At 40.2% G+C, this 71,180-nt stretch overlaps 4 protein-coding genes across 15 annotated transcripts; 2 read left to right on the top strand and 2 right to left on the bottom strand.

Annotated features, from left to right (window-relative positions):
- Positions 1-32,002: 32,002 nt before the first annotated feature.
- LOC131803158 (transcription factor grauzone-like) lies at positions 32,003-45,072 on the bottom strand. Of its 5 annotated transcripts, none has more exons than XM_059124244.1 (4): positions 44,816-45,057; positions 41,243-41,330; positions 33,683-33,907; positions 32,003-33,589 (listed from the first exon to the last, which is right to left on the bottom strand). In XM_059124244.1, exons 3-4 carry the CDS (start codon positions 33,803-33,805, stop codon positions 32,117-32,119), a joined length of 1,596 nt encoding a protein of 531 aa, XP_058980227.1. In that variant the 5' UTR covers positions 33,806-33,907; positions 41,243-41,330; positions 44,816-45,057; the 3' UTR covers positions 32,003-32,116. The 5 variants fall into 5 exon arrangements, with proteins under 5 accessions (XP_058980227.1, XP_058980226.1, XP_058980228.1 ...); XM_059124243.1 differs by lacking the exon at positions 44,816-45,057 and adding an exon at positions 42,661-42,935; XM_059124247.1 differs by lacking the exons at positions 32,003-33,589; positions 33,683-33,907 and adding exons at positions 38,240-39,821; positions 40,079-40,282 and having other exon boundaries at positions 44,816-45,072.
- Positions 43,177-47,040, top strand: LOC131803159 (oocyte zinc finger protein XlCOF8.4-like). 6 transcript variants are annotated; one of them, XM_059124251.1, is made up of 4 exons: positions 43,177-43,778; positions 43,943-44,068; positions 45,100-45,781; positions 45,842-47,040. In XM_059124251.1, exons 3-4 carry the CDS (start codon positions 45,668-45,670, stop codon positions 46,925-46,927), a joined length of 1,200 nt encoding a protein of 399 aa, XP_058980234.1. In that variant the 5' UTR covers positions 43,177-43,778; positions 43,943-44,068; positions 45,100-45,667; the 3' UTR covers positions 46,928-47,040. The 6 variants fall into 6 exon arrangements, with proteins under 6 accessions (XP_058980234.1, XP_058980236.1, XP_058980232.1 ...); XM_059124253.1 differs by having other exon boundaries at positions 43,177-43,811; XM_059124249.1 differs by having other exon boundaries at positions 43,177-43,829.
- Positions 47,041-47,068: 28 nt separating this feature from the next.
- LOC131803156 (zinc finger protein 260-like) lies at positions 47,069-50,191 on the bottom strand. 3 transcript variants are annotated; one of them, XM_059124239.1, is made up of 2 exons: positions 49,958-50,191; positions 47,069-49,099 (listed from the first exon to the last, which is right to left on the bottom strand). In XM_059124239.1, exons 1-2 carry the CDS (start codon positions 50,174-50,176, stop codon positions 47,366-47,368), a joined length of 1,953 nt encoding a protein of 650 aa, XP_058980222.1. In that variant the 5' UTR covers positions 50,177-50,191; the 3' UTR covers positions 47,069-47,365. The 3 variants fall into 3 exon arrangements, with proteins under 3 accessions (XP_058980222.1, XP_058980223.1, XP_058980224.1); XM_059124240.1 differs by lacking the exon at positions 49,958-50,191 and adding an exon at positions 49,825-49,948 and having other exon boundaries at positions 47,071-49,099; XM_059124241.1 differs by lacking the exon at positions 49,958-50,191 and adding an exon at positions 49,397-49,516 and having other exon boundaries at positions 47,071-49,099.
- Positions 49,719-54,352, top strand: LOC131803157 (uncharacterized). The gene is made up of 3 exons (XM_059124242.1): positions 49,719-49,799; positions 50,842-50,995; positions 51,188-54,352. The coding sequence occupies exons 2-3, from the start codon at positions 50,882-50,884 to the stop codon at positions 52,625-52,627; spliced, it is 1,554 nt and encodes a 517-aa protein (XP_058980225.1). The 5' UTR covers positions 49,719-49,799; positions 50,842-50,881; the 3' UTR covers positions 52,628-54,352.
- The last annotated feature ends 16,828 nt before the right edge of the window (positions 54,353-71,180 follow it).

Genomic DNA, 71,180 nt, shown 5'->3' with positions numbered 1-71,180 from the left:
GGCCTGACGGGCTACCGAGTCGCGCTTGATGAGTTGAAGGCCTGAAGGTCCATCGATTATCTCTAGAGAGGTTATCTTTCTCCTGATTTCCTTTAGAGAGGCTATCTTTCTCCTGATTTCCTTTAGAGAGGCTATCTCTCTCCCCAGATAAGCTGAAGGTCTAAGGAATATCTCATGGAATATCTGCAGCCCAAGACTTCCCATTTGTAACATTTTTCAGAGCAACTTTCATATTTTTCCTCGAGTGAATAATCCAAGGAGTTGCACCTCTTTGTCCAAACAAAATGCCCTGCATGCAGATATAATGTTTTTCAACATTTAAGTGCTGTAGAACATTGGAGATTTATTCCTTCTTCTTCACCTTCTTCTCAGTCCTCTTCTGTTTTTTAGTCCATGTTAATCACCTGCCGTGTATTTTATGATGGGTGTCTTCCAAAAATAACAACAGCAACAGTGTTCAATGGATAAATTGGATGAGACGCAGTCTATAATTCCGCTGCATGTTATTGGGAGTTGTTTTTTTTCGGAGTTTTTATTGCCTCATTTTCGTCTTCTTGTTTACCTCCAAATTAAATGAAGAAAAAAAAAACAGAAACAGAAAACATTTTGAAATTGTTGTATAAATGCATTTAATTGCCTGGGTGTTTAAGTTTTATTTTATAGTTGTTGTAAATGTTTGTTGTATTTTGTTGTTGTAATTGTAGTTTGATGTTTACATATAACCCTGCTGTTTTTAAAAAAAAGGGGTCCTTAAACTTTAGGATGTCTGGTGTTGGTGCTGTTGTTTATGGGCTATTAATCGGGTGGCGATAGCTGTTTTTTAGGGGGAAAGTAATTAACAACCCTCTTAGAAAGTGAAACACTTTTAGACAATAAAAGATTTTCGAAAATCTAAACAAAAGTTTTGAAAAAAAGATTCTGGAAATAATTGAACACTCCTGGACTATGAGCTTCCTTCCAGAAGAAGCAGAGAGTTTCCATAGAGAAGCTGGACGGTCAAATAGTCAGGAGAACCAGAGAGTCTCTCTAGAGAAGCTTGAGGATCGGAGTCTTTCTAGACGAGCTAGAGAGTCCAAAATATAAACAAAAAAAAATTCTGAAAATAATTGAACACTCCTTCCAGAAAAAGCAGAGATTCTCCATAGAGAAGCTGGACGGTCAAATAGACAGAAGGACCAGAGAGTCGCCCTAGAGGAGCTTGAGGGTCAGAGTCTCTCTAGACGAGCTAGAGAGTCAGAGATCTAAACAAATAATTTCAAAAAAAAATTCTTAAAATAATTGAACACTTCTGGACTATGAAATTCCTTCCAGAAGAAGCAGAGATTCCCCATAGGGAAGCTGGACGGTCAAATAGTCATGAGGACCAGAGAGTCGCTATAGACGGGGTGGTGGACCAGACAGTCTCTCTAGAGGAGCTTGAGGACGAGCTAGAGAGTCCGAGATTTAAACAAAAAATTATGAAAAAAAAAAAAAAAAAAATCTTAAAATAATTGAACACTCCTGGACTATGAGCTTCCTTCGATTTCAAAATCTACACAAATATCTTTCATCTGTTTTCCAACTTCTTCTTCCTCTTTTGCGATTCATATGGAAATTGCTGAGTTCTGCAATTTTTTCCCTATTGTAATTTTGTCCCAAATTTTTCAGAACTCAAAACCCTTTCTCCCTCCCTACCTCAGTCCTTAAATGTTGCCATAAATCAAATTCCATTTCAAATTTAACCTAACCCAAGAATAATTAAACAATGAATAGATTTTCCATTCCGAACATTATTTTTCCGCCACAGTTTTCCACTCCACATAATTACCATAATTTCCTACATTTAAGGTGCGGTTCGCTTCGTTTCAGTCCAGCCAAGCCAAGCCAACCTTTGAACTGTTTGCTCGCCTTTGCGGTTTCATAGTTGGCTGGGCGGTATTGCCGCAAAACAGACAGATTGCCATACTTGACGACTGACAATTGGCGTGTCTTAAATTTACTATCATAAAATGTCATAAAATCATAAAAAACCTATTTCTCACTCTACTGCTGTTCCCCCTCTCCGTCTCCCCTCTCTCTCTCTCACTCTTTGCAACACTAAGTCATTGGCCAGTTCGTGTTTACATTCATTTGGCCATAACTTCTTCTTACAAAGAGGAGTGTTTGTTTTTCTTCTTCTTCTTTATATGGTTGCATGTCTTTAAGTTGCTGGCGGACTGCCTTTAATACCAACATTTGAGGTCTATGTCGACCACAAATGAAAATTAACACCCAAATACCACGAACTTTAACAAATTTTGTAATTTGGCCATTTTGTCTAGCTGGCTGAGGTTTCTCTTTGACCTTTTGGCCAAGCGTATTAGCTTTCTTCCCATCTAAAACCGCCAAGAAAACAGAAACATAAAAACAGACTTATTTCACTTGGCCAAGAAAAAGTAACTTACATCACTAATTGCTTACGGATGGGACATTAAAGGCAGAGCAGGCAAAGGCAGACAAAAAGTTTTACTTCAGTGACAAGGGGTGGTTAAAGGGGGTGATTTGCAGACCGCAGACCTATTAAGCTTCTTCTAAAGATGGGATAGATTTGAAAGAAATTCTAGAGACCAAAGACATTTCCAGATCTTCTTGACTTGGCCAGCAGCTCGTCCATAGAGACTCCCTGGCCAGCAGCTCGTCTATAGAGACTCCCTGGCCAGCAGCTCGTCTATAGAGACTCCCTGGCCAGCAGCTCGTCTATAGAGACTCCCTGGCCAGCAGCTCGTTTATAGAGACTCCCTGGCCAGCAGCTCGTCTATAGAGACTCCCTGGCCAGCAGCTCGTCTATAGAGACTCCCTGGCCAGCAGCTCGTCTATAGAGACTCCCTGGCCAGCAGCTCGTCTATAGAGACTCCCTGGCCAGCAGCTCATCTATAGAGACTCCCTGGCCAGCAGCTCATCTATAGAGACTCCCTGGCCAGCAGCTCGTCTATAGAGACTCCCTGGCCAGCAGCTCGTCTATAGAGACTCCCTGGCCAGCAGCTCGTCTATAGAGACTCCCTGGCCCTTCAGCTCGTCTATAGAGACTCCCTGGCCCTTCAGCTCGTCTATAGAGACTCCCTGGCCCTTCAGCTCGTCTATAGAGACTCCCTGGCCCTTCAGCTCGTCTATAGAGACTCCCTGGCCCTTCAGCTCGTCTATGGAGACTCCCTGGCCCTTCAGCTCGTCTATAGAGACTCCCTGGCCCTTCAGCTCGTCTATAGAGACTCCCTGGCCCTTCAGCTCGTCTATGGAGACACCCTGGCCCTTCAGCTCGTCTATAGAGACTCCCTGGCCCTTCAGCTCGTCTATAGAGACTCCCTGGCCCTTCAGCTCGTCTATAGAGACTCCCTGGCCCTTCAGCTCGTCTATAGAGACTCCCTGGCTCTTAAGCTCGTCTACATCGACTCCCTGGCTCTTAAGCTTTCCTATGGAGACTCTCTGGCCCTCCGGCTCGTCTAGGGAGACTCTCTGGCCTTCCAGCTCGCCTATGGAAACTCTCTGGCCCTCCAGCTCGCCTATGGAGTCTCTCTGGCCCTCCAGCTCGCCTATGGAGACTCTCTGGCCTTCCAGCTCGCCTATGAAGACTCTCTGGCCCTCCAGCTCGTCATAGAGATTTTCTGGCCCTTCAGCTCGTCTATAGGGACTCTTTGATGCTTCAATTTGTCTATAAGATTCTCTGGCCCTTTAGCTCATTTATAGGCTCTATAGATACTCCCTGACCACCAGCTCGTCTATAGATACTCCCTGACCACAAGCTCGTCTATAGAGACTCCCTGGCCACCAGCTCGTCATTGGAGACTCTCTGGCCCTCCAGCTCGTATATGAAGACTCTGTAGCCCTTCAGCTTGTCTATGAAGACTCTCTGGACCTCCAGCCCGTCTACAGAGATTCATTGGCCCTTCAACTCGTCTATGGAGATTCCCTGGCCCTTCTGCTCGGTGATGGACATCCATGAGCTCGTTCATATAGACTCTCTTGCTCTTCAGATAAACTATAGAGCCCCCTTTAACTCCAGTTCACCTATGGAGTTTCCCTGATCTCTAAAGACTCTCTGGCTCATCACTGTATTTAAGAAGACCTCTCAGTCCTCAACTTCGCCTATGGAAACTTTATGGCCCTCCACCTAATATATATTGGCTTCCTCGCCTTTTAGTTCACCCATGAAGCCTCCAATGCCTTTGAGTTCATCTATGAAGATTTGCTACATCTTTAGCTTGTCTTTATAATTTCCCCTGCCTTCATCTCTCCTATAAAAGGCCATGAACCAATGCTTTTGGAGTAGGGTACTGTCTTATGACGTTTCCTCCGAGAAATCCTCTTTTATGATATTAAGTCAAGACAAAAGTGCTTCCACAAAACATAAAATTTCCTACAAATGCCTCCCACAAAAATCACTTCACCTCCTCTCCACCACAACATATGTTTATGAGTCATTTGGAGAAGAATGTCCATCAAAACATTTACCCCCAACCAAAGCAATAGAGAAATATTTCAGGTTTTGCTGCTTCCCTTTTAAGGATCCCATGGTCATCAAGACAAGAGAAATTCCTGACAAAAAGGACTTCCTTAAAGTCTTAAGGAATTTGAATATTTTTTATATATTTGCTTTGTCATTGCAAGGGATTTTTTGCTGTTTTTGTTAATGTCAAATTTGCATGTTTTTGCCGGCCATAAACCAACAAATTGTTGTTACCACTTTTATTTATTAACATTTCCCTTGGGGTTCCATGTAAAGTTACATTTTAACAAAAATTTTATTTATTTTTATGGATATTTTAGTTGCTGTTCGTTTTTTTTTTTTTTTTTGCCTTTCTCGCCGGCGTTGATGAGCGGGAACTTCATGGCGTTGTTTACAACAAATTATTGCAGATATTATTAAACACTGCATGAGGTCCTTGTATTTTTTAGCTTCGCCATATGGGTTTCCTTTGTTTCGGGCGGTTTTTTTCTGTTAAGTAATGTTTGTTTTTATTTATGAACGAAAAGTGCGAAAAAAGCTTAACTTTTTGCGGGATTTGTAATCCGAACTGTTGAGTGAATGCGCTAACATTTATAATGGCAGAACAAAGGATGGAAAGAAATTACGGAAGGGAGGGAAAAAGTAGGAATTAATATGTGTCATGGTGATTGACAAAATTAAATCCCGCTTTAGGGTTGATTTCAGATATTGAGCCTCTGTAAGCGATCTAAAGAGCCAGAGAGTCTCTTTAACAGAATTTAAATAACATCGAGTATTCATAGACGGGATACAGAGCCAGAGAGTCTTAATAAACGATCTGAAGCTTCAAATAATCTTTATTGGCGAGTTGAAAGGTCATCGAGCCATAGAGTCTCTATAACCGAATTTATATAACATCAAGTCTCCATAGGAGGGCCAAAGGACCAACAAGTCTTAATAAACGAGCTGAAGGTTCTAGGAGTCTTAAGGACCAGAAAGGCCATCGAACCTTTATAGATGAGTTGAAAAGCCATAGAGTCTCTATAAGGGAGATGAAAAGTCACCATGAAACTTTGGACCAGGTGAGAGGCCATAGAATCGTTATAGACGAGCTGAAGTTGCATCGAGCCATGGAGACTCTATAGGCGAAATAAAGGGCCACCAAGCATGTATGGACAAGCCTAGTTATTACAGACGAGCCGACGAGGCCATCGAAGCTTTATAGAGGGGTTCAGAGGCCATAGAATGAGCCATCGCACCTTTATAGACGAGGAGCCATAGAGTCTCTACAAGGGAGATGAAAAATAACCATGAATCTTTGGGCCAGATGAGAAGCCATATAATCTTTATAGACGAGCTGAAAGGCCATCGAGGCAATGGAGATTCTATAGGTGAAATGAAGGACCGCCAAGCATCAATGGACTAGCCGAAGATCCATAGTCTTTGCAGACGAGCCGATGGGTCATCGAGATCAACGAGGTCTGTAAAAGCGTGCTGATGAGCAAGTGAATCTTCAAATTCGACCTGAAGTCTAAAGGAGTCTTCGGAGGCAAGCTGAGAGGCCATGAAGTCTTCAGAGGTAAACTAAAGGGAAAGGCCGTTTTAGAGGCAAACTAAGGCCCAGGGAGTCTGTTTCGATAGGCGAGAAAAGACCCAGCGAGTCCATTTCCATAGATGAACTTAAAGGCCACCAGAAGTCTATAGACCAGCCTAAGGGCCACAATCTTTATAGACGAGATGAGAAGGGCCATCGAGGCCATAGAGTCTGTATAGGCGAAATGAAGGGCCGCCAAACATCTATGGACAAGCCGAAGATCCATACTCTTTACAGACGAGCCGAAGGGCCATCGAGGACTGCAAAAGCGTCCGTATTTGCAATCACGAGCTTAAGTCCAAAGGAGTCTTCGGAGGCAAGCTGGAGGGCCATGCAGTCTTTAGAGGTAGGCTGAAGGGAAAGAAAGTTTTTAGAGGCAAACTAAGGCCCAGGAAGTCTGTTTCGATAGACGAAAAAAGACCTAGTGAGTCCATTTCCATAGATGAACTGAAAGGCCATCAGAGGTCTTTAGACCAGCCTAAGGGCCACAATCTTTATAGACGAGTCTCTCTAAGTGAGCTGCAGGGCCATCGAAGACGTGGAGACTCTATAGGCGAAATGAAGGGCCGCTAAACATCTATGAACATGCCGAAGATCCCTACTCTTTACGGACGAGCCGCAGGGACATCGAGGACTGTTAAAGTGTGCTGATGAGCAAGCGAATCTTCAAACACGACCTGAAGTGCAAAGGAGTCTTCGGAGGCAAACTGAAGGGCCATGGTGTCTTTAGAGGTAAGCTGAAGGGAAAGGAAGTTTTAAAGGGCAAACTAAGGCGGTAGACGAGAAAAGACCCAGCGAGTCCATTTCCATAGATGAACTAAAAGGCCACCGGGGGTCTATGGACCACTCTAAAGGCCACAGAATCTTTGCAGACAAGCTAAAAGACCCACGAGTTATTATAGCCGAGCTGGAAAGGAAAGGACCAGCAAGTCCTTTTCCGTAGATGAACTGAAGGGTCAGGAAGTGTAGTATAGGCAAAATGAAGGGCCGCCAAGAGTCTATGAACAGGCTGAATTTTCATATGGTCTTTACAGAAGAGCTAAAGAGCCATTGAGACCCTCGAGCCATGGAGTCTGCAAAAGCGTGAAGTGAAAGACCAGAAAATCTCAAACATGAGCTGAATTCCAAAAAAGTCTTTGGAAACAAAATGCGGGGCTAGGGAGCCTTTAGAGGCAAGTTGGGATCAAGGGAGTTTTTGGAGGAAAACTAAGGCTAATGGAGTCAATTTCGATAGACGAGAAAGGTCCAGCCAATTTATTTCCATAGATAAGCTTAAGGGCTTAAGAAGTCTATTTTCATATACTCTCCTAGACTCCGATTATTTAGAAAAATGTTATAGGGGTTTCAGCTCCCCCTATTGGACTCTCAGTATTTCAACTCACATCATCACATCAGCCAGGTCGTGTACTTTTATAGAAGCTTCAAAACCCCGATTTTCTAGAAAAATTTTATAGGGGTTTCAACTGGCCCATGGGACTCTCAGTCCTTCAATTAAGCCATGGCAACTCCTCCCCCTCCCCTTCACACTAATCAACTTGCACATTTCTAATAATTTTTACATTTACAATTTCCCATTCGCCCCCACTCTATACCACACATCAGCCGGGACGCGCACTTTTATAGATGTTCCGAAAATCCGATCTTCTAGAAAAATTGTATTTGGGTTTTAACTCGCCCATTGGACTCTCATTAATTCAACTCGGTCATGACAACTCCTCCCCCCTTCCCTTCACATTCATCAACATTCACATTTCTAATTATTTTTACCTTTCCCCCCTCACATCCGCCCCACTCTCCACCACACATCATCTACTGCCACTTTATCTGATATTATTTCACTCACGTTTTTAATTCAATATCCTTTTTTTTCTCCAGATTCGAAACTGAAATAATCAATGCAATTTCATTTGCAGTAAGTGCTGGTGCCACCTCTCTTTTCTAATTATTTTCCATGGCTGGGGTAGCGGGTTAAGGGGACTTTAGCCTTAATTATGGGCCACGTGTTTGCATTTGGCATGCTGCTGCATTGTGTTGGGCGCCATTTGACACCCAACACGTGTCCGTGCTCCGCAAACGAGATGATAGGGTTTTGATTACCACATTTTGTGTTTAGTAAATTTTCAAAAATTATTTTTGTGCCCAAATTTCGGGCATTGTTTTGCGATTTAGAATTCTGGTGTTTGGGTGTGTGTGTGTGTGTGGTGAACAGGTTATGACTCCATGGCTTTTGTTGGGCGCCACAAGCGCAAGTATCTCTAATTAACTAAAAATAAACAACAAATTTTGAAATTCGAATTTGAATGATGTCATGTCCTGCTGGATTACAGAAACACACACATTCATACACCATGTTTGAACATGATTTGATTTTGGAAATTTTGTGCGGGAGCTTGTCATACGAATTTATGGAAATTTCCGAATAATTATCTCGACAATTCACATGAATTGCCTTTTAACTTTAATTAGCCGAGTTGAGCATTTAATGGCAGTTGTTGCCGCCATGGTCGTTGTTGTTGTTGTTGTTGTTGCTGTTGATTTTTGTTATTTTTGGCTGATGTTTGCTGTAAAATTAACCAGTGGCATAATTGCATTTCCCCAACCGACATATGCCGCCATAACTCCTGCCTCCTCCTCTTCTCTTCCTCCTCACAACGCCCACACATTTGCCGCGGTGCATGATGTTTTAAAATGTGATTATGCCGTTTAACGTGGCTTACGTTCGCACCGTCTGAATGCCACGGTAATGGCAACGGAAGCGGAAACACGAATGAGCAAAATGGCACAACAGTCAGTCAGCCGTCTGGCAGCCAGCCAAACGATTATGGAGAGTCGGATCTGAATCAAAACTTTGCTCATAAATGAACTACAAATAGCAAGCGATTGTCCCGCACTCCCCCCATACACCATCATATTATCCATCGATTTCAACACAATCAGGCATAAACATGCATAATGCATGTAGCAGCAGCATTACGTTAATATTTCCCGCATAGTTTTGTTGGAGCAACAACAAGGACAACAACCACATGGAAAGGATTTATGTTTGCTTGGAACACGTATGAATCCTGGCGTAATATTTGCTTATTGGCCGTCGCGCCGCTCCATTGACATGAACTTGATGTGTCTGCAACATCAGGATGTGTGTAGCCTGGCCTAAAGCTAGAGGGGGTGGGTGTGGTCCAAGTGGTCGCCTAATACTGGAGTGGAGTGTGTCACAAATGGCGAATGCTTGCGGACTGTAAAAGAGCAACAAACGGGGTGTGCGATCAAGATTTTAAGTGAAAGCTTAATGGGCTTATCATAAACATACATTTTTAATTGAGGAGATTCCTAGATAGGAGTACGTGGCAGGAGGATGTTTCCAACATAAGCAAGGTGTTTAAGAGGATACTATATAAATGAACTTGAGGTATCCCACAAAGGACCTCAGAGTCCTTATAGAACGGATGATGGGATTTGGGGTCTCTATAAAAGAACTGAATAGCCAAAGTGTATTTAAAGGAGTGCTGGTGTATCAGGGAGTCTGCTCAGGCAAAATAAGGGCCCAGGGAATTTTTATAGATCAGCTAAAGAAACAGAAAATCTCCCTAAACACACACTGAAGGGCCAGGGAGTCTTTGTAGGTGAGTTAAGGGGCCACTAAGTTTCTATCGCACACTGAGGAGCTATGAACTCTTAACGGTTGTAATGAAGGACCAGGGTGTCTCTCTCGGTAATATGAAGGTCCGGGGAGTATCTCCAGAGAAACAAGGGCCAAGGGGTTTCTCGAACTGAGCTGAAATTCCAGGGAGTTAAAAGTTTAGGGAATCTTTATAGGTGAGCTGATGGGGCAGAAAGTCTTTATGGGCAATTTGAAGGACCAGCGAGTCAATATAGAGGAGATTAATGCCACGAAATACTTATAGATCAGAGGAGCTGTCCTTGTAGACAGGAAGTCTTTGCGGAAAAATGTGCCAAAGTTCAGAGTCCTTAAGCGATAGATAAATGATCTTGAATTCTCTAAAAAGAAGTGAATGGCCAGAGTGGCTCTATAGAAGTGCTGGCGGATCAGACAAAATGAAGGGCCAGAGAATTTTTATAGAACAGCTAAAGAAAAAGAAAATCTCCCCAGACAAACGCTGGGTCGCTATAGAAAAGCTGATGGGCCAGAGAGCCTTTGTAGGTGAGCTATGGGGGCACTGAGTTTCTATGGCAAGCTGAGGGGCTATGAACTCTTAACAGGTGTGATGAAGAGCCTGGGTGTCTCTCTTGGTGATATGAAGGACCGGGGAGTATCTCCAGACGGAGAGAAGGGCCAAGTGGTTTCTCGAATTGAGCTGGCATTCCATGGAGTTAAAAGGTTAGAGAATCTCTATAGATGAGCTGACGGGACAGAAAGTCTTTATGGGCCATTTGAAGGACCATATAGTCAATATAGACGATATTAATGCCGGGAAATACCTATACACCAGAGAAGCAGTCCTTATAGGAAGTCTTTGCGGAAAAACCTAAATGGTTAAGTATTATTTGTAGAGGAATCGAGGGGTCATCAGATTCTCATTGACTAGCTGAAGGACTATCAAAACTTAATTAAGGAGCTGAGGGGCTATGAGCCCTCTTAGATAAGCTGGGAGTCTCCATAGACTAACTGAAGAGCAATGGAGTCCTTTTTGACTAGCTGAGGGGCCATCAATTCTTCACAGAGGAGCTGAAGTCCCTCAAGTATTCATGGACGAGCTAAGGGACCGTCAAGTCATCATAGGCGAGCTGAGGAGCCAACAAGTATTCATAGGTGAGCTGACGGGTCATCGAGTCCTTATAGAATATCTAGAGAGCCATCGAGTCCTTATAATCTAGCTCGATCTTCATTGATGGGCTGAGGCCCCATCAAGTCTTCATAGGTTAGCTGAGGGACATTAGAGTCCTTATAGAAAAGCTGGAGGGTCCATGAATCCTTGTAGACTACCTGAGGGGTCATCGATTCCTTATAGACGAGCGGGGAGGTCATCGAGTCCCCACAGACGAGCTAATATAGCTTTAAGTCCTCATAGACTAGCTGACGGGCCATCAAGTCTTCATATATGTGCTGAGGGGTCATCAAGTGCTTATAGACCTGCATGGAGGGTATCGAGTCTTCATATACCAGATGAGCGGTCATCGACTCCTTATAGACAAGCTGAGAGGTCATCGAGTGCTCATAGACAAGCTGAAGAGCCATTGAGCCCCAGTAGACTTGCTGGAGAGCCATCGAGTTTTTATGGAGGACCTAAGGAGCCATCATAGAGGGCCATCGAGTCCTCATTGACTGGCTCGAGAGCCATCGAGTCCTCATTGACTACCTCGAGAGCCATCGAGCCCCCATAGATAAGCTGGAGAGCCATTGAGTCTTCATAGATGAGTTGAGGGGCTATCGAGTCCCAAAGACGAGCTAAGGAGCTATCGGACCCTCAAGTGTTCATAGACGAGCTGATGGCCATCGAGTCCTTATATACAAGCTGAGAGGCCATCAAATCTTCATAGACATGATGAGAAGTCATCGAGTCTTCAAAGGGGAGCTAAGAGGCCATCGAGCCCACATAGACTAGCTGGAGAGCCATCGAGTTTTTATAGAGGGGCTAAGAAGCTATTGAGTTTTCGTAGACCAGCTGAGGGGCCATCAAGTCTTCAAAGACCAGCTGAAGGGACATCGAGACCTTATGAACCAGCTGGAGGTCCACTGAGTCTTTATAGACGAGTTGGTGAGCCATCAAGTCTTCATAGACAAGCATAGGGGCTATCGAGTCATAATAGCCGAATTAATAGGCATTAAGCCTGATAGAAGAGAGTCAACGAGTCCTTATAGACTAGCTGAGGGGCCATCTTTATAGACATGATGAGAAGTTGTCGAGTCTTCAAAGGTGATCTAAGGGGCCATCGCGTCCTCATACACTAGCTAAGTCCTAATAGATAATCTGATGGGCCATCGAGTCCTTATATACGAGTCGATGGGGCATGGGGTACTCATAGACGAGATTACGACCATCGAGCCCTCATAGACTAACTGAAGGGCCAACATGTCTTCTTGATGAGCTAAGGAGACATCGAGCATTCATAGATGACCTATAGGGTCAAAAAGTCATTATAGACGAGGTGATGGGTCATCGAGTCTTTATATAAGAGTTGAGCGGCCATCAAGTGGTCATAGTGGAGTTTTAATACAAGGCAGACTCCACATACGAGCTAAAGTTTCAGAGAAGACACTACAGCCGAGCTGAAACTCCTTTTTTAATTTTAACCACAACTGAGTTCTTTGAATAGCGCCAAAAAAATATTTTCCACACGTGTCCAAACGGCACACTTCAAAGATCGACAATTTCAAAAATCTCCATTGAATATCTGATTTCAAATTCAATTTTAATATTCGAATAATATTCATTTGTCTCGAGCCGACTGCAATTATGAAATATAATTATGAGTGCCAGTATGGCGCATGCGTTTCCGGTTCGATTTTTCAAACGCTGGCCACCAAAAAAGGATATTGATAAGAATCTCAGACTTGCGCTGCTTAAAAATACAGATTATGTTATGAAAATTATGAATTCCAAAACCAGAATCAAGCAAACGACACACTTTCAAGTGAAGATAATGGAAATAATTACAAGGTTTAAATGTTTGTTATCGAGCGACAACAACAACAACAGCAATGAAAAACAAATACATTTGGATATTAATGTCATTGTTGTTGTTGCTGTTTTTGTGTGTGTGCTCATGTGGCTTGGTTGTTGTAATTAGTTTGATGATGGTTTTTTTTTTTTTGTTTCTCTCCGAAAATTACAAAATGTTTTCACAGAAATTACAACCACAAAAAACTAACGACAACAACCACAAAAATGGGCAACGCCACAAATAGCCACTCTGACAAAGACAATTGCATGTCCAAAGGACATTAATAAAAGGCAACCAAAGCGAAGCTGTCACTCTGACCACAACAGCCAATTTTCAGGCCGTAGAAAATGACGAACGAACGAACGAAAAAAACATTTGAGAAGTTTTTTAGTTCATTTTTCCATGGAACAACATAACGACCGGTTTTAGGTTAGAAGATAAAAATCAACCTTTGGTGACCCGCTTTGGAATGTCAGACATACACACACAAACATTATCACATACTCTGCAGAGGAAAAAATTGATATCCTATATTTTTTTCCAAATAGTGAGGGAGGTGTGAGGGTATATAAATGTTGGTCAGTTAATAGATAAGGAAAAAAAAGGAAAGCCCGGTTAACTGTCTGAAGTGCCTAGGATGTAGGGAAGGTTATTATGTTGTAGGTGGACAAACATTTAGCCAAACAAATATTGTTCCCAGAGCCATTTCCTCTTGGCTCACGTCTGACTTCAGGCTTGAAATGCCACTGAGAAGAAGTAATCAGCTTCCTGCTAGTTTTTTTTCTTCAATATCTTCTTCTTTATTTCCTTATTGCCAAGGACGTGTTAACTTATTTCCAAGGTAGTTGACTTCATCCTCATCACGAAGAGACTTCATTAAAGAGATTTAAGAGACTATAACTTGGTTTGGAATTCAATTTTTTCTCGGTGAAAGAAATACAAAACGAAATGTAATGAAAACGTTTTTCTTCTTCAATCTCCAAAGTTTCACGTATCGTACATTAAAAGTGCGTGATTAGTAGGATGAAACTTATGGACACAGTGGGACAAAGCTCAAAGGTGATCAGGTTATTATAGGTGAGCTGAAAGCCCAAAGTGTCTATATACACGACATGAAGGTTAAGAGAGTCTTAAGAGTTTATACAGACCCGAGAGTTTCACTAGAGGAAATAGAAGCCAGAGAGTCTCTATAGACGAGTTGGTGGCCAGAGAGGATCAATAGGCAAGCTGGAGCCCAGGGAGACTCTCTAGGCCAGCCGTAGCCCAGGGTCTCTAGAGATGAAGGGTCAGACTGTCTCTATCGACGAACTAAAGGTAAGAGAATCTCTCTAAACGAACTGAATGGTCAGGGAGTAACTAGAGAACTGGAAGGCCAGAGAGCTCAGGGAGTTGAAGCCCAGGAAGACTCTCTAAGCGAGCCGTAACCCAGGGAGGGTCTCAAGACAAGCTGAAGGGTCACAGTGTCTCTATTGACGAGCTAAAGGTAAGAGAGTCTCTAAACGAACTGAATGGCCAGGGAGTAACTAGAGACAATCTGAAGGTCCGAAAAGTCCTTCTGCACCAGCTGGAGCCAAGGGAATCTCTCTAGGCGGTCTGCAGGGCAGGAAGTCTCTATAAACAAACTGGTGGCTAGGAATACTCTCTCGACCCGGGAGCATTTATAGACGCACTGGAGGATAGGGAGTCTCTATAGACGAGCTGGTGGCCAGGGAGTCTCTATAGACGAGCTGGTGGCGAGGGAGTCTCTATAGACGAGCTGGTGGCCAGGGAGTCTCTATAGACGAGCTGGTGGCCAGGGAGTCTCTATAGACGAGCTGAAGGCGCAGCAAGTCTCTATAGACGAACTGGTGGCTCAGGGAGTCTCTATAGACGAACTGAAGGCCTGAAAGTTTCTATAGGTGAGCTGGAGGCCAGAGAGTCTCTATAGACAATCTGACTGCTAGGGAGTCTTCCTAGACAAGCAGATTGCCAGGAAATTTCCTTAAACGAGCTGGTGGCCAAGGGTCTCTATGGACGAGTCTAGCAAAATTAACTAGGCGAGTTGGAGTCCCCTTAGGCAAGCTGGTGGCCAGGGAGTCTCTATAGACGAGCTAAAGGGTCAGGGAGTCTCTATAGACCAGCTGAAGGGTCAGGGAGTCTCTATAGACGAGCTGAAGGGTCAGGGAGTCTCTATAGACGAGCTGAAGGGTCAGGGAGTCTCTATAGACGAGCTGAAGGGTCAGGGAGTCTCTATAGACGAGCTGAAGGGTCAGGGAGTCTCTATAGACGAGCTGAAGGGTCAGGGAGTCTCTATAGACGAGCTGAAGGGCCAGGGAGTCGCTAAAGACGAGCTGAAATGCCAGGGAGTCGCTATAGACGAGCTGAAGGGCCAGGGAGTCGCTATAGATGAGCTGAAGGGCCAGGGAGTTGCTAAAGACGAGCTGAAGGCCCAGGGAGACGCTATAGACGAGCTGAAGGCCAGGGCCAGGGAGACGCTATAGACGAGCTGAAAGGCCAGGGAGTCTATATATGTGCGAGGTGAAAGGCCAGGGAGTCTCTATGGACGAGCTGAAAGGCCAGGGAGTCTCTATGGACGAGCTGAAGCCAGGGAGTCGCTATAGACGAGTTGAAAGCCAAGGAGACTCAATAAACGATTTGGTGGCCAGAGAGGCATTCTGGAGCTCAAGAAGGCTCTCTATTTGAGCAGTAGCCCAGGGAGGGTCTCTAGACGAAGGGGGTTTCTCTGAGGTCTCCTAAACCAACTGAAGGGTCACAGAGTCAGTAGCGACAATCTGAAGGGCCAAAAAGACCAGGGAATCTCTGTAGGCGATTTGAAGGCCAGGAAGTATCTATAGATAAGCTGAAGACTAGGAATGTCTGTACAGACCGGCAGTTGGCAACAAAGTCTCTATAGAGGATCTGGTGGCCAGAGAGTCTCTACAAAGGTTCTAATGGTCAGAGAATATTTATAGAGGATCTGGTGGCCAGCAATTCTCTGTAGAGGATCTTGTAGTCAGAGAATCTGATGGCCAATGAGTCTCTTTTGACAATTTTATGGATCAGAGATTTCCCTTAGACTAACTGAGTGCCAGAGAGTCTCTATAGACGAGCTGGTGGCTAGAGAGTCTCTATAGATCTGCTAAGGGGTCAGAGTGTCTCTATTGACCAGTTGAAGGGTCAGAGAGTCTCCAAAGACAAGAAGTTCTTCTAAGCGAGCTGGAGACCAGAGAGTCTCTCCAGACGAGCTAAAGGGCCAAACAGTCTGTTTAGACTAGCTGAGGGTCCAGGGAGTCTCTCTGAAACGATCTATAGATGAGCCCAAGGGCCAGAGAGCCTCTCTGGACGAGGTAAAGAACAGAGAGGCTTTATATAGGAGGAGGCCAGAGAGTCTCTCTATATGATTTGAGAGACTAGGAAGTATATTTAGACTATATTAGGTGCCATGGAGTTAGGGAGTCAGTGTTGGAGGGCCAATTGAATATATATATATACTCCATAGCACTCAGATCATCCATATAGAGTCCCATGGAGTCTAGAGGCTCCATGTCGCTATAAGCGAGTTTTGGGGTCAAAGGGTTGGATTCTATATAGACGAACAGAAAACTAAACGAGTTTATATTGACGAACTGAGGACAATGGAGTCTATAGAAGTCCAGGTCGTCTATACAGAGCCCCAACTCGTCTATGGTGTCAAGGAGTCTCTTGACGATTTGAGGTACTAGGGAGGCGTTATAGCGATCTGACTAATTTAGGATTCTGAGTCCAATTTTTTTCAAAACACTGTGCCACAAATTTTTCTTTTATTGAATATTCATAGGAACAGCCTTCCCTGTCATTTCGAATATTTTCTTGATTTCGCAAGCATTTCCACAACAACAACCACAAAGAAACAACTCAAAATGAACTAACGAATCCAACTCTGATTAAAAGTGACTTTCAAGTCATTGAGTGTTGGCCTATTCACATATATGTATGTGTGTGTGTGTTTGCAAGCTCCATAAATGTAAAGATGTGCGTGTCAGCCAACCCCAACCCCCATACGTGCGAGCACTTTTAGCGTTAAAGCGTTCTGAAACACGCATTTCCGGCTTAAGGCGAACCAATGCCTCACGCATACCTTCATCACAAAAATAAAGCTTCTCTACGTTTGTGTTGGTGTGCTTGGAGAACACGTACGTATATGTACACAATCTCATTTGGCCCTAATCAACCTCTTAGTTCGTTAGTCAGTTAACCTATGTGGAGCTGGCGGTTTGTCTATCTGTATGTCGGAGTGTTGTGTTAACAGTTCATGTGCGTTTTGAGTCATTTAGGCTTTTGAAGTTGTTTGCCTTTTTTGCGTTGGATTCCTTTTCTGAAGTGGGATTTTTTTTGGATGAGGGAAGGGAGATAACAGCAAGAAGATAGATAACTATTTAAACGCTTAAGTGTCTTAATTTGTTAGTAAAACTATTTTCTGGATAAAGAACCTAAACGTTAACAAGATGAAAAAGTTAGATTGCATTCAGTCCTTCAACTCCATCATCACTTCTATTAAGTCCCTTATGTCTTAGCCCCTCTATGAAGAACTCCTTGTGCTTCAAGTCTGCTTAAAATAATGACAACTCGTCTATTGCGACGGTTGGCCGCTTAGTCTTCAGCTGACCTGACCCTCGGGCCCTTTGGCTCGTCAGTAAATGTTCCCTTCAGCACCTACCCTTACCTCGCACATAAAGACAGCCCTCTCAGCCACTCAGTCTTCTCTAACCCTAAGCTCGCTCAACAACAAAAATCTGATCCTTTAACTCGTCTATAGACTTCCTTCTCCATCAGATCCTCTATTGCGTCCCCCTTACTCCCGACCCATTCACCTCATCTATAGAGATTCTTCGCCTTTCCAGCTCATCTATAGAGACTCCTGGGCCTTCAGCTCGTCTATAGAGACTCCCGGGCCTCCAACTCGTCTACAGACACTTCCGAGCCTCCAACTCGTCTATAGAGACTCCCCGGCCTCCAACTCGCCTATATAGACTCCCTGGCCACCAACTCGTCTATAGAGACACCCTGGGCACCAGATCGTTTATAGAGACTCCCTGGTCACCAGATCGGTTATAGAGACTCCCTGGCCACCAGCTGGTCTAAAGAGACTTCGTGGCCACCAGCTTGTCTATAGAGACTGACTAACCCTTCAGCTCGTTTATAGAGACCCACTGGCCTCCAACTCGTCTGTAGAGACTCACTGGCCTCCAACCCGTCTATAGAGACTCCCTAGCCCTTCAGCTCGTCTATAGAGACTCCCTAGCCCTTCAGCTCGTCTATAGAGACACTCTGGCCCTTCAGCTCGTCTATAGAGGATCTCTGGCCTCACAGCTCGACTATAGAGGCTCTCTGGTCCTTCACATCTCAGCTCGTCTATGTATCCTTTCTCTTCCATGAAGACTCTCTGATCCTTCAGCTCGTCTATAGCTACTCTCTGGCTCTTCCGCTCTTCTACAGAGACTGACTGGCCCATTAGCACGTCTATAGAGACTCTCTGGCCCTTCAGCTCGTCTTTAGAGACTTTCTGGGCCTTTCAGCTCGTCTATAGAGACTCTCTGGCCCTACAGGTCACCTATAGAAACTCTCTGGCCCTTCAGCTCCTCTATAGAGAATCTCTGGGCCCACAGCTCGACTATAGAGATTCTCTGCCCTTCAGATCTCAGCTCGTCTATGTATCCTTCCTCTTATATGGAGACTCTCTGGCCCTTCAGCTCTTCTATAGAGACTCTCTTGTCCTTCAGCTCGTCTAGAGAGACTCTCTGGCCCTTCAGCTCGTCTATAGAAAATCTCTGGCCCTTCTGTTCGTCTATGAAGACTCCTTGGACACCAGCTCGTCTATAGAGACTTTTTGGCTCTGCAGATCATCTATAGAGACTCTTTGGTCCTTCAGCTCGCCTATAACGACATTTTGGATCGTCTTCTTGTCTATAAAGCCTCCATGGCCCATCGTCTCGTCTATAGAAACTCTCGGGCCCTTCAGCTCACCTAAAGAGACTCCAACTAGTCTAGGGAATTCCCTAGCCTCCAGTTCATCGGAAGAAACTCTTTGGTCTCCAGCTCTTCTTTGAAGAATCCATGTCCCTTTGGCTCCTCCATGGCGACTTTTTGACTCTTCATCGTGTTAATGAATATTCCCTTGCCCCTTCAGGCCTCTTCTATGCCATGTCCTGAGAGTAGGGCATAATTTGTTACTTTGTTTCTTGTTGTTAAAAAAATATGCCTCCTCACGAAAATGCATACCTTTGATCAAAGGCGCTTACCTGTTGTTCTCTTGCTCAGTAACAGCAGAAGTGTGGCTAATTAGTTGATCCTTCTTTCATTGGTGCCTTGTGGTTGTTGTTGCTGCTGTTGTGTGTGCAAGTTCTTTGTTTAGCCACCTGTGTTTGGTTGAACATCAAACGGCTGTTGATTGCGGTTTGTTTGGCTAAGGAGGCAAAGGAGCCTACCAACATCGGCATGCAGAAAGGCAGGTCGCCCTGACTCTCATTGACCATCAAACAAATGTTACTTTTTTGATAATTTGTTATGAAAAAATAGACTGCCATAGATTATTATTGTTATTATTGACTTTGGAAACGGAGACTAACTAGTTGTGAGACAAATAGATTTGTTAGGGTTTTCAAAGGCCTGTTACAAATGATGCTGCTGCTTTTCAAAAATGATCACGCAATAAACGTTTCGGAACCACCAAACAAAAGTGTCGGAAGAAGTGAAAAAAATTCTTTAAATCTTTTGATTTCACTTCGTTTTTTTTTTCTTTCTATTTTTATTAAACGGAAATGGAAGTTTTCTGCGCATACAAAAAAATCTGCCTTGTAACTAATTTTTATTTCCGTTTTGTCGAAAAAAAATCAAGTAAAGAAATTTCATTTTTTATTAAAAACTCATAAAACAAAGATTAGTATCTACCTAAATGTCGAAGAACGAACACAGCTACTGGTTAGTAGCTTTTTCCCCCGTCAGTTTTCCCAAGTCAAAAATGTTCTTGTCATCATCACCGGGGCTCATTTGCTGCGGAGATTTCCATCAACTAATTGTGGGTAATTGTTCGAGAAAAAAAAGAAAATTTGTGCCACTACTTTTCATTTTTTTTCTCATTTAACCGCCAATGACTTTGGGAAACAGGGTCAAAGCCAAGCATGATGACTCCATAAGTCATAATGGAATTTGTAAAAAAGGTAATTATGACTCTGGTTCATCAAAATCCCAAGGCATGGCGGGCAATTGTTCAACCAAAGAAAAAATAAAGAAGAACAAAAAAATAAGCCAAAAAGGTAACTCAAAAGCCATATTTCGTTTTATAATCCTCCCAACATTTTTTTCGATTTTTTCTTGGATAATTCTATTTTTTTTTTTTTGAACATCAGTTGGAAAAACAAATCAATTTATTTCATATTTTTTGTTGAGGCTGACGTTTAATCATAAACAACGAGGGTAAGTTCTGTTTTTTTTTTTTTTCAAATAATTCTTGGCTTTATTTGGACATTGAATGATTTCCAGAGAGTTGTGTGTTTGTATGTTTGATGGCAGGCTTGTTTGTTGTTGGAATCGAAAACAAGAATTTTTCCTGGGGTAATTATAAAATTATAGGGTTAACCTTGTTTTTGACTTATTAGCCTCATTATTCAGTTGCCGGTCTTGGTGAGCATTTGGCTACCACCGCTGGCCTTCAAAGAGCAAATTATGGCAAGATGTTATCAGGCAAACAAACAAATATATATTTTTTTCTCTCGACAACAACAACAACAAGTTCAACAAACATTTTTTTTTTTCAAACATTCCTTGTCATGGAATGATGTATTTGATAATTTCTCCCCCAAAAATACAGCTACAAGAGAAATCACCTGGTTGAACAGAGCCTCTATCTTTTACCGACTCTTTCCTCTCTCTGCAACATTTTTTTCTCCCCCAACTTCAATAATTTCCTTTTTAAATTCCATTAAATCCATTTTGATTGCCAATGCTGTAATTCGTCTTAATTCTCCACTTGAATATTCCTCCTGATTTGATTTGCTCTGTAACTGTCACCTAATCGCCTTAACTGTGACTTTCGAACTTAACAGGGATTTGTCACTTGAGAATTAAAAAAGGATTAAAGAAGCTTAAATATTTTCACTTTCAAAACATCAAATTGATTGCAAAGACGGTAGAGATTTTCGAATCAAAATGTTAATTTAAGAAAAAAGTTTTTGGAAATGGAGAAATTATAAACGAAATCAGGGCAAGGGAAGCTCATAGACGAGAGTCTCTATAGGCGAGTTGAAGTGCCAGAGAGTCTTTATCGATGATCTGAAGGGCCAAAGATTCTTTATAAGCGAGCTGAAGGGCCAAAGAGTCTTTATAGGCGAGCTGAAGAGCGAGACAATCTCTATAGGTGAGACGAAGTGCCAGAGAGTCTCTAGAGATGAGCTGAAGGGCCAAAGAGTCTTTATAGGCGAGCTGAAGGGCCAGACAATCTCTATAGGTGAGCCGAAGTGCCAGAGAGTCTCTAGAGATGAGCTGAAGGGACAGAGAGTCTATATAGGCGAGATGAAGTGCCAGAGAATCTCTAGAGACGAGCTAAAGTTCCAACAAGTCTCTATAGACGAGTTGAAGGGGCAGCAAGTTTCTATAGACGAGCTGAAGGACCAGAAAGTCTCTATGGACGATCTGAAGGGCCATAGAGTCTCTATGGAATATCTGAAAGGCCAGCAAGTCTCTATAGACCACCTGAAGGGCCATGGAGTCTCTATAGACGAGCTGAAGGCCCAGGGAGTCTCTACAGACGAGCTTTAGGCTATACACAACCTGAAGGCCAAGGTAGTCTGTATAGACGACCTGAAGGGCCGGAGAGTCCCTATAGACGAGCTGAAGGCGAAGGGAGTCTCTATAGACGAGCTGAAGGCGCTGGGAGTCTCTATAGACGAGCTGAAGGCGCTGGGAGTCTCTATAGATGAGCTGAAGGCGCTGGGAGTCTCTATAGACGAGCTGAAGGCGCTGGGAGACTCTATAGACGAGCTGAAGGCGCTGGGAGTCTCTATAGACGAGCTGAAGGCGCTGGGAGTCTCTATAGACGAGCTGAAGGCGCTGGGAGTCTCTATAGACGAGCTGAAGGCGCTGGGAGTCTCTATAGACGAGCTGAAGGCGCAGGGAGTCTCTATAGACGAGCTGAAGGCGCAGGGAGTCTCTATAGACGAGCTGAAGGCGCAGGGAGTCTCTATAGACGAGCTGAAGGTGCATGGAGTCTCTGTAGACGAGCTGAAGGCGCAGGGAGTCTCTATAGACGAGCTGAAGGCGCAGGGAGTCTCTATAGACGAGCTGAAGGCGCAGGGAGTCTCTATAGACGAGCTGAAGGCGCAGGGAGTCTCTATAGACGAGCTGAAGGTGCAGGGAGTCTCTATGGACTAGCTGAAGGCGCAGGGAGTCTCTATAAACAACCTGAACGCGCGGGGAGTCTCTATAGATGAGCTGCAGGCTCAGAGAGTCTCTATAGATGAGCTGCAGGCTCAGAGAGTCTCTATAGACGAGCTGCAGACCCAGGGAGACTCTATATTTGAACTGCAGACCCAGGGAGTCTCTATATTTGAGCTGCAGACCCAGGTAGTCTCTATAGATGAGCTGCAGGCCAGTGAATCTCTATAGACGAGCTGCAGGCCAGAGAGACTCTATAGACGAGGTGGTGGCCAGAAAATCTCTATAGACGAGCTGGTGGTAAATCTCTGCCTGCAAGTCTCTTTAGACGAGCTGGAGTTGAGCTGAATGACTAGATAAGCTTAATAGAGAAACTAAAGTTCTAGAGAATCTTCACAAAAAATTGGAGGGGAAAGGAATCTATAGATCTCCTCATGTCCTATTCTCAACTCTGTAGTTATCCTCATATTCTGTTAGGACTTCTATAGATCTCGTCATATTCCACTTGGACCTCTAGAAATCTCTTCTTATACTGCTGGCACCTATATAAATATACACATCTATACGTCTCCACATATTCTATTCTGACTTTTTTAGATCTCCTCATATTCTATTCGAGTGGCGTAGAAGTTGCGCAATAACTATTCCGAGTTTTTCTTTCAAAATTCCTGTAGAATTTCATTATTTTACCATTATTATTATTTTCAAATATTTTTTTAAATATTCAAAACATCATCTGTTTTATTCGAGGAAAAATTATTTACGACCCCGATGATGGTTGGCGCATTATCATTCACGATACATACAGAGGAAAAACCTTGTCTCCTCCGCCATAAATACCCCTCATTACAAGAAAATTTCGAAACGTAATTCAGTCAAACCAGCAACGCAGCCAGCGAACGAGGCACGTGAGTAATGTTCTTAATGAATTCAAATAATTTTGGTGTCGTTATGATTTTGAAATTATAATAATTTAATAACCATAAATCCTGGAATTTAAAATTTTTCAAATTTATTCGTGTGTGCATTTGTGTGTGCACGTTCGTGTGGGTGAATAGCTAGAAGTGAGGGCAATTTATTTGAAAAAAAAAAAACAACGAAATCTGTTACCGAAATTACAATTAATAAACAATACAAACAATAAACATCCGTTTAAAATATTTTCAACTTTAAAATGGTTATTGTCCGCAGCGAGGCAGGCTGGCAGGCGACAACAGTTAGCGCAACAATTAACAACAAATCAAAATCATTTATTTAATAAAAATTATTTTGTTTTTAAATTGCCTTTTTTGAAGAAACTGAAAACCTCGAGACATGGCAATAAAATCCAAAACTGCTGCTGCATTGCAATACGTCGTGGTGTTGAATTCAATTGAAAATTTCAATTGAATTGAAGCCATAGAATGAATTTTGTAAATTATTGAAAATATACGGGCGGTATGGGTCAGACTGGCAGCCAGTCTGAACTTCGGCCAATGCTGGGAGGCGAAGTTTAAAATTTAAAAATGTTCCAATTAGAGACAATAACAAATATCAACCTCTGGTTTTTTCGGCGGACTGAGTAGAATACGAAGAGATCTATGGAGGTACGAATAGTCCGAAAAAACCAGATAAGATGAAGAAAGTCTTCAGAGGTGAGGTAAAGTTAGTCTTTATAAATGATCCGATAGAAATATCCATACACAAGACAGTCGGAGTGTCTGTAGACTTCCCGATGCTATTCTCTAGAGAAGAGCTAAAAACCACGGCAGGCCTTAGAAATGAGATAAAGGCGGTCTCTAAAGAAGGGGATTTCTATAGACTAGCTGAAGGCGCAGGGAGTCTCTATGGGCGTGGTGTAGTCTCTAGGAGTCTCTATAGACGAGCTGAAGGGCCAGCAAGTCTCTATAGACGAGCCGAAGAGCCAGCAAGTCGATATAGACGAGTTGAAGGCGCACGGAGTCTCTTTAGACGAGCTGAAGGCGCAGGGAGTCTTTATAGACGAGCTGAAGGCGCAGGGAGTCTCTATAGACGAGCTGAAGGCGCACGGAGTCTCTTTAGACGAGCTGAAGGCGCACGGAGTCTCTATAGACGAGCTGAAGGCGCAGGGAGTCTCTATAGACGAGCTGAAGGCGCAGGGAGTCTCTATAGACGAGCTGAAGTCGCAGGGAGTCTCTATAGACAAGCTGAAGGCGCAGGGAGTCCCTATAGACGAGCTGAAGGCGCTGGGAGTCCCTATAGACGAGTTGAAGGCGCTGGGAGTCTCTATAGACGAGTTGAAGGCGCAGGGAGTCTCTATAGACGAAGTGAAGGTGCAGGGAGTCTCTATAGACGAACTGAAGGTGCAGGGAGTCTCTATAGACAAACTGAAGGTGCAGGGAGTCTCTATAGACAAACTGAAGGTGCAGGGAGTCTCTATAGACGAACTGAAGGCGCAGGGAGTCTCTATAGACGAGCTGAAGGCGCAGGGAGTCTCTAATGACGAGCTGTGGGACCAGGGATTCGCCACGGACGATATGAACAGTCAGATAGAGCTGAGAGCCAGAAAGTATCTATAGACGTACCCAAAGGAGAGAATTCAAGGGCCAGTTTTCCCCCATAAACTGGAGGGCGAGATATCTTCATATTATATTCTATATATCCTCATATTATATTGGATCTCAAAGGAACTCCTCATATTCTATTCGGACCTCTATAAAATCTTCTCATCACTACTTCTCACCACTATAGAACACCTATAACTATGTTCGAGCTTCTATAGGTCCTCTATTCCATTCGGACTCTCTTTATCACCTCATATTCTAATCGGACCTCTATATATTTCCTCTAAATCTATTCGAACCTCTTGAGATTTGCTCTAATTCTATTCGAACTTCCCTAGGTCTCCTCAGATTCTATTTGGACCACTATAAACCTCCTCATGTTCTATTCGTACCTCCATAGATCTCTTCGTATTCTACTCAGTCCGCCATCTCTCTTCTCATTTTGTATTTGAATCTCTGTGGATCTCCTCACATTCTTTTGGGATCCTTAAAGATCTCCTGGTATTCCGTTCAGACCTCTAGAGATTTCCTCATATTCTATTCATACCTCTTACGGTGTACTCATATTCAATTCGGACCGCTGCAGATCTCCACTGTTTTATTCCGCGGCTGAACACTTTCTCTGAATTTCCCTATACAACCCCATGCATAGAGCTCATCTCTAAGTTCCCTGCACTCCAACACGAATATTCCTTTGGCGATTCGGCTAAGGTCTCTGTCTCTTTTGCTTACCTTTAGCCCCTCTTTCACTTCAGTTTAAGTTTGCTGCTGCGATTCTCTTAAAAGTCTTCCTTTGAACTTCTTTTGTTTTCCACCAGTCTTTACCGTTTGTTTTCCGAAGACCTCCTAGAAATCTCGACTCATCCAAAATGTTATCGGGCCCGCCATGATGACACCACATGATCATTATTGCCCATAATGATGGGTGTTCTCATCAAACCCCCCCTCGGGGAGAGAAAAAAATCAAACAAAGACTCCTTCTTTGTTTAATTTTTGACGGTCCTTTGTTCTCCTTTTCCTAACAAAAACAAGTGCCACGGCAAATATTCTAAGGATTCAGGCATTGTTTTTCTTTGTAGCGGGCCTTCCTTTTGTTTACAGCTGTGACCTTTTGTCTTCCATATTTCCATGGCAAATAGAATTCGAACAAGTGTGGCGGAGGAATGTTTCGAAATAATAAGATCAACTGCTAAGGCTTCCCTGGGAAGACCAACTGACAGGGCATGTCATATCACATCAAATGTTTGTCGGGGTTGGGTGGTGGACTATTGTTTTGATTTCGAATGGTGTTGGCCTTTTGTTTCCAAACCATGAAAGTCATCATCGGTGCTGGAATGTTCTCCTACTTTTTTGATAGATTTCTAATTAAAGCCATTATCGAAATGGTCTGTCAATAATTGTAACAACCGATTAAACCACAATATAACTAATTAGTTCTCCTTTGATCGGTTCGGGATTTATGATTCCCAAAAGAAGAGAGCACAACAACAACACTTCCATGTAAAAGTCACTTAATTAGAGCATTTCTCCCGCTGGAGGTCATGCGTCGCAAATAAAGCAATAAATTTTGTTCTGTTTTTTTATGAAAAGCAACAAAAAACGAACGAAACAACTCATTAATAACACTTTGGTCAGTTCCCATCGCCATCAACACCCAAAAGCCAGAAGCAAGCTTGCTGCTGCTGCCTTTGGCCATCATTATCAGGGGATCATCTGCATGGCCAATGGAATGAACATTGCCGGCAATATATCACAAATACGTCATTTCCAGGCACTGACAATAAAACTGACCACAAATTTTGAAGCAACTCCCAAACAGATGTTTGGTGTTGTTGCCGAGCAAATCAAATGGCAGAAGTGACACCCACTCGACGCAAAATATGGAAAATAATAAATTAATACATTCATATGAACATATGCAGGAGCTGTAAAGGCAGGTAGATTTCACACAAGAGCTAGAGATACCAGAGAGTGTCTATAGATGAGATGGAGGCCCAGGCTGGCCAGAGAGTCTCCAGAGAACAGCTGAAGAGCCAGATAAAGGGCCAGGTAGACTAGTTCTTTAGACGAGTTGTGGAGAGCCAAGCAGTCTAGTCCGAGTCTGTGTTGAGCTCCTTATGCGCTATGTGGACTTTTGTAAATATCCAATTCGGATTTTTTATAGATCTCCTGATATTCAATGCGGACCTCTATAAACCTCCTCATATTCCATTCGGACCTCTATGGATATTCTCACATTCTATTAACATCGCTATAGAGAACCTATGGAGATATAAGATCATCCTGCATGAAAGGGGTCGTCTACAGAGACTCAGAGAAAATGCGAAGGAATGAACAATTGAGATTTGTAGCGGTCCTAATAAAAATGTGGAGATCTTTAGAGATCAGAATAAAATACCAGGAGATCTTTAAAGGTTCTAATAGAAAGTGTGGAAATAGGAATATAATATGAAAAGATCTATAGCGGACCGAGTAGAATGTGAAAATATCTAAAGAGGTCCGATTAGAGTATGAAGAGACCAATAGAGGCCGTATGTAATACAGGGTGATCTGTAGAGGTTCGAATAGAATAGGAGATCTATAGGAACCCGAATATAATTATAGGCGATCTATAGAGTTTTGAATAGAATATGAGGGGATCTATAGAGGATCTATAAGGAGGTCTTCCCCCTCCAGTTCATCAAGGAAAACTTCCTGGCACTTGAATTCGTTTGTGAGATTTCCCTACACTTCCAGCTTTTCTACAAAGACTCCCTAGTCCAAAGAGACTCTCCTCTTTGGATACGTTTATACTCTCTGGCTCTCAGCTCTACCATATCGTCTCTACCATATCCCTGGAGACTCCCTGCGCCTTCAACTCGCCTCTAGCGACTCCCTGCGCCTTCAACTCGCCTCTAGCGACTCCCTGCGCCTTCAGCTCGCCTCTAGAGACTCCCTGCGCCTTCAGCTCGCCTCTAGAGACTCCCTACGCCTTCAGCTCGCCTCTAGAGACTCCCTGCGCTTTCAGCTCGCCTCTAGAGACTCCCTGCGGCTTCAGCTCGTCTATGTAGAGACTCCCTGCGGCTTCAGCTCGTCTATGTAGAGACTCCCTGCGGCTTCAGCTTGTCTATGTAGAGACTCCCTGCGGCTTCAGCTCGTCTATGTAGAGACTTGCTGCGCCTTCAGCTCGTCTATAGAGACTTGCTGCGCCTTCAGCTCGTCTATAGAGACTTGCTGCGCCTTCAGCTCGTCTATAGAGACTTGCTGCGCCTTCAGCTCGTCTATAGAGACTTGCTGCGCCTTCAGCTCGTCTATAGAGACTTGCTGCGCCTTCAGCTCGTCTATAGAGACTTGCTGCGCCTTCAGCTCGTCTATAGAGACTTGCTGCGCCTTCAGCTCATCTTTAAAGACTCTCCTCTTTGGGCACGTCTATAGATACTCTCCTCTTTGGGCACGTCTATAGATACTCTCAGCTCTACCTGGCGCTTCAGCTAATCTATAAGGACGCCCTGGCGCTTCAACTCGCCTCTAGAGACTCCCTGCGCCTTCAGCTCGCCTCTAGAGACTCCCTGCGCCTTCAGCTCGCCTCTAGAGACTCCCTGCGCCTTCAGCTCGTCTATAGAGACTTGCTGCGCCTTCAGCTCGTCTATAGAGACTTGCTGCGCCTTCAGCTCGTCTATAGAGACTTGCTGCGCCTTTAGCTCCTCTATAGAGACTTGCTGCGCCTTCAGCTCGTCTATAGAGACTTGCTGCGCCTTCAGCTCGTCTATAGAGACTTGCTGCGCCTTCAGCTCGTCTATAGAGACTTGCTGCGCCTTCAGCTCGTCTATATAGACTTGCTGCGCCTTCAGTTCGTCTATAGAGACTTGCTGTGCCTTCAGTTCGTCTATAGAGACTTGCTGCGCCTTCAGCTCGTCTATAGAGACTTGCTGTGCCTTCAGCTGGTGTATAGAAACTCTCTGGGCCTTCAGTTCGTTTAGAGAAACTCTCTGGACCTTCAGTTCGTCTATAGAGACTCGCTGGCTTATAGAGACTCGCTGGCTTATAGGGACTTGCTGGCCCTTCAGCTCTTCTATAGACTCCATGGCGCTTCAATCAGTCTATAGAGACTCCCGGCGCCTTCAGCTTGTATATACGAACTATCTGGCCCTTTAGCTTGTCTGTAGAGACTCCCTGCACCTTCAACCCGTCTTTAGAGAATCCTTGCGCCTTCAACTCGACTATAAAGACTCTTTGTGCCTTGAGTTCGTCTATAGAGACTCCCTGCGACTTCAGGAGAAGTTTTACAGAGGACTATGCACTCCTGATGCTTCATCTCGTCTATAGAAATTCCCTGGCCCTTCAGCTTGGCTGGGTCCTACTTCATTTTTCCCCCTTTACCTCAATTGAGTCAATATAAACAAACACTTCCTGAGTTGAAAACTGTACTTTCGGAAGCCATTTTCCTTAGTTTTCAATTGACATCATCCTCCCATGATAATTTCATATAATTACCCAATTTAATTGGCTGGGAACTTTGTGATGTTACGTTTTTTCAATTTTTTCGTTATCACTTAAGTCACTTCAGATGTACCCTCATTTCGTGGCACAAAGTACACGAAAAAGGTGGTTAAAAAACGCAACATGAAAAAAAAACAAAAACATTTTCCACTTGAAAAGGGTGGTGGAAAAAGTGCGTATGTACATCTCTACAGGGATAACTCAATTAGATTGAATTGCCAAACAAAAGAAAAGCGTTTACATCACATCGAACGTATGTCAGTCATTAGGAATTATTTTTTATGGGATGGTGATGTTTTCCCGTTACTTATTTTGATAAGTTGGAAATTGTTTTCAATTTTTTTTCAATTGTTATCTAAAAGAGGGTGGGCTAGATTTTCCAAATCAATGGCAAAGCTTCAAAATAGAATAAACATACAAATTCATTTAGTCTCTGTTGGATATGTCAAAGTGAAAAAAACTGCGGGCTTCCACTCACGTGGTGTGGGAAACTCGAATTTGTCTATTCAGGGATTCCTGGCCCATTCAAAATAATTTCCTTTTTTTTGTTTCAGTTTCCATTTGTGGTCTCACATTTTTCATGTGGAAAAATCACTTTCCAGCCTTTGCCTAACTTAATGGACCCTAACAAATTGCCCTGTCTATCTGGCGAACAGGTAAGCATATTATGCTTGCTTGTGTTTCTTTCCTTTTTTGAGAAGCGTAAAACACATTTTGAGGTAATTTAACTTTTTAAGCCTTCGACATAAATTTGACTTAAAACGGTTGCCACAAAATTGAGGTGTAACTGTTGTTTTTTCAAAGTTACCCCAAGAAAAGTTAATAACAATATTTTAAGAAACAAACTTAGGCCGCTCAACATTTTCAAATAAGCGGGTCGGGACAGGCAATCAATTAAAGATTTAATTCCATGTTGTCTAGGAAAATTGGGCATTTGGTACAGGCTTTGCGATGCACAGTAATTTAAATTAATAAATTTATGTTTGAATACAGTTCATTTGTAGCCAAAATGTAACAAATTGTGGGGGCAGCGTCATTAATTTTCCTAGAACTGGGAGAATATTCAGAGCAACTATTTAATAAATGTTTCTCAAATTATTCATTTCAAAATCTAAATAAATCTATTCAAATCTCTGCAGAGTTCCTGTTAATCTTCAATGAATGGTTTTTGATGAGTTCGACGCATAAGTAGCCAATTCTTGTTTCATTCAGAGAGCTCCACTTGCTATTCTATACTGACTTCCATGGAGAGCGGACCTCTAGCGAACTCCGGCTATTCTATTCGGACCTCTAGCGAGCTCCGGCTATTCTATTCGGACCTCTAGCGAGCTCCGGCTATTCTATTCGGACCTCTAGTGAGCTCCGGCTATTCTATTCGGACCTCTAGCGAACTCCGGCTATTCTATTCGGACCTCTAGCGAGCTCCGGCTATTCTATTCGGACCTCTAGCGAGCTCCAGCTATTATATTCGGACCTCAAACGAGCTCCTGCTATTCTATTCGGACCTCTAGTGAGCTCCTGCTATTCTATTCGGACCTCTAGCGAGCTCCTGCTATTCTATTCGGACCTTTAGCGAGCTCCTGCTATTCTATTCGGACCTCTAGCGATCTCCTGCTATTCGATTTGGACCTCTAGCGAGCTCCTGCTATTCGATTTGGACCTCTAGCGAGCTCCTGCTATTCGATTTGGACCTCTAGCGAGCTCCTGCTATTCGATTTGGACCTCTAGCGAGCTCCTGCTATTCGATTTGGACCTCTAGCGAGCTCCTGCTATTCGATTTGGACCTCTAGCGAGCTCCTGCTATTCGATTTGGACCTCTAGCGAGCTCCTGCTATTCGATTTGGACCTCTAGCGAGCTCCTGCTATTCGATTTGGAGCTCCTGCTATTCGATTTGGACCTCTAGCGAGCTCCTGCTATTCGATTTGGACCTCTAGCGAGCTCCTGCTATTCTATTTGGACCTCCTGCTATTCTATTCGGATCTCTAACGAGCTCCTGCTATTCTATTCGGACCTCTAGAAAGCTCCTGCTACTATTCGGACCTCTAGCAAGCTCCTGCTACTATTCGCTATTCTATTCGGACCTCTACCGAGTTCCTGCTATTCTATTCGGACCTCTAGCGAGCTCCTGCTGTTCTATTCGGACCACTAGCGAGCTCCTGTTATTCTATTGGGAGCTCTAGCATTTTTACTTAAAGCCTCGGTTGAGCTTCTGCTATTCTATTCGAGCCTCGGGTGAGCTACTGCTTTATATTCGAATTTCGGAAGAACTCCTGCTATTCTGTTCGAACATCGGGCGAGTTTCTGCCACTCTAATCGAACCTCAGGGCAGCTCCTGCTATTCTATTCTATTCTAACCTACTATTCTATCCGAACCTTGGTAAGCTCCTGCTATACTATTCGATCATCGGGTGAGCTCCTACTATTCTATACCAACCACGGGATAGCTTCTGATATTTTATCCGACCTTCGGACGAGCTTCTGTTGTTCTATTTGAAGCCGTGGTGAGCCCCTGCTCTATTCGAACCTTAGATTCGCTCCTACTATTCTATTCGAACCTGGGTGAAGCTCCCGCATTTCGATTCGAACATCGGACGAGCTCCTACTATTCTATTCGAACTTGGGACGAGCTTGTGCTATTCTATTCGAATCTCTGGTAAGCTACAGCTATTCCTTGAGCGAACTCTTCCTGTTCTGTTCGAACCTCGGGCGAGATCCTGATATTATATTCGAACTTCGGACGAGCTACCCTATTTCTCTTTCCATTTAAGACGAGCCTTTATCAGAGAGCTTTTCCTTCTATACCCTACCAAAGAGCTTTTTCTGGTATTCTATATCGACTTCCACGGATCCTGCTATATACAAACCTCCAGAGACCCATCGTTTGGTCTTTTCAAAATTAACTTTAAATGCAAATATATTAAATTTCTCAAATCAAATTTCTGAAATAGAAAATAAACTATTTTTTACAAAATTGATTTCAATCAAAATATATTTTTTTCCAAAATAAAAGTGATTTTCAAAATTAAAATCTAGGAAATTTTATTCACACTTCCCCCCTTGGCTTTTGTAGTCTATAAAAATTGCTCATGTTCACCGTAGATTTCCACGTAGCAATTTTCCTCCGGCTCCTGGGGATGTTTACTCTTCCGGTGGCAACGCAGCGCATTCATGAAGGTGAACCTCTGGGGACAATAGGCGCAGATGTACAGCTCTTTTTTGGTGTGGGAGGCAACGTGTTCGCGATAGGGTCGCGATTTTTTGAAAATACAGCCACAGGTGGGGCATTTTAGGCGATCCACCTGACTGTGGTTGTAGTAAATGTGTTTGCGGGCCATATCCAAGCTCTTAAAGGAACGACTGCATTGTTTGCACACATGCAGCGTGCTACCATCCGGTTGTACCTGACTCTCGGGTTTGCCATAGTTTTCGTGGACCGTGGTACAGTGATATCGCAGACCACTCTTGGTGGTGAAACCTTTATCACAGCTGGGACAGAAATGCCGTAACTTCTGATAGCTCGGATGCTGGGCATCGATGTGGCGCTTAAGCGAGCAGCGTGTGGTATTTACGCGACCGCAAAGTTTACATTTGAAGGTGTTCGGATCGTTGTGATAACGCATGTGCTCCTTGAGCGTCCAATGCTCTTTCAGTTTGCGGCCGCAACAGGGAATGTAGCATTGCTCGGTCGGATGTTTCTTCAGGAAGTGGGCCTGCAATGCCGGCCAGGATTTACATTTGTGTGAACACAGATCACAGTTTATAATTGGCATAAAGTTGGCCAGTAGGACACTCAGATGTTGTTGCCGCTCCTCACGTGATTTGTTGTCCCTGCGACCATCAATGCCGGCAATGGCATCCACCAAGCCGTGTTGCTCATAGCCGTCTTCCTCATTCTCATAGTCGGCATTGAACTGGGACATGGACATGTTGAAATAGTCTTCTTCCGCCTCCACTTCCTCGTCCTCGTCGGAATCATCGAGCAGAATAATGGAAGAGTCATCATGGAAATTATAATCATCCTCAGGGGCCGTGGCATTCCACGATGTGCTGGGCATGTCAGCTTCCTCATCATAATCATCGTGGACATCAATTAGCTCAAATTCTCGTTCCATTTTTATCACCGGCATTTGGGGAAGGCTCCGGCCTCCTTTCTTTTCTCCACCCGACTTAGATTTCTTTGGTTCAACATGACTTTGGGCTATCTTCTGGGCAAATTTACGTTTCGTCAAAGCAGCTGAATGGGCCGCAAGCGAATTGAGCGGTGTATCGCCATCAGCTTCAATGGCGGCCATTTCCGACAAAGAAACAAAACTACCTTCGATATTTCCCGCTGCGCTATTATCAAAATCACCTGCCGCATCAGGAAATCCAACTAGGAAATTTTCAACATCCGTGCTGGTCTTGACATCTTTTGTATCCCCCTCCTCCTGCAGCCGCTCCTGGGCATCGGTAACGAACTTTTGAAAATTATGAAAATCCAATACCTGACCCCAGCATTTATTGCAGATTATGTTTAGGTGGCGATATTTGTCCATGTCTATAATCTGGGAAATATTTTCACAAAAAAAAATCAGGGAAGATATTCAGGATGGGCAGTTTTTGAGAGAGGGGGGAGAGAGAGTTTTTGGGAAACTTACCTTCGGATGAAACAAACTGAAAATCACTTCGTACAGCTCATTCCCAAAACCATTCTCATCGTAAAGCGTTTCGTATTCCTGACACTTGTCCACACATAACCGGCAGGTCGTGGACTGAGTCATGTTTTCATGGAATGTGGACTTGAGATTCTTTGGAATTAGAACTTTTGGAAGTTTTTCAGTGGTAATGTATAGCTGTCATGGAGCGAAAATTTTATAAAAATACTGAAATGGAAAGAAAAGAGAGAATAAAAGAGATGTTATTTTGAGGAGTGGAAAATAGATCCAAAACTTTTTTAAATCAAATCTAAATATTGACATACGACCCTGAGAACCATCTACTCTGTGATAGAAGGCCGTAAAGGTATCTAATCCCCCGTAGACGACGCTGAGTGTTATATACTCTCCCGTAGTGGGTTCTGAGTGCCATCTACCCTACAGTAGACGCCCCTGAGGGTCATTTGCCCTTCCGTAGACGACCTGATGACTATCTACTCTCCCGTAGACAACACGACGACCATCTACTCTCCCGCAGACGACCCCTAGGGGCATCTACTCTACCATAGACGACCCTGAGGGCCATTTATTCTACAGTAGACGACCTGAGGGCCATCTACTCTCCCGCAGACGAACCTGAGGGCCATCTACACTCCCGTAGACGACCCTGAGGGCCATCTACTCTCCCGTAGGCGACCCTGAGGACTATATACTCTGCCGTAGACGACCCTGAGGGCCATTTACTCTCCCGTAGACAACCCTGAGGGTCATCTACTCTCCCATAGACGACCCTGAGGGCCATCTACTCTACCGTAGACGACCCTGAGGGCCATCTTCTCTCCCGTAGACGACCCTGAAGGCCATCTACTCTACAGTAGAAGAACCTGTGGGCCATATACTCTACAGTAGACGCCCCTGAGGATCATCTATTCTACAGTAGGCGACACTGAGAGTCATCTACTCTGCAGTAGGCGACTCTGTCTATCATCTGTAGCTACCCTGAGAGCAACCTATTCTCCCGTAGACGACGCTGAGAGCCATCTGTTCTACCGTAGGCGACCCTAAGGACCATCTACTTTAAAGCAGACGACCCTGAGATCAACCTGCTCTACAGTAGATAACTCTGAGGTTCTTCTTACTCTACAGTAGATGCACCTGAGGATCATCTAATCTACAGTAGGCAACCCTGAGGGCAATCTACTCTACGGTGGACGACCCTGGCGGCCATTTACTCTACAGTAGGCGACCTTGAGAGCCATCTACTCTACAGTAGACGAACCTGAGAGCCATATATTCTACAGTGGACTACCCTTGGGGCCATTTACACTACAGTGGGCGACCCTGAGAGCCATCTACTCTACAGAAGACGTCCCTGGGGGCCATCTACTCGAGAGTAGATGCCCTCGAGGGCAATCCTCTCTACAGTAGACGCCCCTGAGGGCCATCTACTCTACAGGCGACGCCCCTCAGGACCATCTGCTCCTCCGTTGACGCCCTGAGGGCTATTTACTCTCCCGTAGACGACCCTAAGATGCATGTACTCTGCCGTAGACGACCCTAAGAGTCATGTACTCTGCCGTAGACGACTCTGAGGTCCATTTATTCTACAGTAGACGACCCTTAGGGCCATCTAATCTCCCGTAGGCGACCCTGAGGGCCATCTCTACAGTAGACGACCCTTAGGGCCATATAATCTCCCGTAGACGACCCTAAGGGACATCTTATCTCCCGTAGACGACCCTGAGAGCCATCTACTCTCCCGTAAACGAACCTGAGAGACATCCTCTCTCTCGTAGGCGCCCCTGATATTCAACTGCTTCACAGTAGACGACACTTAGGGCCACATACTCTACAATAGACGCCCCTGAGGGATATCTACTTTACAGTAGACGCTCCTAAGGGTCATTTACTCTACAGTAGACGCCCTTGAGGACCATTGAGAGAAAAAGTTAACTCTCTTTTCTTGTGGAATATATGATTAGAGGGAGTAATTCTTCCTCTCTTTTAATCGTTTCAAAGAGATCTTTAGAAGACATTCCAATAATGCAATAATGCTTGTGTCCTAAGTCTTTTGTATTCTTCAAAAGGTGGAAATAAAATACGAATTTGTTTGCTTTTATTTAGAAAAAAAAGTTTATTTGGTTAAGAGCAAAGTAATACACTAATTAAAAATAAAATGTCTCAAGTTTTCAAATTTTAAAAAAAATTTCAAAAAAATATATATTTTCCAGTTTTCTCTTTGTTATTAAAATTTAAAAAAAAATCCTATTGCGAAAAAAAAATCTTAAATCTTTTCCCTTTTCTCTTCATGTCGTATCTGAAAAATTTGCTTTCTTCGTTTCCGTCTACTTTGACAACCCGAGCCATTACTATCCGAATCACTTATACATGGCCGATCATCCCGGCCATGGTCTAACTTTAAATGTGAGTGATATTGTTCGCGTATGTTGAAGAGTTCGTTACACTGGGGACAGGAAAAGGAGTAGGTGGTCAATTTGTGACCACAGTTATAGTGGACATAGAGAGCCATGTTGTTTTCCAAAACACAATGGCAAATTTTACACTCAGCCGGTTGATTGTCGAAAATCTTCAAATGATACAGATCCTTGTGCAGTTGTAGAGCCTTTCTCGTCCGCACAAATTTCATGCAGATATCGCACCTTAATGGTCTTTCAGTGCAGTCAGTTAGATCGCTTTCACATAGAGTATCCATGTCTTCTTGGGTAGTATCCTCAACCGGATGATTGTCCATGTTTCTGTCCTCGCTTTTCAATTCCACAATATTATTTCGACTATCTTCCGATGATTCTGTGGAGTCTTCTATCAAAAATATGGGTTCTGTATTTTCAGAAATATTTGTCTCTTCTTTTACGCAAATCATTGAAACGAATTCTTCTGCAGGTTGATTCGGGTGGGAGGTTGGTTTTTCCACAGTTGCCGTTACTGGCTGTAAGCTAATGCAATTGGTCGCAGATTCTATATTGATTAAATCATCAAATGTCTGGTCCATGACTTGAGGAGTATTCTGAACTCTTAAATTTTGTTTTTCCATTGAATGTTGTCCACTGGAGGTCGTTAAGTTATAGTCCTCTTGATATTGATCATACAGCTTTAGCTGGGCTTCATGTACTGATTTTTGAAAATTACAAAATTTCCATACCTGACGCCAACATTGGCGGCAGATTGAGGTTAGATGACGATATTTACCTATATCTATGACCTAGGATTATAAAAAGGTTGGATTTGAAAAAACTGGTGCTGAAAGGACATTAATTGGCTTTAATGGTGTCACAACTTCAGACAAATTTATAAAAAAAATAAATTCTCTGAACATCAGACACCACTTTCAACCACTCTCACCCCTTCCTCTCTTCCCCTTACCGTAGGGTGGAAATATTTGACAATGATTTCATGCAGAGCATTAGGTTGTCCACTATCGTCATACAAACTCTTGCCTTCTTCGCATCTATGTCCACATAAACGACAGCAATTGCTCAGGGACATGTTCAAGAATTTTAAATATTTGTCCAGAAAGTGAGGTCGTACTGAATGTCTTCCCTAAAGGTCAAAAAGAAAAAGAAAATGAACAGAAAAAACACATGAGAATTGTTTTTAAAGTTTGAAATTTCTAAATCTACAAAGAAGGCAAGGCAAGAGACTCGTCATTTTTTTTTTTTTTTTTTTTTTGCAGGCTTAGGATGCCTTCTGCGGAGAAGATGTATTGTGGGATCTTCTCCTATAGATGGCTCTCAGGTTCGTCCACTGTGGATAAATGGTCCACTGGGTCGTCTACTGGAGAGTAGCTGGTCCTCAGGAGCGTCTACTGTAGAGTAGATGGTCCTCAGGAGCGTCTACTGTAGATTAGATGCTCCTCAGGAGCGTCTACTGTAGAGTAGATTTTAATTTTTTTTTTAGGAGCGTCTACTGAAGAGTAGATTGTCCTATGGAGCGACTACTGTGGAGAAGGTTTTCCTTGGGAGTGTCTACTGTAGAGTAGATGCTCCTCAGGAGCGTCTACTGTAGAGTAGCTGGTCCTCAGGAGCGTCTACTGTAGAGTAGATGCTCCTCAGGAGCGTCTACCGTAGATTAACTTGTCCTCAGGAGCGTCTACCGTAGATTAACTTGTCCTCAGGAGCGTCTACTGTAGATAAGATGGTCCTCAGTAGCGTCTACTATAGAGTAGATGACCCCTTTGGTCTGCTACTGTAGAGTAGATGACCCCTTGGGCCCTCTACTGTAGAATATATGACACCTTGGGCCTTCTACTGTAGAGTAGATGACCCCTTGAGCCCTCTACTGTAGAGTAGATGACCCCTTGGGTCCTCTAGTGAAGAGTAAATGGCCCCTTCAGTCCTATAGAGTAGAATAGATGACCCCTTGGGCCTCCTAGCGTAGAGTAGATTACGTTAGGGTTCTCTATTTTAAAGCTGATGATCCTTTTTGGTCCTCTTGTGTTAGGTAGATGTCCTTTGAGGTCCTCTGCCAAACCCTCCACTTTGGAGATTATGACCCAAAATAACGCCCCTCTCTTTAGTCCTCTCGAAAATCAAACAATGTTCGTTTTATAGAAAAATAGTGTTTGCATAATTTTTTTATTACATTTTAACTAAAAAAAGGGAAATTAATAATTTCCAAAAATGCGAATTATTGAAACAAAAAAAAATAAAATACAATTTTATCGCAGTATTTTAAGATATTTTGTATTTCTCTCCAGGGGATGCTCTCTTTCCCTATGACTATTTAGTTCACTAAATGTTGAATACGACTTGGTACAAAATGAACAAGCGTAGATCCATGAGGGGCCATTCGCCGTACTAGACGAAGACGATTGTGGCTTATTTTGTAACATTTTTGTAGCTGCTGGCGGTAGTTTAAATGTCCGCTTGCCCACGGCAATGCGAGGCTTAATAACGGTACGCAGGCATGGATGACTATTGAATTCTTGTTCACTATTAAAACATTTCGTGCAGGATTTACACTCCAGCTGCAATAGCTTGAAATCGTCAATGGGTTTTGCACCCTCAACTCTCACAGTTATGTCTTTGTTGAGTATGTGTCGCTTTGGCCGGTGTTGTGTGTGGGCAGGATGTTGGTGGCTACGTTTTAATAGTGTTCCTCGCCTCTCGTTTGTATGTTGTATTGGCCGCTCTTTGGGTGGTTGCAAAAGACTTGAGTTGTTTGTGGAATTGGAGGTGGAGGCGGAGCTGGTGGCTGTCGTTATTTGCGGCGTGGTATTGGCTTTTTTATTTTTATATAATTGATCTCTGTGCTGTTGCATTACATGTGTTTTCAACTCCTTTTTGGTTTTCCAAAAATAGCCACAAAATTTACATTTAAAAATCATGGCAGGTTCCAACTGATACTCATCCTTGAGTAGAATAATTGAGGGGCTATCATCTTGGGTTTGTCCTGTATCTGGTGTAGCAGTTGAATTATTAAAGAATTCCTGGCTCTCGTTGTTGTAGTGCGGCTGCTGTGAGCCATCCTCAACAAATGTCAAATTTTCGGCAACAATTTCCCCACTCCAGGCATCATTATACAATTCCTGTGGCACATGACTTTTAGTGGACATTTCATGGGCATTCTGTTGCACCTGTGAAAAACTATTTGCGGGATATTCAGCGGTATTTATCTCATCCAAATGCTGTTGTTCATATTCATTTTGTAAATGAAGCAACTCCATTTCATTCACTTCATTTTCATTGTTATTATCGAGTAAGATGGTTTCTCCTCCCTCATTCTCAAAATGGCCAGCACCATCATCCGCCAATTCTTCTATGTTGATGACATTTGTCTCATCGCCCCCATATTGCTGGGGCCCTTTCATTGCATTGGAGGTATTGCAATCCTCTTCCAGATATTCTTCCCCAACTGACCCTGAACCTTCTCCCGCTGGCTCCTCACCAAACTCATCTTTAATATTGAGATCGGAGGAGGTAATGACAAATTGTATGTCTTCTCCATTACTTCCATATTCAAAGTGTGTTTCCAATTTGGTTTCATTTATATCTTCCGGGCAGGAGTCAAGGAGAATCGCTTGGGCCTCTTTAATGGTTCTTTGAAAACCGGTAAATACTTTAATGTGTATCCAACATTGGCGGCAAATACCAGTCAAATATGTGTATTTTTCGATATTTAAAACCTAAGATTTGAAATGGACTTCCAATCAAATTTACAATCTTTAAAAGGGGAGACATTTAACAATAAATTACCAACAAAGCGAGTGGAAGGTTTGGGCAAAGTTCAATTTTTATAATCAATTCCTTAATATTTGAGGAAAACTATTCACATCTCAGAAGTAGCTGGCGTTTCAATTGTGTCTGTGGCCTACCTACCAATCGCTTTTTTTCTTTGGCATAGCAATTTAGCATTAAATGTTAGAATAAAAGTCACTCTTACCGTAGGATGAAAATATTTAGCGATGATTTCATACAAGGCATTTGGTTGACCACTCTCGTCGTAGAGATTTTTAACATATTCGCACCACTTCACACACAAACGGCAGCTATTCTTCTGAGACATCTTTGAATAAGTTTTCCCATGAATACAACAAGAACACAATTAGAATAATGCTTTAAAAGTGGGCAGATTGGTAGAAGGATCCTAGCAGAAAAAGAAATCAAAAACAAAGGATACAAAGCTTTAATGAAACTTTTTGTTTTGGAAAAATTTAGCAAAGCAATCATTTTGGTTTAAAAAACAGTTAAAAAAGCATCTTTGACCCCTTAAAAATTGAAAATAGCAAAAATCGACCTTTTATTTTAGATTTGGGCAAGGAAAATCAGTTCAATTGGATACACGACATATTTTAAATATTCGAAATAGGTTACTCCCATGGCACAATTATTGAGCCATGGTTACTCCTATGTATGTGAGTAATATATTTTTGTATTTTTCCATATTCTTCTAAATAGGTGAGTAACCTACAGTTGTGTTTTTTACATATTAAGAAATCTATATAAAAACTTCCAGCCAATTTTGTAGAGGAAATGGAGCTTAAATGTCCCGATTTGAAATCCATCGTTTATTGACGTAGTCAAGAGGAAAAGATCTTCCCCGAAGATAATATACATTTTTTTCACTTTTTATATAGGAAGAAGTGAAAAGATGGGCCTTCAATGTAGAACTTGGTTTAAGGGGCAGATATAACCCGATTCAGGCCTCAGTTGGAATTTTGAATTCTAATTAAAAAAATAAATAGGTTTCTTGAAAATACTCCGTCGAAGTTGTTTAAGAAACCATTTCCGACAGCAACATGGAAAAATCTAAGGTATTAGGTATTCTTTATAAACTCAAGAAAATCCTTTCGCAGATGTTTACATAAATACTTACCTGATTCGGTCAATGGCTATTTTTTTAGTTTGATACCTTTTCTTTGAGCTACGTTTTCGGCTTAATACATAAAACTTATTTTTGCAATATTTGAAAATTCGCAATTGCTGCCCACGTCCCATAAAGAGATTGGATATATTTCAAGGTCTATTCTGGTAAACTACATTCTTCATCTTATCTTCACTAAATTAATTATGGAAACTAAAAATGAGTATATTTGCATTGACCTACCTGTTAATTCGGCCAGGTAATCGCTATCAGGAATTCCCCATGTATTCTTGAAAGCAGACAGGAGATAGTTGCTATCAATTTACTCGAACTAAAAGAAAACAGAATAAAAAAGGGAAAAGTGATTAGTTCAATGAGCGGTAATTTTTTTAGTGCAAAATAAATGAAACCTATTAATTCAAAATATATGTAGTCTAAAACAGATAGGGCAGAAAAGCTGTGAGACATGTATCCTCTTTTTGGTCTTCTTTCTTTTTGCGGTGTCAGAATGTGGTCAATAATCAGTATTGTCTGTGGATAATTAAAATTTTTGGAATCCGTCTGATAGCAAAGAGATTTCGTCCCAAAAGAAGTGATAATTCAACCTTTTCGGTACCATGTTCTGAAATGAACTGATCCATACTTTTTTATCCCCGAAAACATTTTTTTGATATTTTATCGTCTATCTTTCCATAGGAGAAAATCTTAGATTATCGGTCAAATGCTGGTAAACTACAGGGACTTGTTTTTATGGCAGGAGATAAAACAGCGTAGCCGATGTTGTAATCTGTTGATCTGCTAAATCTTTGGCATAATTCCGCTCACACTTAGTTCAATTTTACAAATTTCCTCTGGAATACAAATTAAATCCTGATAATCGTTGTGAACTTTCCTTGTGACACTCATATTCAGGGAAATAGAAAAAGGAAAACAGTGGAACCTAATGCTATTTCGAGGCCCTTACTGGAGTATTGTGAGATCCATAAACTACTTCTGCTAAAAGACTCCAAATTCATAGGAAACATAAATTTGACTTATTCAAAACGAAACCTCCCTCATTCGCATGGGATTTTATACTGTTTCCGCCTCGAATTACCCATACTTTGACTAGGCGAGCACATTCTTATTAGTAATAAACTCAATTTCTTTCTCATAGTAGCTTCTGTCCAGCCTGTAAACCCTTCCTTCGCTTTCTTTCCTATCAGCAACAAAATGGATGAATGTTTTGGAATAAAGTATCTCCCGATATTGGATATTTTGATGTGTTCCGATACCTTTTTCAGCATACATAACACTTTATGAACAAATTTTTAGATGTTTTATATTGCTGGCCTGTCGAATGAAATAATTATCAAGTTTAATAATCTACGGCCCTATAAGGTGCTACTTGCGTCTGTCCTACAAATGTAGAACCTCACATTTACGCACGGGAGTTCCTTTGGCAGAAACTTATGTAGTCGATCACCTCATACGAGATTGAAAAGCAAGAGATCATTTTGGAACTAAGCTATGGAAATTATAAGAACATCCACACTACATCCTGATGCCATTTTGAATCATTAAAAGTCTTTTACATTATCTTGAGAATGCATGTCAATGATCTACACAATATAGAAACTTTTATCACATTATTTCCTTCTATTTTCCCATAGAATACATACCACACCACAGTCTCACGGTCAAAAAGGTAGATGGTGGCGTCTCTGCAAGATTGTTTCACGTTTTAGCAAGAAAATGCTAGCACTTCACTCGCAACACAACTTGGGCACGTTTTTGTGCAATTAGAGTTTGTATAGAACACACACACTTGAAGGAATCTAAAGATTTCCGATATGTTTTTTATTATTTCATTTCCTTTAATTAATCTTTTTTGCCTTTACCACATCGAATATACTTATTTTGTTGTGGATTTTACTTTTGAGCTTCTGTTTGCTTGGTATGATGACTACAAAATGCAACTCTGTATGGCTCGATTCATTCCACATTGTCCACAAAAATGTGTGGCACCTTTTTGTTTTGTTTAGAATGGGATATAACAAAGAATGTAAAATTCTGTTGAATGAAAAGATGGAAGGCAAAGCAGATTTTCATGTTTACGTTCTTTTTTTTTTGTGGAAGTCATTTGACATTTTATCGTTCTTTCTATATTTCTTTACATCTCTCATCTGTCAATGTTTATCAGGTGGATGGTGGGAGCTCTCTATAACTTGTATTATTTTTTAATAAATACAGGAAAAAAAAAGAAATTATTACTCACAAAAGAATAAACAGAAGTTAACAATAATCTTGTGATCAATTATATATAAAAATGTGTTTAAAATCTATTAATTTTTATTAGAAAAGTGCAATGTGTTTCATTTAGTCTGAGAGAGCACCTTTTTTTTGACAACACAAAAAACAGAGGCAATAACGTTAAACAAAATTATTAAAAATATTTAATTATGTGCACGTTTAAACTATAATTCAAATGAAAACAAATTATTTATATTCTAATTATGTGATATGTTAATAATTCATCCGTGAGAAGTACCATGTTTTTTTATATTGATCTGCGAGAGAGAGATAAAGTTGACAATAAAAACAAAAGGCAATCAAATTAAATATAAAACAAACGATATAAAAATGATTGTTTCAGCATATTTAAATTATGGTCATAAAGAAAATCATATTATTTATATTTTTATAAAATTGTGTTTACAAATTTAACAATTTATCCGGCAAAAGTAAAATGTTTTAATGAAGATCAGTGAGAGAGGAAGAGCACGAGTCAAAGATTAATGTGAGGGGAAAATGCGAAGAAACGTCATAAAAAGTATTCCCTTCTATACGGGTATTTAGACAATAATTAACATTAAATTAAACTGCTCCTATTGTTTTAATTTAAATATATTCTAAATTCAATAAATTCTGTGAAAAAGTTCATTTTTATTATTTTAATCTTAGTGAGAACACGAGCACTGTGAGAAGCACAATGAAAGCCAATGAAAATAAACCCCAATTTGCAGAAAGTTTTAAACAATCATTAAGGAAGAATTAAGAAAATATATTAATATTTTTTTTTATTTCAAGGTGAGTTTTATACTGTATATATCCCATATTATAAATAAACTTTGACTTTTGGAAATCTACAGCTCCACTATTGGCATCACAGAAGCTTAGGGGTAAAAATCCTCTATTGCAAAATCTAAGGGAATCGACTTTAGTTTTTTTTTGGTGTAACCATCTTAATATGTTGACTTGACAAGGAACCCAAAAATGCATTGGAATTGTCCTCCCATGTCTTATAAAGGGGACTTCGATCGCCAATATTAATGGGTGGTAATCTTTGGTACATTCTTTCAAATGATGTCGAGGATAAGTGACGTCTTCGGAAATAATTTTTATGCGAATTTTAAGGAAAATATATTGAACGCTGTATCAAAATCTGTCCGGAATATGCGTCTTCATCTCACAAACAATTTTTATTGAAGTCCACTCATTATGTCTTGCTGTAGCGCTTTTGCATGTAACACCCTAAAGTGGGCGAAATAGACATCATACCTATTTGTTTCTTTGTATGCCTACAAAAAATAAATCTACAATAGCTATCAGACTATTTTCTGGCCACTATTTTTTGCAGCTTTACATATATGACTTGAAAGCCATTGATTGAATTTAATTCGGATTTCAAGCACCTTAATGGGGAAATCTATTTATTAAATATTAGAATAAATAAAACTTACAGCTTGTCAAAACTACAAAAAGAAAATCAATATACAATCTGAATCATTCCTAGGCAATGAATAAGCCAATATTTTAAAACGTTGATGAACATACCCACTTGATTAACACAGAATGCTTTCCATCAAGAATATGTAGTATTTATTACATATTTCTTATTTCATTCAGACCTTTGATAAACAACTTTTTTAAAAGATTTCTTCAACACCAAACACATAACTTTTCTTACACGGCCACCGAAAAAACCACCACTATTTCTTCGATTCTAATAACAAAACACTTTGTGGAGTTTAATTGCAAAAATATTTGAATTTATTTCTTGAACTTTTCTTTCAATTTTCTTTAAGATTATTGCAATTTTATTTGTTTTCTATTTCAAGAAACTTTGTGACCAACACCGAGTTTTTTTATTTTAGATGACTTAAAATTTCCACTTATTTGTGTGTCTGTATTCCTGTGGAACATCAGGTTGTTTCGCGCAGACGCTTTGAGAGCAGGGCAGGAAGAAGACAATCAAATTTGGGCAGAAACGATTGGTTGATACCCTGCAGCACTATTTGGAAAGGGGACATTCAATAGCCAATGATAAATTTGGTTAAACTTGTAAAGCTCTAGATATCTACAATGAACAAATAAGTCAGATAGAACTAAATATGATGTGATTTTCAAATTAATGAAAATGAAAGAAGGTTTCCTTGAAAAAACTGGGTTTAATTTGAATCCCTTTATGTGTTACATAGATACGTAAAGTATTCCAATTTTTTGATGTAGGGCATACAAATTTAAATAGTAATTTGTCATATGCATGTTGATGCCTACGTATTTTATTTGTTTACTTTTTAATTTCTTGAAGCCCTGCCTATACTTCATAATACATTACTTTCCATCACATGTCTCCAATTGCCTATTTCAAAATTGCATATCTCACTTTCTTTCAGCACGATAACCATGGTTATTTGCCGCTTATGCCTGAATGAATGTAGAGATTTCAAAAATCTTTACAATGATGATGATCAATGCAATGAACTGCATCTGTTGCTGTGCAGATATTTTCATCCACAGGTAAATTGGGTTACATTTCAAAACCTAAATTTAAATAAAGTAATTATTTCTAATTTTCAGACCTTAAATATGGAAGAAGCCAAACATCTAAGATGTATATGTCTGGAATGTTTTCGGCATATTGTGGATTTTAATAGCTTTCAAGCTTCTATTAATTTAGCTCAATTAAAACTTTTAGATACTGGACAAACAGGGGAACCAGTGAAATTAGAATCCCTCGATTTGAACACGTCAATTGAAACAAAAAGTTTTAATCAAACCAACGACATGGTTGTTGGGCAGAATAAAATTTCCAATAAAATCGAATTTGAAACCAAGTTTCTTTGTGGAACACAAGGATATCCAATGCCTCATAATAATTCTCTGGATGAAGAAACATCCAATGGTCTTTTGAGAGAGAATAACACTTCCCTAGGGAATTCTAACACCAAGTCACAAAAGACTAATATTTCTCGTAAAGAACTTTGTAAAAACACGATAGATTTAAAAATGTTCCCATGTGATCAGTGCAAGCAAACTTTTGACCACAAGAGACAATTACTGCAGCACATTCGGTACACACACCAATCCAAGAGAAACCCGTCTGGATCATCCAAAAATGAATCTAACCAAACCCAATCTAATCGCTTGCCCCAAAACCAAAGCAAAGAACTAACAAAACTTGAACCCATTTGCCATACAAATGAAAATTCTCCCCGAATTAACAGAAGAAGATTTTCGAATGCCTTTATTTATACATTTACCAAAAATATTTATAAAACTAACAAATCACCATCGAAGCGGCATCAATGGACACCGGAAAAAGAACTTAGTCCCAATATTTCCAATAAAACAACACCAAATGGTCTATATTGCTGCGTGCATTGCTCGAAAATATTTACCAATTATTCCAAGTATAGTAGTCACACTGTGCTCAAACATAATACCAGGCATATTTGCGCAACATGTGGTCTTACATTCGAACAACGTACCCACTACCGGCATCATATATTGCAGCACAAAAATGAGGATGTTGTTATAACGAGTAATTGTTCGACGACTACAACTGAGAATGGTAGTGAAAGTAATGGCATTGTACATGTCAAAATTGAACAAGAATCAGGGAGTGATGAGGAGATATTTACTTTAAGATATGATACAGATTAATTATTGTTAGAAGAAATATATATATATAATTTTTACAGGGAACTTACATTGTTATTGAAGTGTATATACAAACCTTTTTGGTTGTGTTATATGTAAATAAAACAAATTGGTAAAAAAAACAAATTGTAGTGTTTTTTAATTATTCCATTATTTTTATTTAAAGGTAGACATTTTACAAAAATTGTGAAGACCTGTAAAAAATTATTTATCTCTAGAAATGAGATTTAAAAAAGTTTACAATTCGAGACATGGTAGGTCTCACATACTTGGGAGCTATTAGAAGCTTTTTTTTAGGATTTTTCTCCTGTTTTTTTTTTTTTTCATTTTTGGCGTTCATTCCCAGTTCCACCTCTTTAACTCTCCTTTAAATGCGTATTAATCCGATGCTTTTTCAATGCCTTTGCAAAACAAAATTCCCTATCGCAAAACTCACAAAATTTATTCCTCCTTTTCTACCTGAGTCGTGGGGGAATTCGATTGAGACGCATCATCGTTATCGTCAGCAGCAACATTAGGTTTAGTGTTGCCATCCCCCTTGTGTCGATTTAGATGGCAAATGAGACCACGTCTGACACGAAACGCCATATTACACAAATGGCATTTGTGCTCCCGCTTGTGACTCTCCTCGATGTGCAAAAGTAAAGCATCCACACTATCGCTTACATGATTACAGTAATTACAAATGAAATCTCCGGTTTTGATGATATTTATGGCCTCTGGAAGCGGTTCTTCGGTTTCCAATAGTTTTTTGAGGATCTCTTCTTTATTGGCGCTATGTTTGGTGGTAATGTGACATGTTAGATCATTCTTTCGTTTACACTGTTTACCACAGGCGGGGCATTTCAAATTGGTCGAATGGGTTCTGAGATGTTTGCGCAGGGCATCGATTCTATCAACTTTACCACACTTCTGACATTTATAGCCTGGCACCTGGCGATGAACATGGGACCAATGATTGGAAAATTTTCGTTTACTATCACAGGTATAACCGCAGTGTTTGCAGCCATATATTGTTTGGCCATTTTCCATTACGGTCACTGTGGGTTGGGGTCGTGCCACTGATGTTTGATGCACCACGTTGTCATGTAAATTTAGACCTCTTTGTGTGGTAAAACTTTGAGTGCATTTTTTGCAAGCAAACTCCTTTTCCACAGACGATGTATGGAATCGTTTCATATGCGTCATCACCCCCTCTCTAGACGTGTAATATCGGCCACATTTTTTACATTTAAACTGATTGGGGTCACGATGCAGACTGAAGTGTTCTTCAATGTGTCGTTGTGTGGAAAATTTACGCTCACAACAAATTATGTGAAAATCACGGTTTAGATGTGCCTGGGTGAAATGCTGGCTCAACAGACAATATTCCGTAAAGGTCTCTGGACATTCGGTACAGTTCATAATTGGCTGCCAATTGGCCGGTTGTGAGCGTAGGCGGGCAATTAGAGGCGGTTCTCTGAATTTTCGCCGAATTCCATTTGAATCGCTTTCGTTGTCTTCAGCATCATCAGTATCCTCCTCCTCCTCGTCCTCTTCCATGTTCATCATGTCTTCGTCATCATCATCATCAATGGGATTTTTGTTATGATCCCCCATGATTTCGTTCAACTCTTCTCCATTGTTAAAGGTTTCTTCGCATCCCTCTTCACCCTTTTCAGGTACATCATTGATTTCCAATTTGGGCAAGGTGATTTGTTGGACATCATGAAGAAAAGGTTGCGAAACCACCTCATCGTTGTTTAAGACTTCTTCTTTATATCTGCCTAGTTCAGGTATATCAATGATTTCCAACTTTGGCAAGTTGATCTGTTGATGATCATTTGTTCGAGCATGCTGTTGAAGAAAATGTTGTCGCAACAATTTGTCGTTGTTAAATGTTTCCGTACAGCCAATACATTTAAGGGCCAGAAAGGGCGGAGGTTCGGATATTATTTCTAAAGGTTCTTGTTTAATTGCAATGGCAGGAGGAGTATATTCTGGATTTTTAGACGCTTCCTCTTCCGGTTTCACAAATTGATAAACATCATATGGGTATGGCTCACTTTCAATTTTAATATTTTGACCTTGTAGGGCGTACGAGGTGCATTCAGAGTCGTCTGAGAAATAAGGTTCAGTTTTAATGCGTTTGTTTTCCGACATGTTTGTGCAAAAAGACTTTAAAATTCGTTTAAGCTGGAAGAAAGAAAGAGAGTTTAAGAAGCTTAAAATTTCATAATGGGTACGATACACGAAATCGATTCCAAATGTAACTGGAAGTCTTAAATTCATTTATTCAGATTCTCAAAACATATTCAATGTTGGTATAATGAGGCCAAATCAGTTGTAATTTGACAAGAATAATCAACGCAGGTTGGGGTATGATTCTCATATAACTGATTTTCAATCCCAAATTTATTCCAAATGTGGAATTGAACCTTATAAACCTTGCAAACAATTAAACAGTATTCAAAATTATTTTGTCCCCATTACCAGTTGGGGCTATGAGAATTTATCGTTGAATACATAAGGTATGGTAATGTACTGATTTGAGAATATTTTAATAAAAATAAATATAGCTTCAATCAATAATAATCGCTCAATTATGGGGCTATATTTCATTTAATTTTTATTTATTAATATTTATTATTAATTTCATGTTTATTTTGTTTATATCCGTGTTTTTATTTTTTGCCCACCCAAATGACAACACAACAGCTGTTAATATCTCTCCCACAATGTGGAACACGGTGAGAGAAAACCAGCTGGCATACTCTCTTTACATTCCACACTTGGTTCTCATTTGTTGCTGGCTTCGGGGGCTTTTGACATTTCGTAGTTTTTCATTGGCAAAAGTTGATAAACAAAGGGATTTGCGTTAAGAAAACCAAACAAAGTACGAATTATAAATACTGAAATACCTTGTTTTTAATATCCTTGTTTTTAAAAGTGATATAGTTCTTAGACGATAATATTTAAACACAACAAAACACAATGCCCTTGATGCGCGACCATTCCAAGTGAACGAAATATTGAAAACTAAAGCCTACTTACATGGGTTTGTGTGAGTGTGACGTCGTCCGACACAAGTGTGGACCACAAATAGAACCAACGATAATGAGAGTGTGTGTGTGTGGTGGTGTGTGAAATGGCATCCAAAAACCAAAACCGTTTCAAGTCTTTTGTATCAGGGTCGACAAAAAAGAGACCGGACAAATGAAAATGCATGTAAATGGGAACGGGAGAATAATTACACTGTGCTACAAAATACATTTTTTCCCTAATTAGAGGAAAACATGGGAAGATTATGAATGTGGGCTTACAAATAGAAGACATGTCTAAAGGGTTTTAAGAGTAACTTAAATAGAGGGGAAAGGACAATGCTAGGTCAGGTACGAAAATAGACAATCCATCAAGTACCTCCCCCACAAAGGGTCAAAATTTTGAATAATTACAACCCTTACAAAATGTCATGTAAGAGTCCGATTATCTTCACACATCCCAATATTTGTAGTAACCCAAGATCTGGTGTTAAGTTGGAATATATCGGTCCTCTCCTTCTGGTATCTCACCCACAAATGGTCGAAATTTAAAAAAAAAAAAAAATATATATTCTGCACAGAAAGAGAGACGATAATCCGATTTTGCCCCAAGTTTGTAAATCCTAATATTTGCGTCAGTGCTACGTGAGGAACTAAAATGGGAAATAATCTTTTGACCTATATTGCGCAATATATTGCTTTTAAATGTTGTAGAGGGCATTGGATTACGCCAAGAATCATTGGTTAAAAAGATGGATCATGTGGATCCCTTTCTTTGGTATGTCAATCATATTAGGTTATCCCGATGACTTTAGACGAGTTCACCCAATATTTAGTGTAAGCTTGAGGCCTATTATTTCTTAATACCTAAACGTTTTATTTGTGTTCTATTCGCAGAATTTATCATTTATCATGAGTTATCTAGAAAAACTCCATCATGCTGCTCTGTCGCCTATGTTTGAAAGGGAGTAACGATTGTGAGAGGCTGTACAGCGAGTGCGGAAAGGCTACTTCAGTATATGAAATAATCTACCATTATTTTCATCCCAATGTAAGTGAGAGTCCCAAAGGGTGGTAGAATACAATAGCACACATTTTACATTGCTTACAAGGAAATGTTTACTACACAGATTTGTTGTATTTTTTTAATGCTATTATTTTAACCACAACTGTCTGTGGTTTCCACACATATTTTGTAACATGAATACGTTTTGTTTTTTTTTTCTTTTATGTTTTACTGCAGATCTTAAATATGGAAGCGGCAAAGCATTTAAAGGTAATATGTTCCAAATGTTGGAGACACATTCAGAACTTCCAGGATTTCGAATTATCCATAATGGATGCCCAAACAAAGTTAGGCGAAATGTTTGATCTCAAAACGCCATCTGAGGAAAATGTGAAAAAAGAACCACTCAATGTTGGCAAAACATTAGAAGATGACACTAAACTAAAAGACATAACAACGGAAGAAGATGCATCACTGGGGCATTTTAAAGAAATTGAAAAGGGCGAAGAATTGGCATTCATTTCGACAAAAATTAAAGAAGAACCACATGAAGATGAAGAACTGGGAACAAATGAAGCCGCAAATAAACAGGAAATCAACATGGTTTCCAAAGTGGAAGATTTGGGGAAACATTGTAACTCCCCAAAATCTCTAAAGGAAACTTTGGAAACAAATGAAGACATAAATGAAGATGGCGGTTTTCTAACATTAAAATCTGAACCTGAAACCCCAATGCCAATAGAAATAACGAATTTTTACACCCTGGCCATGGATTCCAACAATGATAGCCTTGAATTTATGGGTCGATCTCCAAGTCCAGAGTGTGATTTGAGTCAAGATCAAGTTCAATCTCCCACTCCAGAGCCTGATGTAAGACAAGTAAATTCGAGTTTTCTGATGAATCTCTTGACATCTGCTGACAACGTTTCGCATCCAATTAATCAATTAAATAACAATGCTTCTACCTCCCATACATCTGGCAGTCTAGTTTCAAATTTACAAAACCTGGAAAATAGCCAAATGGATATACATCCTGAATTTGTGCCCATAAGACAACGTTTTGAGGAGATTACCCAAATGGAAGATCATCTGAAGGTTCAGGAAGTACGTTTCTTAGAAAGTCTTCTAAATATCGAAGATGAAATTGTGGAACCGATTCCAAGAATTTCCTATGAGAATGTTACCAGCCAGATTGTGGCTCCCATTGACTCCGAAGCATCAAGTGTCATCGATTATGATATCGAAGATGATTTGGAATCATGTGAGCTCACGAGCATGGCTTCGGAGAGTTGCCATGAAGACAGTGCGATGAATAGCTTTGAGGCTAAACCCACACAATTTGAAAATCGTCCCATAATCTCTGTGGTTCCAATACAAGTATTAACCTCTTTAGATCATAGCAAAGCTTTAGATTCTAATGAAATACTACCCCAGCGGGAGGAAGTAACTTCCCCCGTACCCATTACCAGCAAAAGAAGAAATGAGAAATTTCTTTATAGTGAGAATAGTAAAAGTTCCTTTATATCCAAGCCTAAGAGTGCCGTTACACAAAAATCTATTTCTACATGTTCGGAAAGTACAAAAAATTCCCATTCAAAAAGAACAAAGAAGGTCAACAACAAACGACCAAGGAAAGGTGCCATAACCGAGAAATTGAGAAAGATGTTGGCAAAGTAATGAGGTTTTCCAGGGGTTGAAGATGATCTATAAGGGCTTTTAGAGGTCTTTTATAGATCGAAGACATTGTAAAGCTCTTCTAGAGATCGTAGACATTCTAAATGTCAAGGATTACCTCCTAAAGAAAATTATTCAAAATTGTTTGTCTTGTGAAGATGTTAAAATGTTTTCTCTCTATAAAAAGCCTTCCCTAGATGGATAAAGGGTCTTATATTTATGAGAGATCTCTGGAAAGCTTTGCCACTTTCTTCAGGAAACCTTGCCTCTGTAAAAGGTCTTCTGTTGATGAAAGACCCGTATCTTTTTCAAGCCTTTGTGCTATCTTTTAGAAATTAATCTTTTGTTGAAAACAATATTTTTTTAAAACTTCTTGTTTTTTTTTTTAATAAACGTATGTAATTATTATTAATAATAAAATTTATGTATTTTTTAATTAATTTAAAAATTAATTTTTTAGGCTTAGTTTCCAAATATATTTTTGTAAATAGCATAGGTATAATACACAGGGTGAGATAAAAAAACTGCAACATCATTTCTAAGCCACTTTTCCGACAGCTGTTAAAATTATTCCAGTGACAGCTCATTATATTGTTTACAAGCGAACAAAAGCACGAAAGAAAGCAGCAACATCAGCAGAAATGGTTCGAAATTTAAAGAAGCGACTTGATCGAAAACCGCGTCGCAGTGGCCAAACAATGGCTCGTGAGCTGAACATATCGCAATATTCTATTCGGCAAATATTAAAAAATGAGCTCTGGGCAAAGCCATTGAAATTCCAAAAGAGTGCAAGAACTTACACCGCAACAGAAGGAAAATCGACTCAAAAGAGCTAAAGAGTTGCTTCGCTTGACTTGGCCGAAAGAAGTGAACTACCGAACTCCATGAGAAAACATTCGTTGTCCAGAAGTTTGTAAACAAACAAAATGATCGTGTTTACCTGACAAAGAGGTCTGCTGAGAATGTGCACCTTCGGTGCTTCGGTTGGTCACCAGAACTCAAGCGCCGACCATGGCGATGGTGTGGCCCGCCATAATTGCCGATGGTCGTTCTTCGCTAGTATTAATCCACGGTGGCATCAAAATAAATGTCGAATATTTTCGCGAAAATATTCTGTATGGTGTATTAAAGCCGTGGGCTCGCAAACATTTTGGCCACATATCTGGGACATTCCAACAGGACACAGCACCATCGTACTCAGCACACGCCACCCAAGAATGGTTACAAAATGAGGTTCTTCGCTTCATTCCCATTCGCACAATGGCCACCAAAATCTCCGGATACCAATCCGTTGAACTATTGTGTCTGGAGTATTTTCAAAAGCAAGGTTGGCAAAAAAAAATTCCAAAGGTCGATCACCTCAAGCAAGCGTTTCGTCGGAAATGGGCCAAAATACCGCAGAGCATCATTCGGGTAGCGTGTGACGATTTATTGACCGTTTGAAGGCCAAAGGTGAACAATTCGAACAATAAAAAATTGTAAATTTGATGCTATTTCCGAATTTTTTTGATTTCATTTAATAAAATTAAAAAAAAAATTTTAAAATATGACTTTTGACTATGACTTTGTTGCAGTATTTTTATCTCACCCTGTATGTATTTATTTTTTAAAAAATCTAATGTAATTAAGACCTTTACGCTCATTTGAGTTGTTTTATATTCCGTAGTGTTAATTTTAAAGATTTTTGTACAAAAACCTGAACAAATTCTAAAATAAATGACATAAAATAATTTTAAAAAATTGCATTTGATTTCATTTCACAAAAACCTTCAGAATTTAAATTGTTTTCCTTTACCTCCCCCTCTTTCCTTTCCAGGGTAATTTGTTTAGCCCAAATCCCCATGCCATACAAGGAAATGGCCCTGTCGCAGATAAATTTCCATCATATTTATCAGCAAAATTTGAAAAATGCCTTAGCCTGGCATGCAGCCGCACACACACCACGCGAGACCACCTTTAAGTATACTTTATTGATTTTCCCATTTGCAAAGGAAACCATGGAAAACAGGAAAGCCAAAAATCCCATTACAAAGCAAAAGAAGTGAAAAAAAGTAATTCCAAAATGTTTCAGTAAACATTTCCAACACTTCAACTTGAACATTTCTTACATTCCATGACATATCTATTTCCCATGCCATGAATACCAAAGAACGAACGAACGAAATAAGTAAAAACACAAAGCCTAAATATGCTCTCAGTTATCGTTTAAGTTTTCCTAGGGGAGCTGCCTATCTTCATCTGTGTGTTCTAACGACACCTCTTTGCCTACACCGAAGAAGCAAACGGCAGCCCACCACAAGAAAATGCAGTAAATATGAAATATTACAAAATATGTTTCAAGAGTATTAAAGCAAGAGAGTCCTGTGTGGTTGTGTGGAATGAGAGAGAGAGAGAGAGGAAGAGATTTTTTTCTTTTAGACAGAAATCACTGCAGTCATAATCGAATAAAAGTAAATCTCAAGTGGAATTGAATTTCCATTGCTGATGCTGCATCGACAATATTTTCATTTCTTTCTCACAGTTATCCTTGTCGGCAGTGGGGAATGGGGGGGGGGGTGGAGATCACAAAGCTGTCATAAATTTATTCAAATGCAATTTATATGTAGTTGGGAAATTTCTAAACGGTTTTTATGATGTGACAAATGATTCAAAATTGCGAGGAATATTTGGTGTGCTATTCCATATAATAAATTGTGGGAACTGGGGGAAAGAGAGATACTTTTTCTCAAAGGAAATATTCTAAGAAAAAGGAAGAGACTAAGAACAAATTTCTCTGGAAACCTTAAGAGAGCAAACTAAAATTCAGCCCTGTTTAAGACAAAAATGGTAAATAGATTTTTTAAGAATATTTCAGAAGGCCTTAACTCGGATTTTTTAAGAATAGGTTTTCAGGATTTTGAGGCCAGCAGTAGTGAGTTCTTGAGAAAATTTTTGGAGCGACCTAAGACTAAAAATCTTGGAGTTTTTAATAATATTTTTAGCGACCCAAGGACCAACAGCAATGACATTTTTCTTTAATTTTAGGAAAGTTTTAAACCACCTCTAGATCAACACAATATAAAAACCTCATCTGAGGAAAAAATCGAAAAAGAATCAATGTAACAGGGTGAGATGAAAAAAAAAAACTGCAACCACCTTTAGGCAGCTGTCATTTCTAAGCCACTCGTCCGATAGCTCTTAAAATTATTCCAGTGACAGCTCATTATATTGTCTACAAGCGTACAAAACATTTTGGTGAGAATTTTTCAAAAAATTATTCGTGATGGAATTCAAGCGTGATAGTGTGATTTCTTTGTATTTGGCTGGAAACTCGCAAGTGGTTATCGTTAGAGCACTCTAGCAATTAAATGTAAATAAATCTTTTTTGTCTCGTATCATCGCTCGTTACCGTGATACCTGTAGCGTAGCCCGATTTCAAGGAAGTGGACGTCAACATCAGCAGAAATGGTTCGAAATGTAAAGAAGCGACTTGATCGAAACCCGCGTCGAAGTGGCCGAAAAATGGCTCGTGAGCTGAACATATCGAAATATGGAAAAATGAGCTCGGGGTAAAGACATTAAAATACCAAAAAGTGCAAGAACTTACACCGCAACAAAAAGAAAATAGACTCAAAAGAGGTTAAGAGTTGCTTCTCTTGGCCGAAAGTGGTGAACTGTCGAATTTGGTTTTCTCCGTCTCCGATGAGAAAACATTCGTTGCCCAGCAGTTTGTAAACAAACAAAGTGATCGTGTTTACCTGCCAAAGAGGTCAGCTGAAAAAGTGCCCCTTCGGTTGGCCACCAGAACACAAGCGCCGGTCTTGGTGATGGTGTGGGCCGCCATAATATCCGATGGTCGCTCTCCGCTCGTATCAATCGATCGTGGCTCAGAATAAATGCCGAATATTATCGCGAAAATATTCTGGAAGGTGTATTAAAGCCGTGCCCAAGGCTTTACATTTTGGCCGCAGACCTTGGATATTTCAACAGGACTCAGCACGCGCCACCCAAGAATGATTACAAAATGAGGTTCCTCGCTTAATTTCCAGCCCACAATGGCCACCAAAATCTCCGGATACCAATCCGTTGGACAATTGTGTCTGGAGTATTTTGGGAAGCAAGGTTGGCACTCAAAAATACCAAAGTGTCGATCACTTCAAGTAGACACTTCGCCGGGAATGGGCCAAAATACCGTAGAGCAACATTCGGACAGCGTGTGACGGTTTAATTGACTGTTTGAGGGCTCTAATTCGTGCCAAAGGTGACCAATTCGAACAAATCTAAACTTATTCTAAAATTTGATGCTATTTCCGACATTTTTTGCCTTCATTCAATGAATGTAAAAAAATTTAAAAATTACGGATTTTTTTTTAATTCACTGGGGTGGGGAATTTTCCAATATTTATATCAATTTTAAGGCCGTAGCCTTTTTATCCGAGCAAATGTGATGCAATTTGGTATCTTGAAAGATCTATAAGAAAAACTTTAACTTTATGCAGCTATTGATATGTGGCCTTGATGTTAGTTCCTTGTCCAATTTTTAGGGCTTTTAAGGACAACTGATTTGGTGTTAATTTTAAGTTTTCACATGATGGGCGTATAAACAGTCGTTCCTGTTTCAGCGTTTTATTATCCCCGAAAATCCTTTCCACTCTCAAACACATCAACCCTTCAGCAACCGAAAATATTCATTCAAATATTTCCAAATTAAATTTCCCTTTGCCAATGAACATCCCATTCATTTTGCCAATCAACATCCACGCTTCTCAGGATAATTAACCACTCATCCTTGCTAGTTAAAAGATAAACAAGAAGAAGGCAATGGCAACACAAATGCAGCCGACAGGCATGTGTCCGAACCTGGTGCAAAAGTTCTTAAATAAATACAAATAATCGAAATCTCCTGAAAATTGTGATGGTATTGGTTGTTGTTAGCCTTGATGGTGGTGGTGGTAATGTGATGCTGATAGTCTTATTTGTGTTCTGTTGTTGTTATTGTCAAGGGTTATTGTTGGTAGATAAGGGGCTTTAAGGATGTTACCAAGTGGGAGAGGGGGGTAGGTACATAAATCTTAGGTATTTTTCCATTAATGTCTCAAATGTGAGAAGAGTAGAAAGAATTTCTGAAAAAATGCGGGTTGGGTATTTTGAGAAGTGAAGATTCTCTAATTGAATATAATACCCTAATTTAAGAGAAAATTAAAATTCTGTTTTTCTTTATATTTTACGGTTCTATTAAATTGTTTTTAGACACGAATGTTTGCCAAATTAATTTATAAAGCAAATGGATAAATAATATTTGTATAAATAATAACTTAACACTGTTTTGTTCTTGATTTAAATAAGCAAAGAGAAATTTGACGGAAAAGAGATATTTTTTCTTGAGCACCGCTGCTTTAAGAAACAATTAGCATTGATTATGAGATTTCTCTTACAACTCCTCTCTTTATATTAAATTTCCATTCAATTGTTCTCATTCTCTGAATATTCATTCATTATAACCTACGTTCTCTGAAATTGAGCTATCATTCACAGAAATATCTTCTCCACTTAATTTCCAAAAAAATCGCGTAAGGGATGATACTTTACTCTTTTTATTTAAACAACAAAGCCAAACATGCTTCACGCTTGTTTGCTTGCGAAAAAACTTAACGGATCACGTGTGGTTCTACTCCACTGCAATGGGAATTTTCAAAATGCTTATTGTTCGTAAAGTTTTGTTTTCAAAATTCTATTATCAACTATTTACACAAACAATTCATAATTAAATACATCATCCGGCCTGGTGAGATGAGGATGAGAAATCCTTTACCCCTAACTCGCCAATGGCAACAGACAATAACTTCATGGGCAACCTCATTTACTCTGCATCGCTTCAGAGGTGGCAAGAAATTTGATCTTCTGCTCCATAGCTCTGCCAAAGCAATACCCTTATGATTTGTTCTGCAATGAGCATGTTATGCTTTGTACGCATCTGTGTGTAACCGTGCATTTGGCATCTCATGTTACATCATCATTTGGAAGGCAACTAACTGCAGCATCTCCGCCGTACGGCATTCAATTCCGACATAATAATAAATTTGTTTTGATTCCTTTAATATTTCATAATTACTTTATGAAGTTGAAAATGAAAAACAACATTTCTAACAAAAGGCCCACATAAACGCCAGGAGGGAGAGAGAAACTATGGGAACTAATCCCACGGCAGCAAGGTATTCATTACCTTTGAAATGTAGTTTCCATATGTTTTTTTGGATGGCATGGGAAAAGTTAAATGGAACGATTTATTCAAGGTACTCTTGATAGCCTATACATAGACTACCTTCAATGGGTCTCTTGGATATAGGAATTACTGGACATAGAATGCCTTCTTCAGATTATTTATGCAAATACCAAATATTCTTATAAATCTTTCTATATAGAGCAGACCGATAAATTTTCGTCTATGATGGAAGACCTTCCAGAGGCCAAGATGCCTTCTCTATACAAAAAAGTCCGCTAGAGGTCTTGTAGGTGAAAGAGGTTTTCTAGTGGCCTGAACATTTTTGAAGATTCCTAAAACAGCGTTTAAAAGATTTTAGAGGATCTTCCTGAGTTAATTTTTACTAAAAAAAAACCTTATCTTTTCTACTAACAAAGGTACAGGGTGTGATAAAAAAAAACTGCAACAAAGTCCAAAGCCATAATTTTTACATTTTTTTTAATTTTATTGAATGAAAGCAATAATCTCGGAAATAGCATCAAATTTTAGAATAAATTTAGATTTGTTCGAATTGGTCACCTTTGGCACCAATTATGGCCTTCAAACCAATTATGGCCCGAATGTTGCTCTGCGGTATTTTGGTTCATTCCCGACGAAGCGCTTGTTTGAGGTGATCGACACTTTGGTATTTTATAGTGCCAACCTTGCTTTCCAAAATACTCCAGACACAATAGTCCAACGGATTGGTATCCGGTGATTTTGGTTGCCATGAAGCGAGGAACCTCATTCTGTAACAATTCTGAGTGCTGAGTGCGATGGTGCAGAGTCCTGTTGGAAAGTCCAAGGTCTGCGGCCAAAATGTTTGGGTGCCCAAGGCTTTAATACACTCTCCAGAATATTTTCACGATAATATTCGTCATTTATTCTGATGCCACGTTCGATTAATACGAGCGCAGGGCGACCATCGGCTGTTATGGCGGCCAACACCATCACCATGGCCGGCGCTTGAGTTCTGGTGGCCAACCGAAGGTGCACATTTTCAGCTGACCTCTTTGGCAAGTAAATACGATCATTTCATTTATTTACAACAGCTGGACAACGCATGTTTTCTCATCGGAGACGGAGAAAACCAAATTCGGCGGTTCACCACTTTCGGCCAAGCGAAGCAACTCTTTAGCTTTTTTGAGTCTATTTTCTTTCTATTGCGGTGTAAGTTCTTGCACTTTTTGGAATTTCAATGGCTTTACCCCGAGCTCATTTTTCGATATTTGCCGAATGGAATATTGCGATATGTTCAGCTCACGTACCATTTTTCGGCCACTGCAACGCGGGTTTTGATCAAGTCTCTTCTTTACTTTTCGAACCATTTCTGCTGAAGTTGCTGTTTTCTTCCGTATTCTTCCTTAACGTCAGGCTACGCTAGCAGTATCACGGTAACGAACGATGGTACGGGACACAAAAGATTTATTCACATTTAAATGCTGGAGCGCTCTAACGATAGCCACTTGTGGGTTTCCAGCCAAATGTAAAGAAATCACACTATCACGCTTAAATACCATCAGGAATAACTTTTTTTCTGGAAAATTCTCAGAAAAATGCTTTTCTACGCTTCTAAACAATAAGCTGTTACTGGAATAATTTTAACAGCTGTCCACTCGTTAGAAATGATCTGCAGTTGGTTGCAGTTTTTTCATCTCACCCTGAATATCCTAAGATTATATTCAAAATTTGTTGGTCCAGAACTTCCGAAATCCACAAAAGACCATGCAAATATTTCACGGACGAAAAGCTGGTGGAGCCCTCTCAGATATCTCAAATAAATATTTTGAAGGCTCCTTAGGGATATTGAAGGATTTTATATGGACTTCTGTGGTCTATTATAAAATACTTTCAAATGGTCATGATTAAGTTATGAAATCTGTGATTTTCTACATAATATTCCGTTGTTATTTTAATCTCCTACCAACAAAATCCAAAGATTATTTATTGCCTACCGCAACAGCTAAGGTCATTACGAACGTTTTGTTTTACAATTTAAACAAATAAGGGCAATTAATCCCGATTGCTTTTTCTCTCAACCCATTTCAATAGCTCACGATACATGCATATCTACTGCCTACATATGTGTATGTGTATACATGTCTTAAATTTCAATTTGTCCCTACTTAAATTGCCTAGAAAAATAACAACAACACAATGCTCCAGCCGATTTAAGAGAGGGAGAATGATAAAGTGAATTGAAATGATTTATTGCCAAATCATGTAAATTTCATCTCTGAGAGAAAAAAGGGAGGGAGAAATAAAAAAGGAGAAATAAAAGCAAAACAATAACGGATTGAAAATGAATTATTCTCCCAAAGATGATGGTGGGATGGCGGTCATATGAAGCTAAAAAAAACATCTTTATAGTGGTCATCACAAAATAACTCTGATGATAAGGCTCCGAACTGAGATTCCTTCAGTATGTCTGTCATCTGATGATTAATTGTCAAATCAAAATCTTAATTGGCTTTGAATATCGGACAATACAATGCAGTTGAGTTGAGACTTGATTTGGTTGCTGGTCATGTGGACCGTCATCATTATCATCCAAAAAGGGGGTAATTAGACCTGCACATTCAGAGGAATTTATGTATAACAATTGTTTTCTTTTGGGAATTCATTCATGAATATTCCCATGTTCTCCGAAGTGGGTTTCCCCACCTCCCCTTCTCTTCTTTCATATTTGTTGTGATTAATGTTTTATGATTTTATGCAATAACAATTTGTCACCACTTTGATTGAAATTTATTATGACAGTTGTAAATCAAAACTTTTGTGACCAATTCAATTCTATGGCCCCAAGATGTGACAACATGGCCGAGTGAAGTTTTGCTGCAATCCGAAATCACTTAAAGACAGAATTGCTGATAATGACATTATGATGGCATTGACGCCTTGTCCGACGATAATAAAGTCATTTTTATTAACAATTAGATGAAAAGCCAATTAATGCTCCATAAACATTAATAATTAATATTAATATTACGAAACAATAAAAAGAAGAGAGAATAAAGAAGAATTATGAAAGTTTTATGGTAAGTAAGCACCGAGGGAAATACTTTTCGGAATATGTAATGAGACATTTATATTAAATAATTTAGGTCCTTGGGAGACATTTTTCTATCTTTTCCTTAGTAAATTTAACAGAAAAATCCATTTCCAGACTGTGCTTTGTTGTTGGCAAAAATGACAATATCTCCATAGGTCTATTTAGTTATTTGCCTGCATGAATTGACTGGCAACTATCTTGTGAGAGAGTAAGATTATTTTTATTCTCTTTTGCAAGAAAACTGTGAGAAGTAAACAATATGGAAACCCCACAAACAAAACTTGAAAGCAATCAGTTGATTTGTCAAAACAAAATAATTTTCCCGTCATAAAGGGAAACAAATCTGGCAAATATTTTGGCATTCCGTTTGTAATACCACGAAATATTCGTCGGAGTCTCAATAAAGGTCATATATACTTAATATGCATAAAATTCCATTCGAGTAAGTTATACCCCTCTGTGTGTCTCCTGTCATATTGCACAGGTATTGATAGAATTCCTAGGATAGTTGATATTGAAAATGAAATGTATAGGACCATCACTCGTTGCGGAGACGTTAGGTTGGGTTACTACCAATCGAAAACTTGTTAGTCCATTGTGTTTATCTTAAATTTAAGAAAAACAAGTAAAAAAACATTAAGTTCGGCCGGGCCAAACTTTTAATACCCTCCACCCTAGGGTAAAAGAACACTAGAAGAAATGTGGCAAAAAACATTAAAATGCCGAATATCGGGAGGTACCGTTATATAGGGGCTACACCAATACGTGCACCTTTAATTACAATGTTTCGCCACACGAACTAGGACCCATTATGACCCACAAATACCAACTTTTACACAAATCAGTGAAAAAATGTGGCATAAATCATCAAAATACCGAATATCGGTAGGTACCGTTATATGGGGGCTATACCAAAACGTGGACCTATACATGCAATGTTTTGCCACACGCTCAGGGACCCGTCATGACCTACAAATACCAATTTTCAGATAAATCCGTGAAAAAAATGTGGCATAAATCATCAAAATACCGAATATCGGGAGGTACCGTTATATGGGGACTATACCAGAACGTGGACCGATATATCTCATTTTCAATACCAACCATCCTAGGGACAATACACACACTTGTGCCAAATTTCAAAGGTCTACGTCAAATAATGTGGGCTCTATCGTGATTTCAACAGACAGACAGACGGACAGACAGACAGACAGACGGACATCGCTAAATCGTCTTAGAATTTTATGCTGATTATGAATATATATACTTTATGGGGTCTACGACGAATATTTAGAGGTGTTACAAACGGAATGACAAAGTTAATATACCCTCCTACCCATGGTGGAGGGTATAAAAACAGTAAGGAAAATCAAAAGTCGTGCGGGACCGACATATTTAGTAGAGCTCCCGTAACAAAAGAATTTATATTGGGAATTTATTTGGAGTAAATCATAGGACCTATCAACATTGGGCTTTAAAGCAGTTATAATTATGTTAAAAACCAGTAAAGAAAGCCTTAAAGTCGGGCGAGGCCTACGTTATGATACCCTACACCATTTTGCTAATTTAGTAGAGCTCCATAAAAGTTTTTATGGGAGAATTCAATCATACACGCTATGATTATAATTATATTTTAAAGTTCTAAAACTAAATATACCGAAGCATTTGTATCTTTTAAATTCGGACTTGTATTGTCCGTTTGATATATATGGGAGCTATATCCAAATCTGAACCGATCTTGATGAAATTTGGCAAAGATATTTCTGAGCTGTATTTTATATATTTCGTTCAATACCGTTGTTACGGAGTGCACATTACGGCTGTGGGTAACAAATATAACAAATCGGATGAACAATATATATGAGAGCTATATCTATATCTGAACCGATCTTCACCAAATTTGACATACTAGCATCTAGATTCAATTCGGTCGTAAGTGCCAAATTTCATTCCATTTGGGCAAATATTAGATGTTTGGTGTACAATAAAAGGTAAATCGGACGAAGTTATATATGGGAGTTATATCCAAATCCGAACCGATATCGGTAAAATTTAGCAAATGTATTTCTGAGCTCTATTTGATATATTTCCCCAAATATTGTTGTTACAGAGTGCATATTACGGCTGCGGAGGACTAAAATAACAAATCGGATGAACAATATATATGGGAGCTATGGCTGTATCTGAACAGATTTCGATCAAATTTGGCATACTTATTTTCAGGCCTAATTTGGTTGTATGTGCAAAATTCCATGCTATTCGGGCTGATTATACTCGTTTGGTGCACAATCAAAAGGCAAATCGGATGAAGATATATATGGGAGCCATATCTAATTTTTTACCAATTATCTCCAATTTCAATAGGGTTCGTCCTTGGGCCAAACAAATGATTTGTTCAAAATTTCATCTTTGTTCACAAAAAGGTCTCTTTGGACCAAATCCGTTTCAGGACATTTGGAGTCGATCTAGCGATGTATGTATGTCCGTCTGTCTGGCTGGCTGATGCGCACGATAACTTTGAAGGGAGCATCCGGTCTAGTCCAAAAATTTTTGAATATTTATAACTCTAATCAAATGTGATGTAAGACCCCGATTGTCTTCAAATTACACACATCACACTATTTTTATTAACCCAACGTCTGCTGTGAAGATGGAATATATCAGTCCACTTCTTCTTGTACCTCCCCCACAAAGGTTAGACATTTTGAATATCCATGAGGCTCATACAATGCGAAACATTCGATTCCACTCATACTTGGCATATCTCAATATGTCTATCACCACAAGATCTGTTATAAAGACAGTAGAGATCGGAACATTTCTTACGTCGGTTAAGCCGACTGATATTTTTAAATGTTTAAAATTAAAAAGTTTGCCCTTTGAGATATTGTCACTATATACCCTCAGTGTTCCTTTACAACTCCCTTTCGTTACTTATTGCTCCAATTTAATACCATAATAAAGCATTTAGTTACCCAAACTCTAAACAGACCTTGAAAACTAAATCAATCAAAATTTGCCACAAAGCATAAAAGGAAAGTCTCGGAGAACCCCCATATAAAAATAATTATCTTTAGAGGGATGGAGAACAGATGAAAACTGGGGGAAACAAATAAAAACACGACTCTGCTTAAGTAAAATTTGTATCAAATTACCCCTTCCCCTAGACATGGTCTTTGGTCAATGGCTAGCTAAACAAGCCACCCGCTTTTTTTTGCACCAACATCCATCTACTAAACTGACCATCAACTGACCAAATTATGTTGACCATGCGTCAATTCATGGGAGATTAATAAAATTCCCATTAAAGTCGATTTGAGGAGATGTTGTCGGCGATGATGATGATGGTACGGAGATAATTCCTTTGTTTTAGTTTTAGATCAGCCATCAAAAATGTGGGGTATGCAAACGTCCATCAAAAAATGGCCAGCAGGCAAATAGTTGTAGCTTGAGAGCAGATGACCAATAAAAATGGCTGGCGTTGGGACATAAATGTCAATCATTTATGGGAATGACTGAGACGAGGATGATGATGATGTGATGATCTGATGGCGTGTTGGATAGTTATGTCCCAATTGGAATTGTTTTTCTTAAAGCCCTTAAAAGAAAAGCGATTTGTATAGCATTTTAAAATATTCTTAAGATTCAAGAGTAACTTAAATTTCTGGCAAGTTATGCAATCTTCCCAGCAAGTCCGCACCATTTTCTAGTCCTTTCCTGTTTGTCTTTCCTTAATTTTTCGATTTGTATGTCAGTAATGAACCTGTTTTGTGATCTCCGGATAATTTGTTGTGCCATGCCAAGATTTGTTGTCATAGTTTGCCTTCCCCCTCTCCTCCTCCAAGGATATATAAGTTTCAGCTCCCACGCAATCCATCCAAAGTCATTTTAGATGATTAACTTTTATTGCCGTAATGTTGTCTCTTGACAACTCCATTTGTTGGCATTGTCATTGTTGTTGTTGGTGTTGTATTGGTTTATATTACATCATCATCATCCTTGCCTCTGTTGCCGGCCGCTCAAACTTTGTGTCTCTTGTGGCCAACTACTACCGGTCGTTGGTTGGCTTTGACAACGCCATTCCAAGTTTGCCATTTCATTTATTTGAGTTCTGCGGTGGTCAACAAATAATGAAGTGACACTTGATTTGTAACTATCTGGGGAAATTGGTTTTAATGTTGTTGTGTGGCCAAGGTGGGAGGGTAGGGAGGCACGTGTTTTATGCCACTCGTTGGCAATTGGAAATAGCTGGTCAAAGGCATTTATTTTATCATGTTTTTGCATTAAAGTGTAATTAGTTGATTAAAAATTGCTTGATTGCCATAGTCGGAATACAGGTGCCATTAGCCTTTTTTGTGTGGTGGGATAATAAAGTAATGAAACTAGCGCAGGAAAAAAAATTAGGTATTAATTTATTTAAAGTTTTTTGAGCCCGAGTTCATTGTACAGGGTGAGATAAAAAACTGCAACAAAGTCAAACGCCATAATTTTTAATTTTAAAATAACTTCTGGGGAGAATATCCCAGACAAAAAACAAGGGAACTGATGAGGATTGGTGGCTCTTTCCGAAACCTAGGTATTCCCTGCCATACCCCCTGGTAAACATTACCATCGTTCTCCACTAATAAACAAACGTTGTTTTATAAAAACAACAATAAAGGGATAAAGCCTGACCATTTTGCAACAACAATTTTTTTTTAATTTTATTGGATGAAAGCAAAAAATGGTCGGAAATAGCATCAAACTTTAGAATAAGTTTAGATTTGTTCGAATTGGTCACCTTTGGCACGCATTATGGCCTTCAAACGGCCAATGAAACCATCAAGAGCTACCCCAATGTTGCTTTGCGGTATTTTGGCCCATTCTCGGCGAAGCGCATGCTTGAGGTGATCGACACTTTGGTATTTTTTTGTGCCAACCTTGCTTTCCAAAATACTCCAGACACCAGATAGTCCAACGGATTGGTATCCGTAGATTTTGGTAGCCATTGTGAGCTGGAAATGAAGCAAGGAACCTCATTTTGTAACCATTCTTGGGTAGCGCGTGCTGAGTGCGATGGTGCTAATTCCTGTTGGAATTTCCAAGGTCTGCGGCCAAAATGCTGGCGTGCCCAAGGCTTTAATACACCCTCCAGAATACTTTCTCGATAATGTTCGGTATTTATTCTGATGCCACGTTTGCGTGCCCAAGGCTTTAATATACCCTCTAGAATATTTTCGCTATAATATTCGGTCGATTAATACGAGCGCAGAGCGACCATCGGCTGTTATGGCGGCCCACACCATCACCAGGCTGGCTTGTGGCTTGAGTTCTGGTGGCCAACCGAAGGTGCACATTTTCAGTTGACCCCTCTCAAGTAAACAAGAGCGGATCATTTTGTTTGTTTACAAACTGCTGAATAATGAATGTTTTCTCATCGGATAAAGCCAATTTCGGCAGTTCGCCACTTTCGGCCAAACCAAGCGAAGCAACTCTTTAGTTCTTTTGAGTCTATTTTCTTTCTGTTGCAGTGTAAGTTCTTGCACTTTTGGGAATTTTAATGGCTTTACCTCGAGCTCATTTTTCAATATTTGCCGAATGGAATATTGCGATTTGTTCAGCTAACGAGCCATATTTCGGCCACTGCGACGCGGTTTTCGATCAGGTCGCTTCTTTACATTTCTAACCATTTCTGCTGATGTTGCAGTAATCTTTCGTCCACTTCCTTGACGTCGGCGGGCTATGCTACCAGTATCACGGTAATGAGCGATGGTATGAGACATAAAAGATTTATTCACATTTAAATGCTGGAGTGCTCTAACGATAGCCATTTGTGGTTTTCTAGCCAAATATAATGAAATCACACTTGAATTCCATCACAAATAATTTTTTTTCCGGAAAATTCTCACCAAAATGCTTTTGTACGCTTGTAGACAATATAATGAGCTGTCACTGGAATACTTTTAATAGGTGTCGGACGAATGGCTTGGAAATGACGGCAGTCTGAAGTTGGTTGCAGTTTTTTCATCTCACAATACAACGACGAAATTTAACATTTACCGGCGAAGGGCATTTTCTTGGAATTTTGGGAGGGGCTAGAGGAAATGGCAGAATGTTACCGATAACCTGCGACCGACTTGTCTCCGCTCTTCTCTTTATCCCGGGATGTAGAGCTCTCCAATGATACAGTGTTAAGAAAGGAGATATTACAACCTGGAGTTACTTTCGGGGAGAGATCGAGACATTTTTCTTATCCAACCGGCATTTAGCGAAACGGGAACAAACCGTCGATAATTTAAGACATAAAGATACTTGGAAAAACTATTTGTAGAAAATTATTCTTCCTTCGCTTCCTTCCTAAACGACTTATATCTATCGAAGTCCTTTCCAAACCTTCCTTTGTATAAAAACACCTCCCATTCTTAAATTTCTCATTTCTTTTCCTAATTTTCATAAACCTCTTAAAATAACTGCAATTCTGCCCTTAATCCTTGCCTATCAGGATTAATAAAAATTTGTTGGATATGTTCACAAAAAACAAACAGAAAACATATTAACAACATTAAGATATGTAAACATATTCCAAATGTTTCCCTGGTTCCACATAAAAACCCACTAATACTTCCTTGTGGCCCAGTTGCAGCAGAACACGAACTTCAAAAGTAAATTTGTTTGCAAAAATGGTAATGGTAAGCTCAATTACAGCTATTATCCTCTTTTATGAGCTGCAGCAAGAGTAGCAACAGCTGCCATATGGTATTCACCACTAACACCATCCGAAAAAAAAAAGAAAGAAACTTTGCTGCTTTTGGCCATTAGCAGGACTATGCATGCTGACCTGATACCAAAAATGGAAAAAGAAAAAAAGTTTTAGGTGTTTGGGTTAATGACTCGAAATAACGAAACACAGCCGGAAAATCCTAGAGGACTTTATATTGTACGATGGCTAACAAGAAGTAGTAGCAGCAGCAGCAGAAGAAGATGACGGAACAACAACATAACTGTGAATCATTTTTTTGGCTGTGAATGTGTGCCCTAATGTCAGATGTCACTTCGGGGAAATGTTTGCATGTGATTCGAAAATGTTGGCCCACATTCGTTTCCTGGCCATGCTTGCTTTTAGTTCGCAGATTAGAATGTTAAAAACATAGGGAGGTCAATATAACCGCTAATAAATGCTAATCCTTTTATGACCTATTCACCAACGAACCTTTGTTTGGCCAGCTAATGGCAAAAATGCCAAAGCAAAATGTGGGTCATCAAACTCTAATGTATCGCACCCAAAGAAACGGAAATACCAAAATTTATGACTCATTTATGGACGACAGAAGAAGGATTTCCATTCACGTATCCAAGTTTTGTTGTTTATTTGCCCTAACATGAACCTCAAATGGGAATCTAACGCGAGGCGGGAGGAAATGTTGCTAATGGCAGAAAACCACTCTGAAAATTTGCTCATAAAATTGAAACTCCTCGGAGGGAGTGGTAGGGAGGAAGCATTTTTTTCTTCTCCTATTGGAAAATGCAACATTTTGTTCTACAACTTCCGGTTATATAAAAACCGAAACTTTAATGCAACATTTTAAAAGCCCCGCCACCCAAAAAAAAAATTCAATATCCCTCATTGAACGGAAAAAAAGTGGAATAAAATTCCCTTTTTTAGAATTCCTGTTCAACACCAGTGGCGCACATTGACCTACATTCCCAAATGTGTTGCGAATTTAACAACAGCAATAACAACGACAACAACAAAAACCCTAAAATATTGTATTACATATTTCCACAAAATAATGGTTGGTTGGTTGGCTGGCAGGTTGCATTCACTGCCAGCAGCAGCAGCATCCTTCCGGTTTATTGCTTCGTTTCAGCTCATCTCCTTAGCATGGCAATAATAACAAAAACAATTTTACAAAAACAAAGTTTCCTCCAATTTTTTTTTTTTTGCTTTAACAAAATTCAAAACATTTTCACATGCCAGAAGGATGCATCCTGCCATCGCAGGCGTTTTGTTGTTTTGCTGCCAGTCTCCAGTGAAACTGCTTCTGTTTTTTTCTGATGATGATGCGAACGTTAGCTGGCAATCATCTTTCATCCAGGTTAACATGCATCGTTTACACGGCATGACATGAAACTGATGCAGCCAGAAAAAATGAAATGTTTCATGGTTCTGCTCATCACTTAGTTGTTGGTCCTTGGCGTCCTTGGCGAAGGCAGCCACTTAAAATAACATTTAACACATTTTCTCATCTAAATATTTTAATAGGTGGCGGGGGAGGATCGAGGTGAGGTGAAAAAGTAATACATGTATGTGGAATAAATAGGGCGGAGTATGTGCTTTGGAATATTTATCCTTGGAAAAATGTAAGGAATTTAAGATGAAGACCTTAAGTCGTCCTTTGAAAAAATGCGTTGTCCAAAAAAGTGATTTTCTTAAGAAAACATTAAAAATTTCCTGGCAAATTTTGTGGATTTTTGATAGATTTTTCAAGGATGTCATCAGTGGATGTCACAGATTTCTAAGATGTCACTGATTTGGAAAGAAGTTGGCAATTTTCAAAAAAAAAAAAAAAAAAAATCCGTTAAAATTCTGTTTAAATCTTAAAAATACCGAATATAGCCATTATATTAGGGTCTATACGACATCGTGGACCTGCATAGATAACTTTTTTTCAGAAGCCACTACAATATTCAAATGCGAAACTTGAGAAAAAATTCGGTGAAAATGTACCTAAAATCATCAAAAAAGGGAGGAACTATTATATGGGGCCTATGCCAAAACGTGGACCTACAAAGACAATCACCTGTCATAGGCTGTAGTATTCATTACGAACTTCAAATACCGAATACCAAAAGTCCTGCAGATATAATATACATTTGAGTAAAATGTTATTAATCTACTTCAATTCGTTCTGAAGCTAGAGTGATTTCCATAGACGGACGGACATCGCTAAATCGACATAGAATTTTATGCTGATCAAGAATATATATACTTTGTGGGGTCTAAAATGTATATTTCGAGGTGTTACAAACGGAATGACAAACTTAATATGCCCTCCATACTTTGGTGGAGGGTATAAAAACGCGTATGCAGGTCCACGTGTTCGTATAGCCCCCATATAACAATACCTACCTCGGTATTTTGATGATTTTAGCGACACTTTTGACCAGAATTGTTTCAAATTTCGTATTTAAAGTTCGAACGGATACTGCAACCTATGACAGAAAATTACCTATGCAAGTCCACGTCTTCGTATAGCCCCGATACAACTGTTCCTCCCTATATTCGGTATTTTGATGATTTTAGC

The sequence above is a fragment of the Musca domestica genome, unplaced genomic scaffold (assembly GCF_030504385.1).
Source record: "Musca domestica strain aabys unplaced genomic scaffold, Musca_domestica.polishedcontigs.V.1.1 27, whole genome shotgun sequence".
NCBI lineage: Eukaryota > Metazoa > Arthropoda > Insecta > Diptera > Muscidae > Musca > Musca domestica.
Note: the sequence above shows the minus strand (reverse complement) of the source record. Positions and strands in the feature narration are given on the sequence as shown.

Coding starts and splice junctions, on each gene's coding strand:
- LOC131803158 (XM_059124244.1), bottom strand. CDS start 33,805: ATGACTCAGTCCACGACCTGCCGGTTATGTGTGGACAAGTGTCAGGAA. Junction 33,590..33,682: donor TCAGTTTGTTTCATCCGAAG/GTAAGTTTCCCA, acceptor AATATTTCCCAG/ATTATAGACATGGACAAATA.
- LOC131803159 (XM_059124251.1), top strand. CDS start 45,668: ATGGTTATTTGCCGCTTATGCCTGAATGAATGTAGAGATTTCAAAAAT. Junction 45,782..45,841: donor GCAGATATTTTCATCCACAG/GTAAATTGGGTT, acceptor TCTAATTTTCAG/ACCTTAAATATGGAAGAAGC.
- LOC131803156 (XM_059124239.1), bottom strand. CDS start 50,176: ATGTATTTTGTAGCACAGTGTAATTATTCTCCCGTTCCCATTTACATG. Junction 49,100..49,957: donor TCACACTCACACAAACCCAT/GTAAGTAGGCTT, acceptor TCTTTCTTCCAG/CTTAAACGAATTTTAAAGTC.
- LOC131803157 (XM_059124242.1), top strand. CDS start 50,882: ATGCTGCTCTGTCGCCTATGTTTGAAAGGGAGTAACGATTGTGAGAGG. Junction 50,996..51,187: donor ACCATTATTTTCATCCCAAT/GTAAGTGAGAGT, acceptor GTTTTACTGCAG/ATCTTAAATATGGAAGCGGC.